The 72,089-nt window shown below is 45.3% G+C and overlaps 1 protein-coding gene and 1 pseudogene across 1 annotated transcript; one reads left to right on the top strand and one right to left on the bottom strand.

Annotated features, from left to right (window-relative positions):
• Positions 1 to 13,290: 13,290 nt before the first annotated feature.
• Positions 13,291 to 18,754, bottom strand: LOC141022246 (uncharacterized; annotated as a pseudogene).
• A 10,766-nt stretch (positions 18,755 to 29,520) lies between these two features.
• LOC141022255 (cytochrome P450 CYP94D108-like) lies at positions 29,521 to 31,953 on the top strand. The gene has a single exon (XM_073498568.1). It carries the CDS (start codon positions 29,737 to 29,739, stop codon positions 31,255 to 31,257), a length of 1,521 nt encoding a protein of 506 aa, XP_073354669.1. The 5' UTR covers positions 29,521 to 29,736; the 3' UTR covers positions 31,258 to 31,953.
• Positions 31,954 to 72,089: the final 40,136 nt, after the last annotated feature.

Raw genomic sequence — 72,089 nt, forward strand, 5'->3', positions numbered from 1 at the left:
GTATTATAAAAATAATGTGCCAAGGTTTGCCTTTAGGATGTTTACAATGCTTGTTGGTTTGTGCGGTCCAGGACAGAAACTTTGGCTGTAGTGCGCGATTTTACATTTTTTACTGGAACGTAAAATGGTTCTGAAACTTTTTGCACTGTATTTATATACAAATTTTTTATTTTTCCTAATTTTTGCAGAATTTTCAAGTATAAGAAGTATGGTGAATGTTCAGATTATTATAGACTGTTCTGTTTTAGACAGATTCTGTTTTTGATGCATAATTTGCTTGTTTTGATGAAACTATCAATTTATATCAGTGGATTAAGCCATGGAAAAGTTATATTACAGTAGCTACAATGCAAAAACAAAATATGAATTGGTTTTCAACAGTAATTAGAGTAGTGATTTGCTTTATTATACTAACAGATCTTACCGAGTTTTTTGTTGAAGTTTTGTGTGGATGAAGTGTTCGATGATCGAGGATGTCTCGATGTGAGAAGAAGGAAGAGAGGCATGAGCTCAAGCTTGGGGATTCCCAAGGCACCCCAAGTAAATATTCAAGGAGACTCAAGCGTCTAAGCTTGGGGATGCCCCGGAAGGCATCCCCTCTTTCTTCAACAAGTATCGGTATGTTTTCGGATTCGTTTCGTTCATGCGATATGTGCAAATCTTGGAGCGTATTTTGCTTTAGTTTTCATTTTTCTTTTATGCACCATGCTGGTATGAGATAGTCCTTGGTTGATTTATAGAATGCTCTATGCACTTCACTTATATCTTTTGAGTATGGCTTTATAGAATGCTTCATGTGCTTCACTTATATCATTTGAAGTTTGGATTGCCTGTTTCTCTTTGCATAGAAAACCGCCATTTGTGGAATGCTCTTTTGCTTCACTTATATTTGTTAGATCGTGGGCATATCTTTTGTAAAAGAATTAAACTCTATTGCTTCACTTATATCTATTTAGAGAGATGACAGGAACTGGTCATTCACATGGTTAGTCATAAAATCCTACATAAAACTTGTAGATCACTGAATATGATATGTTTGATTCCTTGCAATAGTTTTCCGATATAAAGATGGTGATATTAGCGCCATGCTAATGGGTAGTTGTGGATTAGTAGAAATACTTGCGTTGAGGTTTGTGATTCCCGTAGCGTGCACGTATGGTGAACCGTTATGTAACGAAGTCGGAGCATGAGATATTTATTGATTGTCTTCTTTATGAGTGGCGATCGGGGATGAGCGATGGTCTTTTCCTACCAATCTATCCCCCTAGGGGCATGCGTAGTAGTACTTTGCTTCGAGGGCTAATAAACTTTTGCAATAAGTATATGAGTTCTTTATGACTAATGTGAGTCCATGGATTATACGCACTTGGGCGCTGGTGGCTTCGCCTCGGCGCCAAATGTTGGCGGGGAGGGGACCTCTGCTTCTCAGCCCGGCACAGGTAAGTTACTCGCCTTCCGTCCCTGTTCCTTTTTCTGTTCTTTCTGAATCCTTGGTCTTGGCCTCGTCTCATCCCCTTCTCGGTATCCAGAACCCCTCCCCCCGGCGGACCCAGAGGACATAGACAACGTCATCGAGGATGTCGCCAAGGCCGCCGAGACGGAGGCCGAGAAGATCGCCGCCGAGGAAGCCACCAAGGGCGCTCCTGAGGACGCCGCCAAGTGGCCTGTCGGGGAGCCCGGCAAGGCTACCGCTGAGAAGGCCGGCAAGCGGCCTGTCGGGGAGGCCGGCAAGGCCGCTGCCGAGGAGGAGGTGGTTGATGACCAGCCTTCCTCCTCCACTGCCTCTGGCTCCGGCAGGTATCTGAGGGTGGGTGGCGACCTTTTCGTCCACCTTCCAGGGGCGTCGAGCTCCAAGGCGCCCGTCGAGGGAGAGGTGTTCGACGAGGAGGTGCTTGCCGCCGCCGGGCTCGAGGTTGTTGACGAGCCGAGCACTGGTGGTGACGGTTCTCAGGAGGAGCGGCTTCTCCAGGCCATGGGTGCCAATTTTCGAAAGCTCCAAGCGCTCTACCGCGCCCGCCTGGACAAGGCCAAGTCCAGGATGGCAACGGTGGACAAGGGGGAGGCGGACCTTGCTACCTCTTGAGCACTGCGTTGGTTTTCCCTTGAAGAGGAAAGGGTGATGCAGCAAAGTAGCGTAAGTATTTCCCTCAGTTTTTGAGAACCAAGGTATCAATCGAGTAGGAGGCTACGCGCGAGTCCCTCGCACCTACACAAACAAATAAATCCTCGCAACCAATGCGATAAGGGGTTGTCAATCCCTACACGGTCACTTATGAGAGTGAGATCTGATAGATATATAGGATAATATTTTTGGTATTTTTATGATAGAGATGCAAAGTAAAATAAAAGCAAAGTAAAAGGCAACAGAAATAACTGAGTGTTGGAAGATTAATATGATGAAGATAGACCCGGGGGCCATAGGTTTCACTAGTGGCTTCTCTCAAGAGCATAAGTATTTTACGGTGGGTGAACAAATTACTGTTGAGCAATTGACATAATTGAGACGAGTTATGAGAATATCTAGGTATGATCATGTATATAGGCATCACGTCCGAGACAATTAGACCGACTCCTACCTGCATCTACTACTATTACTCCACACATCGACCGCTATCCAGCATGCATCTAGAGTATTAAGTTCATAAGAACAGAGTAACGCCTTAAGCAAGATGACATGATGTAGAGGGATAAATTCATGCAATATGATAAAAAAAAACCCCATCTTGTTATCCTCGATGGCAACAATACAATATGTGTCTTGCTGCCCCTACTGTCACTGGGAAAGGACACCGCAAGATTGAACCCAAAGCTAAGCACTTCTCCCATTGCAAGAAAGATCAATCTAGTAGGCCAAACCAAACTGATAATTTGAAGAGACTTGCAAAGATAACCGATCATACATAAAAGAATTCAGAAGATTCAAATATTGTTCATAGATAAACTTGATCATAAACCCACAATTCATCGGTCTCAACAAACACACCGCAAAATAAGATTACATCGAATAGATCTCCACGAGAGAGGGGGAGAACATTGTATTGAGATCAAAAAAGAGAGAAGAAGCCATCTAGCTAATAACTATGGACCCGAAGGTCTGAGGTAAACTACTCACACTTCATCGGAGAGGCTATGGTGTTGATGTAGAAGCCCTCCGTGATGGATGCCCCCTCCGGCGGAGCTCCGGAACAGGCCCCAAGATGGGATCTCGTGGGTACAGAAGGTTGCGGCGGTGGAATTAGGTTTTTGGCTACGTTTGATATTCTTTTTCTGCGAAACTCTGAAATAGTCAAAAAACAGCAATTCTGGGCTGGGCCTCCGGTTAATAGGTTAGTCCAAAAAATAATATAAAAGTGAATAATAAAGCCCAATAATGTCCAAAACAGAAGATAATATAGCATGGAGCAATCAAAAATTATAGATACGTTGGAGACGTATCAAGCATCCCCAAGCTTAATTCCAGCTCGTCCTCGAGTAGGTAATTGATAAAAACAAATTTTTTGATGCGGAGTGCTACTTGGCATAATTTCAAAGTAATTCTTCTTATTGTGGCATGAATGTCAGATTTGATATGATTCAAGATAAAATTTTAGTGTTGATACAAAAACAATAATACTTCAAGCATACTAACTAAGCACTTATGTCTTATCAAAATAACATGGCCAAAGCAAGTTATCCCTACAAAATCATATAGTCTGGCTATGCTCCATCTTCCCCACACAAAATATTCATATCATGTACGACCCCGGTTTTGGCCAAGCAATTAGTTCATACTTTTAACGCGCTTCAGCTTTTTCAACTCTTACGCAATACATGAGCGCAAGCCATGGATATAGCACTATGGTGGAATAAGGTATAATGGTAGGAGTTATGTGGGAAGACAAAAAAGGAGAAAGTCTCACATCAACGAGGCTAATAAACGGGCTAGGGAGATGCCCATCAATTGATGTTAATGCGAGGAGTAGGGATTGCCATGCAACGGATGCACTAGAGCTATAAGTGTATGAAAGCTCAAAAAGAAACTAAGTGGGTGTGCATCCAACTTGCTTGCTCACGAAGACCTCAGGCATTTGAGGAAGCCCATCATTGGAATATACAAGCCAAGTTCTATAATGAAATTTCCCACTAGTATATGAAAGTGACAAAATGGGAGACTCTCTATTATGAAGATCAAGGTGCTACTTTGAAGCACAAGTGTGGTAAAAGGATAGTAACATTGTCTCTTCTCTATTTTTCTCATTTTTTTATTTGGGCCTTTTTTTATGGCCTCTTTTTTTTAGTCCGGAGTCTCATCCCGACTTGTGGGGGAATCATAGTCTCCATCATCCTTTCCTCACTTGGGACAATGCTCTAATAATGATGATCATCACACTTTTATTTACTTACAACTCATGAATTACAACTCAATACTTAGAACAAAATATGACTCTATATGAATGCCTCCGGCGGTGTACCGGGATATGCAATGAATCAAGAGCGACTTGTATGAAATAATTATGAATGGTGGCTTTGCCACAAATACAATGTCAACTACATGATCATGCAAAGCAATATGACAATGATGGAGTATGTCATCATAAACCGAATGGTGGAAAGTTGCATGGCAATATATCTCGGAATGGCTATGGAAATGCCATGATAGGTAGGTATGGTGGCTGTTTTGAGAAAGATATAAGGAGGTTTATGTGTGATAGAGCGTATCATATCACGGGGTTTGGATGCACCGGCGAAGTTTGCACCAATTCTCAAGGTGAGAAAGGGCAATGCGCGGTACCGAAGAGGCTAGAAAATTGTGGAAAGGTAAGTGTGCGTATAATCCATGGACTCACATTAGTCATAAAAAACTCGTATACTTATTGCAAAAATTTATTAGCCCTCGAAGCAAAGTACTACTACGCATGCTCCTAGGGGAAGGGTTGGTAGGAGTTAACCATCGCGCGATCCCGACCGGCACACAAAGGAAGACAATCAACAAGTACTTCATGCTCCGACTTCGTTACATAACGGTTCACCATACGTGCATGCTACGGGAATCACAAACTCCAATACATGTATTTTTCAATTCCACAATTACTCAACTAGCACAACTATGATATTACCAGCTTTATATCTCAAAACAATTATCAAGCATCAAATTTCTCATGATATTAATTAAAACAAATTATCATGCTAATTTAAGACTCTCAAAATAATACAAGTGAAGCATGAGAGATCAATAGTTTCTATAAAACAAATCCACCACCGTGCTAAAAAAGATATGAGTGAAGCACTAGAGCAAAAACGATATAACTCAAAAGATATAAGTGAAGCACATAGAGTATTCTGATAAATTCCGAATCATGTGTGTCTCTCTCAAAAGGTGTGTACAGCAAGGATGATTATGGTAAGCTAACAAACAAAGACTCAAATCATACAAGACGCTCCAAGCAAAACACATATCATGTGGTGAATAAAAATATAGCTCCAAGTAAAGTTACCGATGGAAGTAGACAAAAGAGGGGATGCCTTCCGGGGCATCCCCAAGCTTTGGCTTTATGGTGTCCTTAGATTATCTTGGGGGTGCCATGGGCATCCCCAAGCTTAGGCTCTTGCCACTCCTTGTTCCATAATCCATCAAATCTTTTACCCAAAACTTGAAAACTTCACAACACAAAACTTAGCAGAAAATCTCGTGAGCTCCGTTAGCGAAAGAAAACAAAAGACCACTTCAAGGTACTGTAATGAACTCATTCTTTATTTATATTGGTGTTAAACCTACTGTATTCCAACTTCTCTATGGTTTATAAACTCTTTTACTAGCCATATATTCATCAAAATAAGCAAACAACACACGAAAAACAGAATCTGTCAAAAACAGAACAGTCTGTAGTAATCTGTAACTAACGCAAACTTCTGGAACTCCAAACAATCAGACAAAATAGTAAGACCTAGGCAATTTGTTTATTGATCAGCATCAATTGGAATCAATATTTTATCACGTTCGGGTGATTTTTAACAATTGTTTTCGTGAACAGAAAGTTTCTGGAATTTTCTGCGAGATCAAATAACTACCATCCAAGAAGATCCTATAGGTTTAACTTGGCACAAACACTAATTAAAACATAAAAACACATCTAACCAGAGGCTAGAACAAATATTTATTCCTAAACATAAGCAAAAATCAAAAAACTAAAAATAAAATTTGGTTGCCTCCCAACAAGCGCTATCGTTTAACGCCCCTAGCTAGGCATAAAAGCAAGGATAGATCTAGGTATTGCCATCTTTGGTAGGCAATCCATAAGTGGCTCTCATGATAGATTCATATGGTAATTTTATTTTCTTTCTAGGGAAGTGTTCCATGCCTTTCTTTAATGGAAATTGGAATCTAATATTCCCTTCCTTCATATCAATAATTGCACCAGTCGTTCTAAGGAAAGGTCTACCAAGAATAATAGGACATGAAGGATTGCAATCTATGTCAAGAACGATAAAATCTACGGGCACATAGTTCCTATTTACAACAATAATAACATCATTAATTCTTCCCATAGGTTTCTTAATAGTGGAATCCGCAAGGTGCAAATTTAAAGAGCAATCATCAAAATCATGGAAACCTAGCAAATCACACAAAGTTTTCGGAATCGTGGAAACACTAGCACCCAAATCACACAAAGCATAGCATTCATGATCTTTAATCTTGATTTTAATAGTAGGTTCCCAATCATCATAAAGTTTTCTAGGGATAGAAACTTCCAACTCAAGTTTTTCTTCACAAGATTGCATCAAAGCATCAACGATATGTTTGGTAAAAGCTTTATTTTGACTATAGGGATGAGGAGAATTTAGCACGGATTGCAACAAGGAAATACAATCTATCAAAGAACAAATATCATAATTAAATTCCTTGGAATCCAAAATAGTGGGTTCATTAACATCTAATGTTTTGATCTCTTCAATCCCACTTTTATCAATTTTAGCATCAAGATCTAAAAACTCTAAATTTTTGGAACGCCTTCTAGGTAAAGGTGGATCATATTCAGTCCCATCATTATCAAGATTCATATTGCAAAACAAAGATTTAATAGGGGACACATCAATAACTTTTAGATCTTCATCTTTCTTTTCATAAGGACTAGAAGAACACGCTTTCATAAAGCAATCTTTCTTAGCACGCATCCTAGCGGTTCTTTCTTTGCACTCATCAATGGAAATTCTCATGGCTTTGAGAGACTCATTGATATCATGCTTAGGAGGGATAGATCTAAGTTTTAAAGAATCAACATCAAGAGAAATTCTATCAACGTTCCTAGCCAATTCATCAACTTTAAGCAATTTCTCTTCAAGCAAAGCATTGAAATTATTTTGTGAATTCATAAACTCTTTTACACTAGTCTCAAATTTAGAGGGCATCTTATTAAAATTTCCATAAGAATTGTTGTAGGAATTACCATAATTATTAGAGGAATTGCTAGGATAAGGCCTAGGATTAAAGTTTCCTCTATACGCGTTGTTACCAAAATTATTCCTACCAACAAAATTCACATCAATAGATTCATTATTATTCTCATTCAAAGTAGACAAAGGCATATCATTGGGATTAGAAGAAACACTCTTAGTAGCAAATAATTTCATAAGTTCATCCATCTTTCCACTCAAAACATTAATTTCTTCTATCGCATGCACTTTTTTATTAGTAGATCTTTCAGTGTGCCATTGAGAATAATTAACCATAATATTATCTAGGAGTTTAGTAGCTTCTCCTAAAGTGGTTTCCATAAAAGTGCCTCCCGCGGCCGAATCTAAAAGATTTCTAGAAGCAAAATTCAATCCGACATAAATTTTTTGTATAATCATCCACAAATTCAAACCATGAGTAGGGCAATTACGTATCATTAATTTCACCCTCTCCCAAGCTTGTGCAACATGTTCATGATCAAGTTGCTTAAAATTCATAATATCGTTTCTAAGAGAGATAATCTTGGCGGGAGGAAAATACTTAGAGATAAAAGCATCTTTGCACTTATTCCAAGAATCAATACTATTTTTAGGCAAAGACGAAAACCAAGCTTTAGCACGATCTCTAAGCGAAAAAGGAAATAGCTTTAATTTAACTATATAATTGTCAACATCTTTCTTCTTTTGCATATCACACAAATCAACGAAGCTATTTAGATGAGTAGCGGCATCTTCACTAGGAAGGCCGGCGAATTGATCTTTCATGACAAGATTCAACAAAGCAACATTGATTTCACAAGATTTAGTATTGGTAAGAGGAGCAATTGGAGTGCTAAGGAAATCATTATTGTTGGTATTGGTAAAGTCACATAATTTGGTATTATCTTGAGCCATCGTGACAAATAAGCAATCCAACACACGAGCAAACAAGAGACGGGCAAAAAGAGGCAAACGAAAAAGAGAGGACGAATAAAACGGCAAGGGTGAAGTGGGGGACAGGAAAACGAGAGGCAAATGGCAAATAATGTAATGCGGGAGATAAGGGTTTGTGATGGGTACTTGGTATGTTGACTTTTGCGTAGACCTCCCTGGCAACGGCGCCAGAAATCCTTCTTGCTACCTCTTGAGCACTACGTTGGTTTTCCCTTGAAGAGGAAAGGGTGATGCAGCAAAGTAGCGTAAGTATTTCCCTCAATTTTTGAGAACCAAGGTATCAATCCAGTAGGAGGCTACGCGCGAGTCCCTCGCACCTACACAAACAAATAAATCCTCGCAACAAACGCGATAAGGGGTTATCAATCCCTACACGGTCACTTACGAGAGTGAGATCTGATAGATATGATAGGATAATATTTTTGGTATTTTTATGATAGAGATGCAAAGTAAAATAAAAGCAAAGTAAAAGGCAACGGAAATAACTGAGTGTTGGAAGATTAATATGATGAAGATAGACCCGGGGGCCATAGGTTTCACTAGTGGCTTCTCTCAAGAGCATAAGTATTTTACGGTGGGTGAACAAATTACTGTTGAGCAATTGACTGAATTGAGCATAGTTATGAGAATATCTAGGTATGATCATGTATATAGGCATCACGTCCGAGACAAGTAGACCGACTCCTGCCTGCATCTACTACTATTACTCCACACATCAACCGCTATCCAGCGTGCATCTAGAGTATTAAGTTCATAAGAACAGAGTAACGCCTTAAGCAACATGACATGATGTAGAGGGATAAATTCATGCAATATGATAAAAAAACCATCTTGTTATCCTCGATGGCAACAATACAATACGTGCCTTGCTGCCCCTACTGTCACTGGGAAAGGACACCGCAAGATTGAACCCAAAGCTAAGCACTTCTCCCATTGCAAGAAAGATCAATCTAGTAGGCCAAACCAAACTGATAATTCGAATAGACTTGCAAAGATAACCAATCATACATAAAAGAATTCAGAAGATTGAAATATTGTTCATAGATAAACTTGATCATAAACCCACAATTCATCGGTCTCAACAAACACACCACAAAATAAGATTACATCGAATAGATCTCCACGAGAGAGGGGGAGAACATTGTATTGAGATCAAAAAAGAGAGAAGAAGCCATCTAGCTAATAACTATGGACCCGAAGGTCTGAGGTAAACTACTCACACTTCATCGGAGAGGCTATGGTGTTGATGTAGAAGCCCTCCGTGATGGATGCCCCTCCGGCGGAGCTCCGGAACAGGCCCCAAGATGGGATCTCGTGGGTATAGAAGGTTGCGGCGGTGGAATTAGGTTTTTGGCTCCGTTTGATATTCTTTTTCTGCGAAACTTTGAAATAGGCAAAAAACAGCAATTCTGAGCCGGGCCTCCGGTTAATAGGTTAGTCCCAAAATAATATAAAAGTGAATAATAAAGCCCAATAATGTCCAAAACAGAAGATAATATAGCATGGAGCAATCAAAAATTATAGATACGTTGGAGACGTATCAGACCTCAAGGTGCGCGCTGCCGAGACGCAGACTTGGTTCCGCCAGGCTTGTGAGGAGATGAAGGTCGCCCAGGGTGAGCTGGCCAAGCACGACGTGGAGCTCACCATGAAGCGGCCCGACATCGAGAAGGCCCAGGAGACGGCGGAGAGCTTGGCCGCCGCAACTGAGGCCGCTCGGACCCAGCACCAGGCCACGCTGAACTCCTAGGAGGAGGACCTTGCCGCGCGTGAGAAGAAGCTTGCCGCAACGCTCCGCGGCAAGGACGAGGAGGTGGAGAAGCTCATCGTGCAGCGGACCCAAGAGCTGGAGCAGAGGCACAGAGAGGCGCTCGATGCCCAGGCTCTAGTTCACGCCGGCAGGGTGAAGGAGCTGGAGGTGGAGCGGGACGAGTTGAAGGACCAGGCCCTGAAGCTGTCCAAGTAGAAGGACACGCTCAACGGCGCCCTGACAGAGGCGCAGGACGCGGCCGTTAGTAGGGCCGAGGAGCTCTCGGAGGCCAACAACTCCATCAAAGACCTGAAGCTGAAGCTGGAGGGCCTTGAGGAGATGCTCTCAGAGGCCAGGGCTCGGGAGGAGACCCTGGCCAAGGATCTGGAGGCCGAGAAGCCGCAGCGGAAGAACGAGGCCGCCAACCACAAGGATTTTGTGGATGGCGAGAATCACTGGATCAGCCGCCTCAAGGACGTCGCCGGCAGGATCACCACGCAGCTGGCCACCGTGGGTATGCCAAACGTGAGGTACGCCCCGTTTCGCAGCACGACCTCCAACGCCAGGCTGACCCTATTCTTCGAGGGTGACCTCGGGGCCCTGGAGCAGCTCCACTCCAATCGGGCGGCCTCTCTGGCCGACGAGTCCCGGAGGCTTTGCCGGGGTGCCATGACCAAGGTCCTCACCAAGGTGGCGTACTGGAACCCCGACGTCGACTTCGACGCCGCGCTGGAGAGCTTGCGGGAGGGTGCTAACCTCGCGGCGCTCAAGGAGCGTATCATGCCCATCGTCAGCTGCATCGACGGAATCGAGAGGGTGGAGGGCCAGCGTTCGGGATTAGGCACCCCGTTTCTCATCACTGCTGCATATTCATGACCAAGACAATTTCTATCTTTAGTTAGAACCGCAGCAACAATGGATGTAATATAACTCTGCAGTACTTCTGATATTATGCATGTTACTTTCCTGTTCAATCCCCCCTTTGTATGTTCACCCTACGCTAATCGGGCAGGCTTGCCGGCGCGTAAACCCAGGGCGGCTCCTCGGGGACGGATTCCCCAATGGCCTGTCGGGTGTGCTTGCTGCCAGGCGAACCACCTTACCGCTCTCAATGCGGCCGCTCGAACTGTCGAGCTTGACTCGAGTCAGAAACGAGAGCGTTGCCAATTGCGGAAGGCTACCGTGCCGTTCTCGACGCGGCCGCTTAAGCTGTTGAGCGGACTCGAAACAGAGTAAGGGCGCTGCCAATCGCGGAAGGGCCCCCTTGCGTGCAGGTTTTCCATACATAGGGCAGGACCTTCGAGGATAATAACCTTATATAAAAAGGAAATATTTAAAGTTTGGCGTGACTTAGCTTTTCTGTCGTTGCATGGGCGTCCATCGCATCTGCAGATGGTGCCGCCAAGCTTGGTCGTCTCCCTCCTTCGAACGACGGCCACGATGGAGCCGCTACTCCGATCAGACCAGATTTCCACATCTGCGCACCCCCCACCTGGCGCGCCAAAGATGTCGAGGAAAACGACACCTATGGGATCACAGGAATCCCTACTACGGTTGACGGGGCGCGGGGTTGTGAAAAGAGCAGGTCTAACAGGAAGCACACAGATCGTTTACCCAGGTTCGGGCCGCGAGGATGCATAATACCCTAGTCCTGCTTTGGTGGATGTATTGAGTGCTCTTGTGTTCTTGAGCTAGCTACGGGGTGTAACTTGCCCAAAAGAGCCGAATCCCTCTCCTGGTCGCCTCGGGCCTCCTTTTATAGGCAAACGGGGTCGCCACAGTGGCACACATGAGGTGGAAAGGTGTACAGTGCGCGAGCTTATCGCCCGGCGTTACAAGACAAAGCGCATTAAATGCGCTACTTAGGTGTCCATTAGCTTTATTAGGGATGGGAACGAGGCCCGTCCCGTCCGTCGCCGCTCCGCCTCGCTTCAACACGCGCCTAGGCTAGCGATGCGTGCGGTGCCATGTAGGCAGGCAGGCTGCTGAGGTGGCGCGGTGGTGGAGCCTTCACAAAGATCTGCATGCCACCACGCAGGTGCTTGCTGAGTTGGCCTGGAAGCCGCATGTTGCCACACAGGTGCCTACCCAGCTGGTTGGGCTGGCAGCTGCATGCGAACGGCGGCGGAGTCTTGGTCGACGCGGGCCTGGCTGTGGCCCCGCCGATGTCCTCGACAAGGGCCTTGCCGGGGGCCCGGCAAGGGTCTTGCCGTGGCGTTGCAGTCGTCCCCGGCAAGGCGCTTGCCGGGGCTCTTGTGGATTCCCTCGGCTGGGATCTCGCCGAGTGTCGCCGTCTTCTGGTCCTCATCTGATCTCACATGTTTATGATCTTGACGAAGATTTGCATGCCACCACAGAGGCGCATCCCGAGCCCTGGTTCCAATGTAGTTGGTTGGCTGGTGTTGGAACCCACGGGCTCAAGGGTGGCCTGCTCTACTGGCATCAGGCAAGTTGCCCCGGCAAGGCTCTTGCCGGGGCCGCGGAGGCCGCCCCGGCAAGGCTCTTGCCGGGGGAGTCCACCTTGCCCCTTTGCTCTCCTGTGTTTCTGGTCTTGGCGTTGCCTCGGTTGTCTTGCGCTTCGGCTTCTCTCCGGCTTCCCTCTTCTGCCCTGCAAGGTGTGGCCGTGGCGCGCGGCTCTGACTGCCCGTGCACAAGTATAGGGTCCAAAAGAAGAGCCCCGTGCACAATTATATATATATATATATATATATATATATATATATATATATATATATATATATATACACACAGCTTGGTTAGGTGTTTAAAATATCAGCATGTATATTATGAGTAATTGAATTTTCAATAGACATGAGGGAATTCGTGGACTTCCATAATATAAGGGAAACTATAAGAATGAATAATGTTCATGTATACATATCTTTGTTTTTCTTCTTCACAAAGTTCATTCAATTATTATCAATAATATGAATTTTCATCATAATGATATACACAAATTTATAGCCCGTGCAACTGCATGAGTTGATGAATAGTATTATATAATCGGTAGTCGACACTGCAAATCTTCAAGTACCTAACTAAGGAGACGTTGATTAGGAATGGACAGTCCAAAATAATAAGTAAAGTGGAGACTTTGAACCGATGTCCGACAAAGACAAGTCGTACTAAGAATAAAAGCTGACACAACTAGCATATTATGGAAAAGTCAAGGAATGTTAAACTGCACTTATATTGTTTTCAATCTACGCGCGGTAAGACATACACTCACAACTGTCATGTGGGGCATTTAGCTTGCTTGACATAATATATATATATATTACGCACACAAATAGCTTATTAAGCAAGTAATCGAGGAATCTCAGACTTTATCTATACCATTTTCTAGCTAGACAGGCATGTAATTACCCATACTGACACCGTCATCCGGGCCTGCTAGTTGCTAATGGCAATATATACAATTGCACCACATGCACACCAGCCGGCGCCTTTGATCGCTCAGTTCATGTTTAAGTAGTGTTTGATTAGCTCCCTCTTGACCAGTTCACAAGCAGCCTCCCTCGTATTCCTTCTGGAGATCACTAGCAGGAAAAGGGGCTTTTACCCCGGTTTGTAAAGGCCTTTTGTCTCGGTTTTCGAACCGGGACTAAAGGGTCGTTACTAAAGCCCTAACCCTTTAGTCCCGGTTCTTACACGAACCGGGACAGAAGGTCCTCCACGTGGCCGCTGCTGCCAGCCCAGGCAGGGGGCCTTTGGTCCCGGTTGGTGCCACCAACCGGGACCAATAGGCAGGGCCTTTTGTTCCGGTTGGTGTCACCAACCGGGACCAATAGGCATCCACGCGTCAGCATTTCAGGGGCTGGGGTTTTTGTTTTTTTTTTGAAAGGGGGGGTGGGGGTTAATTTAGGTGTTTCATATATTGTGTTAGCTAGCTAATTAATAGAGAGAAGTGTCCTCTCTTATCTCCGTGCTTGGTCGACGCTACGTACTATATACGTATGGAGAGGACTAGACACGCTAGCTAGTAATCAAATGAAGGAAACAGAAGATCGTCATGAACATATGCATACAGAGAGAAGTGATATCGACCACCTCTCCTTCTCCGAGAGATTGGTCGAACAACAAGTTCTCGTATATCTATCCGACACTACCGGCTACATATATACAATAATTATCTCTTACAATACAATCTCCTAATTAAATTGTAAGAACACAGGGTCCATATAGTATTCTCCGTTTTCAGCGGTCACGTGGTCAAGGAAGAATGCCGCCAATTCCTCTTGAATTCCTCGCGTACGATCTGGTGCTAGGAGTTCATCCCGCTTCCGAAACATTTAATTTGAAGAAGGGGGTCAATACATATATATATGTATAAATGAAACTCAACACAAATGATGGTAATAAAATAAAATTGTGAATATTATTGCTTACGCACTTCATATTGTTCTTCAGTGTAGCCCCGCTCACAGGTCGTGTAGCGGATGGACTCGCAAACGTAGTATCCACAGTAATTATTCCTGGGTTCCTGCCACAACCACTTTACAAGAAATAGAGGTCAATCAAACTGATACGCAAGCATGCTAAATGGTATTGATGAAACTAGCACTTGAATCACTAGGAGATGCGCGGAACATGCTACTATAGTACTTACTTTCGGGTGTTTAAATTGCAGCTTCTTCGGCAGTCCCGGAGCTTTTGTGGTGAATTTTCTCCAAACCCTGCCAGACAAAGAAAACAATTACTTGATATCAGGAAATGAACAAAGTTGCTGATATGGTGGATAATGATCGATTTAACTTACTTCTCGAGCATTTGAGTCATGTTCGCATAGTCCTGGGGATCTTTTCGTCTCGAGTCTAAGACGGTTACTACTCCCTGCTCAAGCTTAATCTCTAAGAGAATATAGTGGAAGCTGTGCATGCATGCATAAGTCATCAATTACATTACCATAACCTGGACTAATAAGGGAAACCGAATATGCACAAGACAGTAACACTCACTTGAAGTTGTAAGGAAAGAGTATTATATCTTTGTTTTGATTTAATACCAACGATTGTAGCAAGTTGGCCTCGGCTTCTTTGGGATATTTTTCAACCGTATACGCATCTATGAGATTTGTGTTAATGAACCCAATATCACCGATTTGTCTTTTCTTCAATTCGGCGATCTTCAATCTGCATAATATAGTGAGGATAATTATAAATACATGCAATGAAAGAGTTGACCTATATAGAGAGACTTAATGACAGAACTAGTACTACTTACAGACAGTAGCAAGTGATCATTGTTTTATCAAGGGCCTTTTGATTGTAAAACTGGAAGAAATCCTCAAATGGAACATTCAGCAGTTCAATTCCAACGAGGTCATGCTCCGGTTTAACTCTCAGCGTCAAAGTACTCGTCCCATCAGACTCTCTGCAGGTTTTCATGTACCAATCATGTAATCTTCGCATCATCGTTGTTAGAGATGTTTCATCTTTGACGAGAGGCTTCCCGTAATGGTATTTGTATTCGTCCACCTCTATGATTTCATAATGTACATCGTCGGGCAGGTAATCTCCAAGATTGCTATAACCGGGCACCATCCTCGGATCATTAGCGACGATGTCTTTTGACACCTTGAGCGGGGGGCATGATTGGTTCGCTTGTTCGCCAAGATGGGCAATTTTTTTCCCAGCTCGTCGTTCTTTTAACCTTTGATCACTGACAGTACTTCCCGACCGCTCCGCTTCAGCATATGTCTTTGCAAGAATGCGCTCATAGTTGCCTCTCGGCGGAGACTTTGGTGGTTTTGTCAGGGCAGCCAGAGTGCGCTTTGCTTTCACCGGATCTACCTTCTCCTCCGGAGGTGGATGTTTCTTTGCTTTCACCCCTTCAAAGAAGTTTGTCACTTCGGCTCGCACGATCTTCCTGGTTTCCTCCTCGGTCCTCTCGTATGGTAACTTCTCTGGAGTCTTCAGAGAAGGACCGAATCCGTATTGCCTCCCACCTCTGGCAGCTGTACTGCTAGACGCCGGCAGCAGACAGAGCGGCTGCGGCTGTCTTCTTTCCTTGCTTACGAGGCGGAGGAGAAGGACTACGACGCGCCGAAGCAGCCGCAGCAGCGGCGGGTCTCTTCCGCCCTTGCTAACGAGGCGGAGAAGGAGGAGGCTGGCTGCTCTGGTGCGCCGGCGCAGACGGAGAAGGAGGCGGAGTGCCGCCACGCGTCGAAGAAGGAGGCTCAGTGCCCTGATCACTCGCCTGAGGAGGAGGCGGAGGAGGAGGCGGAGTGCCGCCACGCGCCGGAGAAGGAGGCTGAGTGCCCTGATCACTCGCCGGAGGAGGAGGCGGAGGAGGAGGCGGACTGCCCTTACTCGCCGGAGCCGTCCAGTTCGGAAGGTTGATGAGCTCCTTCCGCCATAGGCACGGAGTGTTCAGAGCTAAACCCAGCCGAGTCTCCCCTTCACCGGTAGGGTGGTCAAGCTGGAGGTCCTCAAATCCCTCCGTTATTTCATCCACCATCACCCTAGCATATCCTTCTGGAATCGGCCGGCAATGGTAGGTTGCGCCGGGTTCAGGAGGTAAAACAGAGCCAACAGCCACCTTGACTTTGAAGTTCTGCCATTGCGCCATAAGGGGCAATGTTGAGACTCCGTGATAGCATCCACGGGGTAGCTAGCAGGAGCCGTCAAGACATGCTCCAGCTGAAGCAGCTCGGTGGAAGCCATGCTGCTTCTCCGCTGAGATGGCGGGGTAGCTTCGGGGGTAGTTTCGGCATGTCGATTGCTGTCTCGTTCCTCTAGCGCTTGAACCCTTTCGTGCAGCTTCTGAATTTGGGTCTGCTCCATTTTCTTCCTCCTCTCCTGGCTTTTGTAACCGCCTGCGTCCGGAAAACCAGCCTTCCACGGAACGGAGCCTGGCGTGCCTCGTGTCCGTCCAGGGTGCTCAGGATTCCCGAGGGCCATTGTGAGCTCGTCGTTCTCTTTGTCTGGAACGAACGTCCCTTCCTGCGCTGCATCGATATATTGCTGAATCTTCTTGACTGGTATTCTCAAAAGCTCGTTCGTCCAAACGCACCTCCCTGATACAGGGTCCAAGGTTCCGCCAGCCCCGAAGAACCAAGTCCGGCAATGGTCTGTCCAGTTCATTGTCTGTGGTTCGATCCCTTTTTCAAGCAGATCATTCTCAGCCTTGGCCCACTTAGGCTGGGCTTTGAGGTAGCCACCTGACCCCGTGCGATGGTGAAGCTTCTTCTTCGCAGCATTCTTCTTGTTTGTCGCTAACATCTTCTTACTCTTTTCCGATGTCTTGTGGGCCACAAATGCGGGCCAGTGATCTCTGATCTTCTCATACCGGCTGATGAATTCGGGTGTCTCTTCTTTGTCGACAAACGTTTTCAGCTCATTCTTCCACCTCCTGAATAGGCCTGCCATCTTCTTAAGAGCATGAGACTTGATTAATTGCTCTTTAACTGGCTTCTCCGGATCCTCCTCTGGCGGTAGGGTGAAATTTGCCTTCAGCTCAGTCCAAAGATCATCTTTCTGCATATCATTGACATAAGACACCTCAGGGTCTTCCTTCTTAGGCTTATACCATTGGTGGATGCTGATCGGGATCTTGTCCCTAACTAGAACCCCGCACTGAGCAGCAAATGCATCCTTTGTCCGGATGGGTTCAATCGGTTGGCCGTCGCGCGCGATTGCTGTGATCTCAAACCTTTCATCCGAGCGCAACTTTCTCTTCGGGCCTCGTCTCTTTACCGCAGTTGTGCTCGATCCAGAGGGCTAGAAAAAAGAAGAAAGACGAGTGTTAATTAATATGTGTACATACCAAAACAATGAATGCATCAATTAGCTAGTCAGCAAAGGCTTAACTAATATATTTACCTGGCCGGACTCTGTTCGGTCACCGGAGCCGTCACCACGGGCTTCTTCTTGCACCACCTTTGGGTCACCGGAGCCATCATAATCATGTATTTCCTCCTCCACTCTTCGATCACCGTAGCCTGCTTCTTCACCCTGTTCTTCCAGAACATCATTGTCATTAAGATACGACAATATATGACCTCCGGCTAAGATTATGTCCCCCAACACCTCTTCTGCTTGCTCGTCTCGTTCATGCTCCATTGTTTCTGCAAATATTACAACATGGCAATTATTACACAAACATGACAGCAGGTGGTTAGTGCAAACGTAGACCTAGCTTATTTCGGGTTTGGGGTGGCCTCAGCAACGCTTCAAGGGTAGGGGCGCGGCAGGAGGGGGTAGGAGACCGACACCTTTTTTTTCTACGGTTTGGGTGTGATCGAGAGTTTTGGTCGAGCGAGAGGGCCGGGGGGTGCTCCCGTGGTATAAGTTATCATGGTCGAGAGGGGGTATAAATATCGACCGTCCATCATGTCGAAGTTATCTGGGAGGGAGTTATATATACCGACAACGATGACATACATACATGGGAAAATAATGTTATCGGGGAGGGGGTATATCGACCCCCCCCCACGTGTTGAAGTTATTGGGAGGGGGTTATATCGACAACGACAATGAACGTACATGGGAAACTAATATTATCGGGGAGGGGGTATATCGACCCCCCCTCGTGTTGAAGTTATCGGGAGAGGGGTATATCGACGACGACAGGCCCGATAAAACTTAAGAAAACGAAGAAGAAACAAAAAGAGGAGAAGAAGAAAAGGAATAGAGGAGAAGATCGAAAAAAAAGAAGAAAAAAAAAGAGGAGAAGAAGAAAGGAATAGAAGAGAAGAAGAAAAAATAGAAAAAAATTCTATTTTTTCTTCTTCTCTTCTATTCCTTTCTTCTTCTCCTCTTCTTTTTCTTCTTTTTTCCTCTTCTTATTTATTTCTCCTCTTCTTCTCCTTTCTTCCTCTTCTTATTTTCCTTTTTCCTCTCATTCATAAAAAAATGTTCAAATAGAAAATTTCGAAAAAAGTAAAGGTTTTGCCTAATGCATTGTTCATATGAATATACAAACATTTGCATATTCTACAATAATTAATATCACCAAAAAAATCTATGAACAGAAAAAATCCTAACTTTTCTAAAAATCTATCTTTTGCATATATACATGAACATATATATACACAGAGAACATATATACATACATATACACAGAGAAAATGCAAAAAAAAGATATAAAAAAAGGACATATAAACAGATATACACACATACATATACTCATACATATACATATAATTAAGCATATAAATGTGCAGAAAAAAAATGGAGGAATTAGGGGGCAGTGCCGGCCCTGACCAAGGCGACGGCGGCGCGTCGGGGCAGGGGCAGAGGCGACGGCGGCGTGGTCGGGGCAAGGGCAGAGGCGTCGGCGGCGAAGGGCGGGGCAGGGCGACGGCGACGACGGGGACGGGCCGGGGCGGCGCGCATTGGGGCAGGGGCGCGGCTGACGGCGAGGGCGCGGGCAACGGCGACGGCGACAACGGGCACGGGCAAGGGCGACGGCGACGGCGGGGGCGGCGGGCGGCGTCGGGGCAGCCTGGCGCCGTCGGGGCAGCGGGCAGCGTCGGGGCAGCCTGGCGGCGTCGGCGTCGTCGGGGCGGCAACTGCTAGGTAACTCTGAAAATTTCCTAAGTGTGAACTTATATAGCAAAGCCTTTAGTCCCGGTTCGTGGCACCAACCGGGACTAAAGGTAGGCATTAGTCCCGGTTGGTGCCACCAACCGCGACCAAAGACCTCTTTTCAGCAGCGCAAAGGGCGGAAAGCGGCGGCCTTTGGTCCCGGTTGGTGGCACCAACCGGGACTAAAGGGGGGGCATTGGTCCCGGTTGGTGCCACGAACCGGGACCAATGCCCCCTTTAGTCCCGGTTGGTGGCACCAACCGGGACCAAAGGCCTCTTGCTGCCCGCGTCGCGGCCAAAAGTTTAGTCCCACCTCGCTAGTTGAGAAGGGCTCGGAGTGGTTTATAAGCCCCGCTGCGGCTGCTGTATCGAACTCCTCTCTATAGCAGGCTTCTAGGCCTAACTTTGGCGCGCTGCCCGTTGAGCCCTCTAGCCCTTCTGGGCCTGTATTTGCAAACCCGAGGGTTGGAGGGCCCAGCGGTCAACGCCCCAACAATTTTTTTTGCTGTATTTAGTTTTTTTGTTTTCTTTTTTGCTTTATTTATTTTGTTTTGTTTCTACTTACAACAAAAAACTTATTTATTTTATTTTATTTTGTTTCTAATTACTTATTTATTTTACTTTATGATAATTCTTTTCGCTATTAAAGTTTCTATCAAAAAAAGTTTTTTGTGAAATTTTTTTTGCTGTATTTAGTTTTTTTGTTTTCTTTTTTGCTTTATTTATTTTGTTTTGTTTCTACTTACAACAAAAAACTTATTTATTTTATTTTATTTTGTTTCTAATTACTTATTTATTTTACTTTATGATAATTCTTTTCGCTATTAAAGTTTCTATCAAAAAAAGTTTTTTGTGAAAATTCTTTTTGCTGTATTTAGTTTTTTTGTTTTCTTTTTTGCTTTATTTATTTTGTTTTGTTTCTACTTACAACAAAAAACTTATTTATTTTATTTTATTTTGTTTCTAATTACTTATTTATTTTACTTTATGATAATTCTTTTTGCTATTAATGTTTCTATCAAAAAAAGTTCTTTATGAAAATTCTTTTTGCTTTTAATGATTTTGAACAGAAAATACTTCGATAATTTTAGTTGCATCAATTTTATATGATTTTAGTTTCAATAATAATAGAGGTTTCTTATAATTTTTTGAACAGAAAATACTTTGTTAATTTTAGTTTCATAAATTTTATTAAAGTTTATTTTATTTTGTCGGAACACATGTCCGGAGTTGTAATAAGTTATTAAAAATAAAAAAGAGGCGCAATGCTCGTTGATTTGCTTCAAGCCTTTCAGAATAGTGTAGACTGCACTGCACATAGCTCCATGCAGTCTACCTTATTCCTCAAGGCTTAAAGCTAAGCAACGTGAGCATTGTGCCTCTTCTTCATCGTCTCTGCACTCAGGGCTTATAAACCGCTCCTAGTGCCTCTCAGCTAGCGAGTGGGACTAAAAAACTGCTTAGTAAGAAACTCTAGCCACGAACCGGTACTAAAGGTGCTCGTGGGGCCACAGCCTCATTACTAGATGCACTTCGTGTACAAAACGGACAATGGTATCATACTCGTCTGTTACAAAGTTGGCATGGTATCATCATAATAGTTGCGGGAGAAAGTCTTCACTTTTTCTTCGCTTGTGTCATTTGCTTATGCGCCGTAACCATGGATAATCTTCATCGTTTATCAGGATGCTTGGGTCAGCCTTGACTTTGAAGGAAGGAATTTCATGAAACTTTTCATAATCTTCAGACATGTTTGTCTTTCCCTCCACTCCCTCAATGTCGCTTTTTCCTGAAAGAACTATGTGGCGCTTTGGCTCATCGTATGATGTATTCGCTTCCTTATCTTTTCTTTTCCTCGGTCTGGTAGACATGTCCTTCACATAGATAACCTGTGCCACATCATTGGCTAGGACGAATGGTTCGTCAGTGTACCCAAGATTGTTCAGATCCACTGTTGTCATTCCGTACTGTGGGTCTACCTATACCACGCCTCCTGACAGATTGACCCATTTGCACTTAAACAAAGGGACCTTAAAATCATGTCCATAGTCAAGTTCCCATATGTCCATTATGTAACCATAATATGTGTCCTTTCCCCTCTCGGTTGCTGCATCAAAGCGGACACCGCTGTTTTGGTTGGTGCTCTTTTGATCTTGGGCAATCGTGTAAAATGTATTCCCATTTATCTCGTATCCTTTGTAAGTCAATACAGTCGAAGATGGTCCCCTGGACAACGAGTACAACTCATCGCAAACAGTGGTGTCACCTCTGAGACGTGTTTCCAACCAACTGCTAAAAGTCCTGATGTGTTCACATGTAATCCAGTCGTCACACTGCTCCAGGTGTTTGGAGCGCAGACTGTTCTTGTGTTCATCGACATACGGGGTCACCAAGGTAGAGTTCTGTAGAACTGTGTAGTGTGCTTGAGACCAAGAATATCCGTCCCTGCATATTATTGAGTCCCCTCCAAGCGTGCCTTTTCCAGTCAGTCTCCCCTCATACCGCGATTTAGGGAGACCTATCTTCTTAAGGCCAGGAATGAATTCAACACAAAACCCAATGACATCCTCTGTTTGATGGCCCATGGAGATGCTTCCTTCTGGCCTAGCGCGGTTAAGGACATATTTCTTTAGGACTCCCATGAACCTCTCAAAGGGGAACATATTGTGTAGAAATACGGGCCCCAGAATGACAATCTCGTCGACTAGATGTAGGACGTGCGTCATGATATTGAAGAAGGATGGTGGGAATACCAGCTCGAAACTGACAAGACATTGCGCCACATCACTCCTTAGCCTTGGTATGATTTCTGGATCGATCACCTTCTGAGAGATTGCATTGAGGAATGCACATAGCTTCACAATGGCTAATCGGACGTTTTCCGGTAGAAGCCCCCTCAATGCAACCGGAAGAAGTTGCGTCATAATCACGTGGCAGTCATGAGACTTTAGGTTCTGGAACTTTTTTTTGGCATATTTATTATTCCCTTTATATTCGACGAGAAGCCAGTCGGGACCTTCATACTGAGCAGGCATTCAAAGAAGATTTCTTTCTCTTCTTTCGTAAGAGCGTAGCTGGCACGACCTTCATACTGCTTCGGAGGCATGGCGTCTTTTTCGTGCAAACGTTGCAGGTCCTCCCGTGCCTCAGGTGTATCTTTTGTCTTCCCATACACGCCCAAGAAGCCTAGCAGGTTCACGCAAAGGTTCTTCGTCACGTGCATCACATCGATTGAAGAGCGGACCTCTAGCTCTTTCCAGTAGGGTAGGTCCCAAAATATAGATTTCTTCTTCCACATGGGTGCGTGTCCCTCAGTGTCATTCGGAACAGCTAGTCCGCCGGGACCCTTTCCAAAGATTACATGTAAATCATTGACCATAGCAAGTACGTGATCACCGGTACGCATGGCGGGCTTCTTCCGGTGATCTGCCTCGCCTTTGAAATGCTTGCCTTTCTTTCGACATTGATGGTTGGTCGGAAGAAATCGACGATGCCCCAGGTACACATTCTTCCTGCATTTGTCCAGGTATATACTTTCGATGTCAGCTAAACAGTGCGTGCATGCGTGGTATCCCTTGTTTGTCTGTCCTGAAAGGTTACTGAGAGCATGCTAATCATTCATGGTTACAAACAGCAATGCATGCACGTCAAATTCCTCCTGTCTGTGCTCATCCCACACACGTACACCGTTTCCATTCCACAGCTGTAAAAGTTCTTCAACTAATGGCCTTAGGTACACATCAATGTTGTTGCCGGGTTGCTTAGGGCCTTGGATGAGAACTGGCATCATAATGAACTTCCGCTTCATGCACATCCAAGGAGGAAGGTTATACATACATAGAGTCACGGGCCAGGTGCTGTGATTGCTGCTCTGCTCCCCGAAATGATTAATGCCATCCGCGCTTAAACCAAACCATACGTTCCTTGGGTCAGCTGCAAACTCAGCCCAGTACTTTCTCTCGATTTTTCTCCACTGCGACCCGTCAGCGGGTGCTCTCAACTTCCCGTCTTTCTTACGGTCCTCACTGTGCCATCGCATCAACTTGGCATCCTCTTCGTTTCTGAACAGATGTTTCAACCGTGGTATTATAGGAGCATACCACATCACCTTCGCAGGAACCCTCTTCCTGGGGGCTCGCCGTCAACATCACCAGGTTCATCTTGTCTGATCTTATACCGCAATGCACCGCATACCGGGCATGCGTTCAGATCCTTGTACGCACCGCAGTAGAGGATGCAGTCATTAGGGCATGCATGTATCTTCTGCACCTCCAATCCTAGAGGGCATACGACCTTCTTTGCTGCGTATGTACTGTCGGGCAATTCGTTATCCTTTGGAAGCTTCTTCTTCAATATTTTCAATAGCTTCTCAAATCCTTTGTCAGGCACAGCATTCTCTGCCTTCCACTGCAGCAATTCCAGTACGGTACCGAGCTTTGTGTTGCCATCTTCGCAATTGGGGTACAACCCTTTTTTGTGATCCTCTAACATGCGATCGAACTTCAGCTTCTCCTTTTGACTTTCGCATTGCGTCCTTGCATCGACAATGACCCGGCAGAGATCATCATCATCGGGCACTGGTTCCTCTTGATCTTCAGCAGCTTCCCCCCTTGCAGCATCATTGGGCACATCGTCTGGTTCCTCTTGATCTTCAGCAGCTTCCCCCGTTGCAGCATCACCGTCTTCAGGGGGCACATAGTTGTCATCGTCCTCTTCTTCTTCGCCGTCTTCCATCATAACCCCTATTTCTCCGTGCCTCGTCCAAACATTATAGTGTGGCATGAAACCCTTGTAAAGCAGGTGGGTGTGAAGGATTTTCCGGTCAGAGTAAGACTTCGTATTCCCACATATAGGGCATGGACAACACATAAAACCATTCTGCTTGTTTGCCTCAGCCACTTCGAGAAAATCATGCACGCCCTTAATGTACTCGGAGGTGTGTCTGTCAACGTACATCCATTGCCGGTTCATCTGCGTGCATTATATATAATTAAGTGTGTCAAAAACCATTACAGAACATCATTAATAGATAATTAAGTGACCAAATTAATAGAAGTTCATCATCACATTAAAACCAAAGTACATACATAGTTCTCATCTAACAACATATGTATAGCTCTCCAGAGCATCTAATTAATTAAACCATACATTGAAACTATGTAAAACATTTCAATGCGAAAACAAATGTGATCATAATCGCAACCAAGGTAACAATTGATCCAACGGCATAATGATACCAAGCCTCGGTATGAATGGCATATTTTCTAATCTTTCTAATCTTCAAGCGCATTGCATCCATCTTGATCTTGTGATCATCGACGACATCCGCAACATGCAACTCCAATATCATCTTCTCCTCCTCAATTTTTTTTATTTTTTCCTTCAAGTAATTGTTTTCTTCTTCAACTAAATTTAACCTCTCGACAATAGGGTCGGTTAGAATTTCCGGTTCAACCACCTCGTAGATAAATAAAATCTATGTCACGTTGGTCGGTATATTTGTCATAAACAATAAATGAACCAAATAGTTATAAAAAGATAATATATACCACATCCGAATCATAGACAGGACGAGGGCCGACGGGGGCAGATACCAAAACCATCGCACTATGTAATAAGAAGGAATAATAAAAGTAACAAAATTAGACAAGTAACTATCTAAAGTAATAATTTTTTCCTTTCAGAAAGAAGATAAGAACAAGAGGCTCACCACTGTGGTGCTGGCGACGAGATCGGCGCGGGCGATCGACGGCGGTGAAGACGGGGACGGGACGTGACGGACCGCTAAACCTAGACAAATCTCGGGGAAAATGGAGCTCGGAGGTCGAGTTTCGAGAGGAGAAAGATTAACTAGTGTGGCTCAGACATTTCATCGAACACCTCATGTGCATAGGAGGTGAGCTAGAGCACCCAAATGCCCTCCCCTCGTCGGCCAGAAAAAACAGAGCACTGTGGAGTGCTCTGCTGTGGCGATGGGGTATATATAGGGAACTCTTTGGTCCCGGTTCGTGGCACCAACCGGGACTAAAGGCCTTTGGTCCCGGTTCGTGCCACGAACCGGGACCAATGCCCCCTTTAGTCCCGGTTGGTGGCACCAACCGGGACCAAAGGCCTTGTGCTGCCCCGCGTCAAAAGTTTAGTCCCACCTCGCTAGTTGAGAGAGCTCGAGAGTGGTTTATAAGCGCTGCTGCGCCCACCCTCTCGAGCTCCTCTCAACTGCAGGCTTTCGGGCCTAACCATTCTCTTTGCGTGTGGCGCCTACTGGGCCTTCTGCGGTCCCGAATCGTGGCCCACGGACGAGTTTCAAGTCGTATTCAGGCCGTGGTGGCCCAGTAGGTGGCATAATTTTTTTCTCTGTTTTTTGTTTTCTCTTTTGCTTTATTTGTTTTGTTTTGTTTCTACTTACAACAAAAAACTTATTTATTTTATTTCTAATTACTTATGTATTTTACTTTAATTATTTTATTTTTATTTATTTTACTGCTGCTATTTTTATTTATTTTACTGCTGCTTTTTTATTTAATTTATTAAGGTTTATTTATTTTAGTTACTATAGTTTATTTTATTTTATTTTATTAAGGTTTTTTTATTTTATTTTATTTTATTAAGGTTTATTTATTTTATTTACTATAAAAAAATGAACATAGATGCGCTTATAGAGGAAATTAAACCTAAATTCATAATAAATTTCTATGAAATTTACTGTGAATTTAGGTCAAATTCCCTGTATAAGGGCATCTATTTTCACTTTAAGAGGAGCACAACAAGGCAGAGAGGGACGGACTTATAAACTGGTGTGAGCGCCCTTCGGTTGGCGAGGTGGGACTAAACACTGGCCGCAACTAGGACCAGCCCTTTAGTCCCGGTTTGTGGTATGAACCGGGACTAAAGGGTGGTGGGCCAGGAGCGTGGCCCATTGGTCCCGGTTTGTCCCACCAACCGGGACCAATGCCCCCACGAGGCCCGGCAGGCCCCTGGCCGCACGAACCGGGACCAATGCTCACATTAGTCCCGGTTCGTGACTGAACCGGGACTAATGTGAATATTGCCCTGTGACCAAAGCCCAGTTTTCTACTAGTGAGAGAAGGTCCAAAGGAAACAGTAGCACAAAGCGTCGACAACCATTAATTTGTCTTTCTGGCCATGTTGACCTATCAATAAGGCCCTCTCCAGTGCTTCACCGTATACATGTGCTAAGCATTGCCACATATGCGAAAAATCTGATGTGGCAAGATAGTTAAGAGGAGAGAGAGAGGAGTCTGGTAATCCCACAAAGAACCACCAAGCACGCGGATATATGCAAAACACTTAAATGAGAGAAGTTTACCTATGCATGGAAGAGTTTTGTTGTCAAACAATTAAATGAAGGAAGCTTTGTATCATCAAACCAAGCACATATGCGTTGGGGACTTTAGTTGCTATAAACATTTTAATGCAGCTAGCACTCCATCTAAGCACCTGTACATTGGAATAGGCCTGAGTTGCCAAGCAGAGAAGACCTTCTGGCAACCAATAATCGACCTGGGGCTCCGGTATGATTGAATATCTATAACGTATGAAACTCACGTGGGTGTCCTGTGTGTGTAGCACTACTAACATTGCAGCCCCACGACATTCCTGGGAGTCCTTCAAGGATATCAGATATTGCTTGAAATTGATTTAGTGATCTAAAAAAACTTATATTAGTTTAGAGATGGAGTACTTCATAGATGCCTCCTCCAGCCACTTTGACAGTAAACAAATGTTTCTGACTCTCATATCAGTGAAGCCCACACCACCATAATCTTTAGGGGTGCATAGGTGTTCCCATCTGACCATGTGAAATTTCTTCTTCTTAATCCCAGTAGAAGTTATTTCTTATTGTATCAGCTTTTTTCTATATTTTGACAGGCAAAGTGTAGCAAACAAGAAGGTACATACGGACATTTGATAAACATGCATTGATCAATATATCTCTTCCTCCATAAGAGAAATGTTTGCATTGCCAGGAGTCCAACTTCTTTTCTACCTTTTAATGAAAAAAATCATTAGAAGAGATCTTGTCTTTGCTGATTGGTAATCCCAGATATTAATTTTTTTTTTGAAATTTGCCTATCTCCCAGTTGTATGAGCTACCCTCTGCTCCTCCTCTATACTCAACCCTACTGTGAAAATATCACTCTTCAAGTAATTGAATTTCATGCCAGACATTTCCTCTAAACATTAGAGAAGTATATAGAATCCAGTAATAGACTCCATGTCATTATGCAAAAAAAGAAAGTTGATTAGTAATAAACAACACAAAATAATATGTACCAATGGAGACCTGAATCCATGGATGATGAAGGTAAGCCATGGAGAGAGGAAAAACCGACACAACTAGATAATTAGGTAATTGATCAAGGAAAGCGAGAATGTATTCATACTATTTTATAGCTATTCATGACATGTAAGTATGTACAGTCATATCTTCATATCCGGTGGCTAGCTTGCTTGAAATAATATAACAACGGTAGTCTAAGTCCCAATATGCGAGTACCTAGCTAATTATAAGGTTAATTTAGATAGGAAAGGACACTAAAAATAATTACACGTCAACACTTAAATCGATACACGACTAACATAAGTCGTATGGAGAATATGGCACAACTAGCTGATATTGGAATTAGTCAAGGAATTCTAGATTGTACCGATACATTTTCTAGCTAGGCACGTACGTAAGACATATATACTCACATAGTCACACCTCTGGGGCGGCTAAGTTGCTTGAAATAATATATAATCTGTAGTCAAAGCCGCAAATATCCTGGCTGCTGAGCAAAGGACGAAGGGAAGCCACTAGGAGAGAGAGAGAGAGAGCCAACACAACTAAATAATTAAGTAAACCAGAATGTATTTCTATTATTTTATAGCTTTTCAAGACATGAAATAATATGAAAACGGTAGTCTAAGTCCCAAATATGCAATGACCTAATTAAGGTTAATTTAGTTCCGAATGCACACTCAGAAACAAAAAGTACACATGAACACTTAAATTGATACATGACTTACATCAGTCGTAGGGCGAATATGGCAAAACTAGTTGATACTGGAATTAGTCGAGGAATGCTAGTGTACCGATACATTTTCCAACTAGACACGTAAGACATACCCATACTCACACGTTGGGGGCGGCTATGTGGCTTAAGTAATACATAATCAATAGTCAATATCGCAAATATGCTGGTAGCTAATTGAGGTCAGCTGATTAGGAATAGACACTCCTAAATAATAAATACAAATGGAGGCTTGAATCGATGGAGGATGACGACAGGTCATAGAGACAATAAAAGCCGGCACAACTAGCATATTAACAAAGTAATCGAGGAATTTCAAACTGCACTTATATCGTTTTCTATCTAGGCACATAAGAAGTATACTCACACGTCATATGTGGCGGCTAGCTTGACATAACATACTCATTCCGTCCTATAATATAAGAGCATTTTTAATACTAGTGTAGTCACTGGATCATGTTGGTAACCCAAAGAACCGTATTAAAGTTCGCTCACCAAGATTTTTTCTAGCATAAAATAATAATTTATTGAAACGCCATCGGCATTCCTTTTCAAAAAGTTGATTTATAAAATATTAACTTGTATTGAAATACCATGGCCAGCCATTAAAATGTTAGGTATGAACTATCCTATCACATAAAATAATGATTTTACATTAAATGGTCTACAAATTTTTACCCTAAATACAAACAAACATCATATCTTTGCAAGGAGTATTAATGAATTAGTGATTTAGTAAATAATTGATTGAAAGGGTTACTCTAGAATAAACCGTAAGCTAGAGGATAGAATTGATGGATGGATCGCAGCTAGGTACTAGCTTAATTAGTTCTTTTTTAGGGGGGAAGGTAGCTTAATTAGCTGCTACTGTGTTGAGCTTCTTTCTTTGTTTCTAGCTCGCTTTGCATCACGAATTAGTGAATTGATTGATGCTTTAGGGCCTAAACGAGCGACGACCCGGGAAGGAAAAGAAGGTACACCTCTCGGTTCGGGGCCTTACATATACTCCTCCATCCATCCAACTCATATAGCCATAGTTCAACACCAGAAGAACAAGATGCTCCTGCTCCTGCTGCTTCCTACCATACTCTACATTTCCCACCGCATCGTGCGGCGTACTCTGGCCAAGAAGAAGCCGAGCAGCCATGGCCTCACTAGCCACCCGCTGCTCGGCCATCTCTACGCGTTCCTCAAGAACCGCCACCGCTTCCTCGACTGGTCGACCGACCTCATCATCGGCAGCCCGGAGAGGAGGATGGGCTTCTGGATTCCCGGGATGATCACCTGCATCATCACGGGCAACCCGGCCGACGTCGAGCACGTCCTGCGCACCAATTTCGCCAACTACCCCAAAGGCGACAGCACCATCCCCGTCATGGGCGACTTCCTCGGCCACGGCATCTTCAACTCCGACGGGGAGCAATGGCTCTGGCAGCGCAAGAGCGCCAGCCGTCAGTTCACCACGCACTCGCTCCGCGGTTTCGTCATCGATTCCGTGCAGTCCGAGGTCAGAAACAGGCTGCTGCCGTTGCTGCGACGCGCGGGGGCCAGCGGCGGCCACAAGGTTCTCGACATGCAGGACGTGCTCGAGCGATTCGCGTTCGATACCGTCTGCATGATCTCCTTCGGCCACGACCCGTGCTCCCTCGCCGACGACGGTGTCTTGACAGACGGCAAGTCAGACTTCATGCGTGCCTTCATCGAGGCGCAAGAACTCACCGTTAAGCGGTGGCTGGAGGTCACCTGGAAGATCAAGAGGTGGCTCGATGTCGGCAAAGAGCGCCGCCTGAGGAAGGCCATCGCCAACGTACATGGGTTCGCCATGGACATCGTCCGCGCCCGCCGTCAAAGCTCGTCTGGGAATAACAACAGAGGCGACCTTCTGTCAAGGCTCGTGGCGAGCGGCGATCACGGCAACGAGGCGCTCCGGGACATCGTCCTCAGTTTCCTGCTCGCTGGCCGCGAGACGACATCCTCGGCGCTGACGTGGTTCTTCTGGCTCGTGTCGTCCCGACCGAACGTTGTCGCACGCATCGCCGACGAGGTCCGCTCGGTTCGGTTCACAACGGGCACCCACCCTGGCGATCCATTCACGTTCGATGATCTCCGGAGCATGCAGTACCTGCACGCCGCGCTCACCGAGTCGATGAGGCTCTACCCACCGGTGGCGATTGACTCCTCCGAGACATGTGCGGCAGATGACACGCTCCCTGATGGCACGCACGTCGGTGCCGGCTGGTCCATCACATACAATGCGTACGCCATGGGGCGGCTCGCCACGATATGGGGCACAGACTGCGCCGAGTTCAAGCCCGAGCGGTGGCTCGACGACGATGGGGCTTTCCGGCCGGTGAGCCCGTTCCTGTACACGGTGTTCCACGCCGGACCGAGGACGTGCCTTGGGAAGGAGATGGCATACGTGCAGATGAAGTCCATTGTCGCCAGTGTTCTCGAAGAATTTGTGGTCGACGTCATGGCCGATAAGGCCGGCGGCGGCGTGCCAGAGCACGCGCTTTCGATAACCCTGAGGATGAAGGGTGGCTTGCCTGTCCAAATAAGGAGAAGGCTGGAAGCCTAGGACGACCAGCAAGCTGCTGGAATGCTGCTGAATGTTCACGGCACCCTATCACGTGGTAGTAATGCTTGCATGCGCTGAGGGCGCTGCGCTCGTTGTGTTGTGTAACTACCTTGTGAGTGACAGTGAGTCGATAAAATATAATATATCTATACCTATCAATAAATAAAGGATGTAATATTTATGGTCTCGTCTTCGTACGCTCGCTACTCTGCCGCACTCCATGCAGTTTCCTGTTTTGTTACATGATCGATGGAAAGTTTGTCCCTAGCTTATCAAGCTGACCGCTTGGTTGTTACGTGATCGATCGGCTGTACTCCCTCCATTTATTTATACAAGGCCGATATGAAATATACGTTTTACATCTATGCAAGTCACCAATGATAATTGAGAAAAGAATTAATGATATTTTCTCATACTAGCAATCTATTTAATACAATCGACACTTTCTCTCATGACGGATCCAATGGACACTTTCTCGCCCGACATCGATCCGATCATCCTCGCTCTCTGGTGCGGCATGTAGCCCCAATTGCTGCTCCACGAAGGTGTTTTGCCGGATGAGTATCGCGATCTCCATGAGCCTCTCTTTGTCCCGTCTGCGTGTCGCTGCACCGTTCACCTTCCTGTCCGTGTTTCCAGTGGGCTCGTTCGTTGGTGCTCAACCTCCAATGAAGCCAGCACCAACACACCCACGTGTCTAGCTAGAGAGGCTTGATGACATCCATCCAAATGGATGCGTGGTGTACGTCTCTTTTGCAAGCTGCAAGTCATTGACCGTGCAACAAATGGCCGACCTCACTGCAGGATTGGAAGCGAGCAGCCACCGATTCCTTTCGGTCGTGAGGATGCATGGCAACGACGGAGACAACACAAACCCATTGGCGTGGTTCCCATAGGCTTCCTGCAGAGGATCGAGGACATGGGGTGACAATGGCAATGAAGCCAAGCCTTCCTCAGCAACACGTTCACTTGTTCCCCATCAGATCCAGAATAATTTTCATAATCTACGGCTTTGTAAGCTCTCGCAGATGGTGCCCTTGCAAACAGAAGTGTGTAATGCATGTGTTTTAAGGCCATTTTGGAAGTGTTGGAACATGAAACACTTGCTAGCAGATAAAGCTTGGCAACTGATATTCAGTTGGCCTTATATTATTCTTTACTTTCTAAAGAAAGGTATTATTCTATACACACTCCTCAAAGAAAAATAATGTTTTGGCAAGGTACATGCGCAATCTACTTATTATGATTCCATATGTATATATATATATATATAAAAATTTACTTTAAACTTTATAGGTCGGGCGTGCATGCAAGGTCAGAAGAAATTTCCTAGTCACTAACGGACATCTGGTAACCTACTAATTAAACCTTAGTTTATTATTCACCAATTTGTTTTGTTGATGTAAATAAATGTACGATGTCCTTGTAAGTTTAATCTCTCAACAATATTTCAACTGATGATGGTAATGGCTCCTTGCACTTGGTGAATGAACGGGAAAGGTAATTTTGATATTTATAAGCAGTGCTTTTGTGAATATAGGCTTTTTCCCTCTTTTCCTTGTATTGGTCTATGTCCCAAGGGATGCACATGTCTCCTGGAGAAAAAGAGACTTAGTAAACCAAAATTGAATTCATCGAGGTAAGCTACTCCATGATTTTATGATTGAAAGTGTAGCACTTTATACATGCACTTTTTAAATTTATTATCGATAAATGCTTTATATGGCTGACGCTCCGTGAAATGTCCCAATGACAGGGTGCACATGTCTCCTAGGAACAAAGAGAAGGAGAGAGGCAATATCTTAATGGTATAGTACGATTTGGTCTAGAGCGATTGAACTAGGGGAGCATGATTTTCCTTCTCCCGTCGCAACGGAAGGGCATTTTTGCTAGTCTAATAGTAAAGGACGATGCATTTATTCGAAATTTTCTTCCGTCCCACCTGGGACAGCAATGTGGCCCACTCAGCATTTTCTGGTACCTGCCCACTCGGCATTTTCTTGTGCGGAAGTAACCACGCGCCACTAATGTCTTCTCCATATAGGCTGTACGCCGGCGGCATAGTGCCATCACAACCATATCAATAACCCAGCTCATTTTCAGCGCACAACAGGCGCACATCTCGTGCTCTCTATTGTGGAGACCAGAAAGTGATCTGGCTATAGCTAGCTAGATAGCTCTCTTGCGCATGCACGGCCACCGGTGGCGGCAGAGATGAGCGGCCTGCCTCTCGATGTGACGCCAGTGCAGAGGTCCCGGTCTTCATCGCTAGATACAATATAACATCTCATACAATCCCTAACATCTGAAGTCAAGTTCTACATGGTATTCTCCGGCTTTATTGATGACATGGTCAAGAAATAATCCCGCCAATTCCTCTTGAATTGCTTTTATGCGACCATGTGGTAGGAGTTCACCCCGCATCCGCTAGAGCTAAATTGAAGAAGAGGGTCAATACATGTGTATGAATGAAACTGATCAACACAAATGATGGTAATAAAATAAAATTGTGAATATTTTTGCTTACGCACTTCATATTCTTTTTCAGAGTAGCCCCGCTTATTAGAGGCCGTCACGTTGTAGATGTACTCGCAAACGCAGTGTCCACAGAAATCATTCCCGGCTTCCTGCCACAAGCACTTTTACGAGAAATAGAGGTCAATCAAACTGATAAGCAAGCATGCTAAATGGTATTGATGAAACTAGTTAGAATCAATGGGAGATGCGTGGAACTAGGTAGTAGTACTTACTTTCGGATGTTTAAATCGCAGCTCGGTCGGCAGTCCCGGAGAAATTGTGGTGAACTCTTTCCAAACCCTGCCAGACAAAGAAAATAATTACTTGATATCAGGAAATGAACAAAGTTGCCGATATGGTGCGATAATGATCGATTGAACTTACTTCTCGAGCATTCGAGTCATGTCCGCATACTGCTCGGGATCTTTTCGTCTGGAGTCTAAGACGGTTACTTCTCCCCGCTCAAGCTTAATATCTAGGAGAATAAAGTGGAACCTACGCACGCATGCATAACTCATCAGTTACATTACTATAAGCTCGAGTAATAAGGGAAACCGAATGTGCATAGGAAAGTAACTCTCACTTGAAGTTGTAAGGAAAGAGTATTTTGAGCAACGATTTTAGCAAGTTGTCCTCGGTTTTTGAGACATTGTGTTTAACCATAAATTCATGTATGACATTTGGGTTAATGAACCCAATGTCATAGATTTGTGCTTTTCTCCATTCGACGATCTTCAATCTGCATAATATAGTGAGGATAATTACAGAAAGTAGTACTTATAGACAGTAGCAAGCCATGAGTGATTTGTCGAGGGCCTTTAGATTGTAGAGCTGGAAAAACTAGTCAAAAACAACAGTTAACACATCTTGTCCAATGAAGTCGTGGTCATCTTTAATTCTCATTGTCAAAGCATCCTTCCCAGACTCGCTGCAGGTTTTCATGTACCATTGATGGAATCTTCGCATCATCGTTGTTAGAGAAGGACTTCCATCTTTGACGAGAGGCTTCCCATACTGGTATCTAAATTCGTCCACCTCCATTGTACCAAAATGTGCATCGTCGGGCAGGTAATCTCCAGGATTGGTACCGGGCACCATCACCGGCAGATTTGCGACGATATCGCTAGACACCTTGAGCGGGGGGCACGATTGGTTCTCCTGTTCTCCGAGCTGGGGATTTTTTTCCCACTTCTTCGTTGTGCTAACCTTTTGTCACTTGAAGTAGTTCCCGACCGGCGCGCTTCTGGCAATGTCTTTTTAAGACAACGGACATGGTTGTCATCCGGCAGAGGCGGTGGTGGTCGATTCAGGGCATTGATAGTGCGTTGAACTTTCACCCGATCTATCTTCTCCTCCGGAGGTGGATGTTTCATAGCTCTTTGCATTTCAAAGAAGTCCTTCACTTGGGTTTCACAGATCTTCGCGTTTTCCTCCACGGTCCTCTCGTATGGTAACTTCTCTAGAGGCTTGAGAGATGGACCGAATCTGTATTGCCTCCCGTCTCTGGCTGTACTGCTAGACGTCGGAGCAGCCGGAGAGGCGGCGTCTGTCTTCCTTTGTTGCTTACGAGGCGAAAAAGAGGCGGAGTGCTACGACGCGCCGGAGCAGCCGTAGTGTGGCTTGGAGGAAAATGGACGGACCGCTAAACCTAGACAAATCACGAAGAAAATGGAGCTTGGAGGTCGAGCTTGGAGAGGAGAACGCTTAAGTAGTGTGGCTCGGGCATTTCATCGAACACCTCATGTTCATAGGAGGTGAGCTAGAGCACCACAAAGCTCTCCCCTCGCTGGCCAGAAAAACAGAGCAGTGGAGTGCTCTACTCGCGGGCGAGGGGTATATATAGCCACCTCATTGGTCCCGGTTCGTGGCTGAAACCGGGACCAAAGGACCCCCTTTGGTCCCGGTTCCAGCCACGAACCGGGACCAATGGATGTGGGCCAGGAGCGAGGCCCATTGGTCCCTATTCTGGTCTGGAACCGGGACCAAAGGGGACAGATGAACCGGGACCAATGCCCCACGAGGCCCGGCCGCCCCCTGGGCTCACGAACCGGGACCTGTGCCCCCATGGGTCCCGGTTCGTGACTGAACCGGGACTAATGGGCTTGCCAGGCCTGGACCAAAGCCCTGTTTTCTACTAGTGGAGGACATACAGCGCACCGTCCGGCGGCTAGCAGCAACTTGATAGCAACATCGAACACACATTGGGACTCTTTACCTTTCCCATCATGTATGGATGGGTAGGACAGTATTTAGGTATGATTTGGTAACATTTGTTTGCATAATTACATTTAGTATGGACAAGTAAATATGGACTAACGTACTAGAGTATTTATACCTCGTAGCAATGCACGAACAATTATCTAGTATACTTGTGAAAGCACGAATTTGGTGAACCCAAATGATGTAAGTCATGCAACCATCTATATCCAACGTCTCACGTTGCTTCAATGATGTATATATCCATCACATCATCAATAATTTAGAAACATGTTAATTGCATTAATCAAAATTTGGAAACAAAATTAGCTGCATTAAATACAAATAATCTTGGAGTCAGCATTAATTGCAGTTAATCTTGGAAATATTATTGCTGGCAAACTGAGCATGTGTTTCATGCACACGATTACTAGTAAGTGTAACAACCGACACGAGGGTCGTGAGCCCTCGGAATCAGTAAGTCCCTGTCCACACCTATCATATTTGATTCCCGGCATTTCCTCTCATTAGCTAGCTTGGCTTCTATTTACTTGATTTTTCAATTTTTGTATTGCAGCTCCATAATGTGTTGCCAAAAGGTTATTTCTGCTTGGCAATTTATTGATCGGTCATCATGGCCAGAAAGACAAATTAGTGGTTGTTAATGTTTAGTACTCTTTCCTTCAGATCCTTTCTTTGAGAGAAAACAAGGGAGGTTGTGTGTGAACCCGTTTGGGGGGAGCAAATGATACCCTACATAAACATGAACTGAGCGATCAAAGGCACCATGTGTGCAAGATATGTAATTCTATACATTGCCAATAGCAAGCTAGCCACCCTGGATGACGGTGTGAGTATACTTACTTAAATGCATGCGAAGCTCGAAAAGGATATAAGCACAAGATGATATTCCTCTGTTATTATTTTTGAACGGCACTAGTGCAGAACCAGGCTACAGCACCGGTTCGTAAGGGCCTTTAGTGCCGGTTCTGTAACCGGCACTAAAGGGTGGGGAGTAAAGGCCCCCCTTTAGTACCGGTTATGCACGAACCGCCGCTAAAGGGCCACCACGTGGCACGAGCCGGCGCCGGGGACGGGGAGACCTTTAGTACCGGTTAGTAACATCAACCGGTACTAAAAGGCTAGGGGGTTTTGGGTTCAGGGTTTCTTTTTTCCTTTAATTTTGTGTTTTCCATTTAATTCTTTTTCGTTTGCTGGTATTTTATGATACTACTTATTGTACACATTATGGATATATATATAAATAGAATTTCTCGTAGAACCGATCATAGCGGGTAATGGAATTCTCCTCTAGGATCTATGACCTGGTCGAGCAAAAATCCCGCTATTTCCTCTGCAATTGCTCGTACGTGATCCATTGGTAGGAGCTTCTGCCGCACCTCATTGAACTGTTAAGAAGGAGAGCAATATGCATGTATTACTTGTGTGACTAGATATCGATAATGATGTAAAAATTGTGTATAGTGTTCTGGCAAACATACCCATATCTGTCTATCAGATGTGCTCCTTTCGGACGTCATCATGCGAATGTTCTCGCAAACGTAGTATGCACATAAATCATTCCCTGGCTCCTGCTTCATGGCCAGTACGAGAATAGAGTTCAATCAGATAATAATTAATCAAGCATCATAATTAATGTTATTAAAACTAGAATTAAAGAGATTGCATGGTAGCTAGCTAGCTAGTACTACTTAATTAATTACCGTGGGTCGATCAGATTTTCTCTAAACGGGCCTGGAACGTCTTTGATGAACTTTTGTCAAGCCCTGCCGGCCCGCCGGCAAAGAAAATGAATAAATGAGTTATTAATTAGTTGATATCAGGACATATATATATAATGATTGAAATTACCTGTTGACTATCCCCTTCACGATTGAGTACTCTTTAGGTTTTTTAAGCAGTGAGTCCAGTACTTCAACTTTTCCATCTTTAACTTTAATTAGTGGTACCTGCATGCGCACGTTTGCATGTATAAATTAAGCGGGCATGTGCATAACACTCATCAACTAACCCTAAACCCTATACACTTATTAACATCTAGCTAGTAACAAAAACAGAATTTGTAGTACAAGACAGTGTGACTCACTGGAAGTTGTAAGGAAGTAGTATATCTGCATTGGTAATGAGACGCTTCAAGAACTCTAGCATCTTATTCTCTACTTCTTGTTTATAATGTTCATATGACCATGTCTCTTCATTAATGGTATTTGGGTCAATGAACCCAATGCCATAGCGTCCAGCTTTTCTCATTTCAGACATCTTCATCTTGCATAATACCACAGAAAAGAATATATAGTGAGGATAATTACAGGTAATGATCAACGAGAGCACTACAGCTAGCTTGAGACTTAAATTACAGAAAGAAATCACTTACAGACAATAGCAACTGACGATAGATTTATCGAGTGCGTCATAATTGAATAACTTAAACAGTTCTGTATACTCAATAGACAGAACTAGCTTATTGAAGTAATCCTCTTCCTTGACTTTCACCATGAGGAACTGTAGATTGTGGGTCTTGCAAATTTTCATGTACCATTGATGCAATTTATACATTCTCGTTGGGAGGTTCTTGACCTCCTCGGGCTCGACCAAAGGTTCACGGCGGACATATTTCCATTTTATTTCCTCCTCTCTAAGAGGAGTTGTCCAACAGTCATACCGAGCATTTCAGCCTGCATTATATGCTCCTCGGTTATTACCAGATTGCCCAGCTGGGGAACGTTAATAGTTTTCCCACATATATATATATATATATATATATATATATATATATATATGGCGCTGGTACTCTTATGTGTTGTTGGCACAACAAGCGGGGGGATCGATTGCGTCGCCTGTTCTCCCAGCTGGGGAACGGTTTTCCTGCATTTTTTGCCAGCTGCTTGGCTCGAGCTCGACTCCTTCTATACTCGTGCTCGATGTGCCTTCCTGATTTGGCGCTCATAGTCTGAGTCAACAGGCTTGGGAGCTGGTGGTCTAGCCATACGAATAAAATGGTCAATCTTTTCCTCAGGCACTTTCTCCCTTGGCGGCGATGCCGGTTTCAGTCCAAAATGGGCGTCCACTTGGGCCTTCACTGTGGCTGCGTTTTGCTCCTCGGTCATGTCGTAAGGCCTCTGAGGAAGAGGAGCGAGGCTTGGACCATATTTATATTGCTTGCCTCTGCCTGTACCTCCTGTACTACCTCGACTCGTAGCGCTACGGACCATAGCTGCGGCGGCTCTCTTCCCCGATTGCTGAGGCAGCGGAGACGGCTGACATGGCTGAGTTGGAGCAGGAGGAGTGGCCTGACGCTGTGCCGGACTTGAAGCAGGAGGAGTGGCCTCAGGCGGTGTCGGACTTGAAGCAGGAGGAGTGGCCTCACCCTGTGCCAGACTTGAAGCAGGAGGAGTGGCCTGCTGATGTGCCGGACTTGGAGGAGGAGGAGTGGCCTCACATCGAGGAGGAGTCGGATGACGACGCGGTGTCGGTGGCCTTCGAAAGATGATGCAATCCTTTCTCCATAGGATGATACGATGTATGGCCTCTCCTAGTGTGTGCTCCTCGTGCTGTCCAGGAATGTCAAGCTCTAGCCCCGAATATTGGTCCACCACCTCATCAACCACGACACGAGTATAGCCAGCTGGAATCGGGTTGCAATGGAAGGTTGCTTCGGGGGGTTTGTACAAGCAACGGCGTCTGCCACCTTCATGGATATGTTCTTCATTTTGAAGTGTAGCTCACAGTTAGTGTTCTCCATGATGTCATCCACAGGGTATCTATCCAGCAGTGCGTCCACCGGGGCGGAACCAACGCGGCTTCTCGGCATGGATGGGACGGTGCTATCCAATGTTGGATCATCCGCTAGCTGCTGCCGCTGCTGAGACCCCCTTTCCTGGCTAAGTGAGTCCATCTGCTGCTGCTGCCGCTGGAATTTGAGTGCCAAGTCCGCGTGCGCTGATTCTAGGCCTTGAAGGCGTTCTGCTTCCTGCTTCCTCTGCTCCTCCTCCATCTTCCTCTTCTTCTCCTCCTCCATCTTCCTTCTTGCACTGGTCCTGTAGTCGTCGTTCCATTCTGAAAATCCCTCATACCAGGGAATAACGCCCTTGCCTCGTGTTCTTCCCGGGTGTTCAGGATTTCCCACGGCGCGCGTAAGCTCATCGTTCTCTCTGTTGAGCGTGAACACCCCCGTTCGAGCATCTTCTATTGCTTGAAGTAACTTCTCTTGGGCTCCTTTTAGACTTGCCTTCTAGGAAACCAGGCATGTCTTCGGGTCCAACGCCCCCCCATGCGCATAGAACCAAGTTCTACACCTGGGGGGCCAGCTCCTAGTAACTGGAGTGACCCCTGCATCCAGCATCTCTTCCTCAAACTTATCCCACTTAGGCATTGCCACTGCGTAGCCACCTAGCCCCAGCCTATGGAACTTCGTCTTTTTGCGGCATTGGTCTTGTTTTTTCTCGACCGTTCCTTAGCTAATTCGGATTCCTTGAATTTCATGAAAGCGGGCCAGTGTTATCTTTGCTTCTCCAGTGTTCCCTTGAATTCTGGAGTCTTCTTTTCTCCTTCGACGTAGTTGGCCCATACAGTTTTATTGTGGGTGTTGAATGCAACTGCCATCTTCCTAAGAGCAGCGTCCTTGACTTTCTGCACATCTGCATCAGTGAAATGATCTGGTAGGGTGAAATGTTCCATGAGAGATTCCCAAAGCGTTTTTTGCTCTGTCGTCGACCCAAGTAACATCTGGATGTTTCTCCTTTGGCTCTTTCCATTCTTGAATGGAGATCGGGAGTTGGCCCTTCACAAGAACTCCACACTAACGAACAAACTTGTTCGCAATGTTCTGAGGCATGAGGGGTTCGCCATTAGCTTTGATGGAATCGATGTTGTACTTTACACCCTCCTTCGACTTTTTGCCCGGGCCTCGCTTTGTCCTGCTGTGTGTAGAAGCAGATTTGCTCGATCCGGAGGGCTGAAAGAAGAAAGATCGATTCGTTAATAAATCTTCAAATCAAAAAAACATGTGATGATTGATACGTCTCCGTCGTATCTATAATTTTTGATTGTTCCATGCCAATATTATACAAATTTCATATACTCTTGGTAACTTTTTATATTATTTTTGGGACTAACATATTGATCCAGTGCCCAGTGCCAGTTCCTGTTTGTTGCTTGTTTTATGTTTCGCAGAAACCCCATATCAAACGGAATCCAAATGGGATAAAAATGGATGGAGAATATTTTTGGAATATTTGGAGAATTCCGGAAGAAGAATCAACGCGAGACGGTGCCCGAGGGGGGCACGAGGCAGGGGGCCCCCTGGGCGCGCCCCTGACCCTCGTGGCCCCCCCGTAAGGCGGTTGCTGCTATACTTTGGACGCAAGAAAACTAATTTTCGGAGAAAATCTGGGCGAAGGTTTCAATCCAATCAGAGTTACGGATCTCCATATATACATGAAACGGTGAAAGGGCAGGAGACAGAACGCAGAAACAGAGAGAAACATAGAGACAGATCCAATCTCGGAGGGGCTTTCGCCCCTCCCACACCATGGAGGCCAAGGACCAGAGGGGAAACCCTTCTCCCATCTATGGAGGAGGTCAAGGAAGAAGAAGACGAAGGGGCCCCCTCTCCCCTTCTCTTCCGGTGGCGCCGGAACACTGCCGTGGCCATCATCATCACCGCAATCTTCACCAACAACTTCACCGCCATCATCACCAACTCTTCCCCCCTCTATGCAGCGGTGTAACCTCTCTCTTACCTGCTGTAATCTCTACTTAAACATGGTGCTCAACGCTATATATTATTTCCCAATGATGTATGGCTATCCTATGATGTTTGAGTAGATCCGTTTTGTCATATGGGCTATTTGATGATCAAGATTGGTTTGAGTTGCATGCTTTATTATTGGTGCTGTCCTATGGTGCTCTCCGTGTCGCGCAAGCGTGAGGGACTCCCGCTGTAGGGTTTGCAATATGTTCATGATTTGCTTATGGTGGGTGCCGTGAGTGACAGAAGCATAGACCCGAGTAAGTAGGTTGTTTGCGTATGGGATAAAGGGGACTTGATGCTTTAATGCTATGGTTGGGTTTTACCTTAATGATGTTTAGTAGTTGCGGATGCTTGCTAGAGTTCCAATCATAAGTGCATATGATCCAAGTAGAGAAACTATGTTAGCTTATGCCTCTCCCTCAAATAAAATTGCAATAATGATTACCGGTCTAGTTATCGATTGCCTAGGGACAAATAACTTTCTCGTAACAAAAAGCTCTCTACTAAAACTAATTTAGTTGTGTCTTTATCTAAACATCCCCTAGTTTTTATTTACGCTCTCTTTATTATCTTGCAAACCTATCCAAAAACACCTACAAAGCACTTCTAGTTTCATACTTGTTTCAGGTAAAGCGAACGTTAAGCATGCGTAGAGTTGTATCAGTGGTCGATAGAACTTGAGGGAATATTTGTTCTACCTTTAGCTCCTCGTTGGGTTCGACACTCTTACTTATGGAAAGAGGCTACAATTGATCCCCTATACTTGTGGGTTATCAAGACCTTTTTCTGGCGCCGTTGCCGGGGAGTCATAGCGTGGGGTGAATATTCTCGTGTGTGCTTGTTTGCTTTATCACTAAGTAATTTTTATTTGTTGTTCTTTGTTTTTTATATCTTTAGTTATGGGTAGGAAACGCAAAATACCAAAAAAATTAGTTGTACCTACTGAACCAATGGTTGAAGAACCACTCAAAATCTATCACACTCCTGAAGCTTATTAGTTGGATCGTATTCGATCCCTATGTGCTCGCGCTGAAACCCCAACTAGCTTAGTTGAGGGCAAATCTTTAGATGAGCATGCTTGTTATGTGCGACACCGCATATCTAAAAAAGGGAAACTTTTACTGGATCAAATTCATCGTTTGCAATGCTATGCTTGGAATTTATGTGAAATATATGATGTTACTTGTTGTTCTGAAAACCCTAAGAAACACCTTCCCTACCAATGTGAGTTTATTGATAATGGAATCGTATCTTCGTACGCTAAGGGTGTTTATAATTACTATGATGTTCAACAAATTGAAGAATTTGTTGCTTTTAAGGGTGCTTATGAAATTGCTTCTTTCATTGAAACGTATGATGCTACTCTTTACAAATCTGAAAATTTTGCCATACTTAAATATTGCTATGATAATTATGCTTCTAATGCCTATGTTGAACCATATATTGAGGACTACTCCGCTGTCCAAGAAGAGACTAATATTTTGCAGGAGTCTATGGAAGAAGAAATTGATGAAACTGTGGGCTCATTGGATGAAAAAGATGAGGAGGAGAGCAAAGTACAAAAGGAGGAAGAGCGGATTAGCTACCCGTGCCCACCTTCTAATGAGAGTAACTCTTCAACTCATACATTGTTTAATTTCCCTTCGTGCTTACCGAAGGATGATTGCTATGATGATTGTTATGATCCCGTTGATTCTTTTGAAATATCCCTTTTTGATGATGCTTGCTATGCTTGTGGCCAAGATGCCAATATGAATTATGCTTATGGAGATGAACTTGCTATAGTTCCTTATGTTAAACATCAAATTGTTGCTATTGCACCCACACATGATAGTCCTATTATCTTTTTAAATTCTCCAAACTACACTATATCGGAGAAGTTTGCACTTATTAAGGATTATATTGATGGGTTGCCTTTTACCGTTGCACGTGATGATTTTGATGAATATTATATGCATGTGCTTGCTGCTCCTACTTGCAATTATTATGAGAGAGGAACTATATCTCCACCTCTCTATGTTTCCAACACGATAAAATTGCAAGAAACTGTTTATACTATGAATTGGCCTTTACTATGTGTGCATGAATTGTTCTTTTATGACATGCCGATGCACAAGAAGAGAGTTCACTACAAAAAAATACACTTCCGTGATGATACGTGTTTATCACAGTAGGTCGCGTTTTCTGTCATGCATGTACATCCATGACAAATTTATGACAGAATCAAGATAGTCATACCTGTGCTGTCGTAGAAGTGTTCCATGACATTGCCAAAATTATCATCACGGTAATGTCCACTTCCATGACGATAAATTGGGCGTCAGAGAAGTGCTTTCGTCAAGGGTGACCGACACGTGGCATCCACCGTAACGGAACGCCGTTAAGCTATCGGGTCGGATTTTGGATCCGATAACCCGTTAACAGCCACGACCAATGCCGATTTTCCACGTGTAAAATTCTCATTGGCTGACGGATCCACGCGTCAGCTCCGCGTTGGCACAGGTGTCACTCATCCAACGGTCGAGATGGGCCTATGATATGTTGACATGTGGACCGGCCCAAAAGTGACCCACAAAGTTTAAATGGGCCGACCCAACCGAAGGCCCATAAGATTTAGCAGACCATAATGGGCCGGCCCAGCTAAAGGCCCACAAAATTTAGCGGACCATAATGGGCCGGCCCAGCTAAAGGCCCACACGATTTTGCAGACCATAATGGGCCAGCCCAGCTAAAGTCCCACAAGATTTTGCGGACCACAATGGGCCGGCCCAGCTAAAGGCCCACAAGATTCTGCAGACCATAATGGGCCGGCCCAGCTAAAGGCCCAACATTCTCTGTCAAATCGGCCCGCCAACGGCCTGTCCTAAACTTGTCATCAACGCGGCCCATGGTCACTTCTAGCCCATTAACAGTCCGCTAAGTAATTGGGCCGAATTACGGCCCGATGTGTTTCCGGCCTGCTAAAGGTCCGGCTTCATTTGGGCCCATTTACACGCCATCAAAACTTTCGGCCCATAAACGACCGTGAAGGATTTGGGTCATATTCGGCCATGTCTGACATTCAGCCTGTTAGAGGCCCACTATAGCTTTGGGCCACTTTCGCCCTGTTGTCATTTTCGGCCTGTTAACGCCGGACGTAAACCATGGGCCATATGTGGCCCAACGTCATATCGGGCCCATTAACGGCCCATATAAAAATGACGATAATCTAGCCCGACTGAAGTTCCGGCCTGTTAAAGGCCCGTGTATTAGGTTGGCGCATTTACGGCACGTCTGAATTTCGGCCTGTCAAAGATCCGCATCGTAAATGGGCCACCATTTCGGCCTGCTAAGTCCAGTGGGTTATTTGGCACAATCAGGGCCCAATCTCACTTTCGGTCTATTAAAGGCCCATGTTTTTTATGGGCTCGAGATATTTACACCTGTAAACGGCCTATTTTTACTGAGGGCCCAAATTATGTTTAGGCCTGTTAAAGGCCCACTATGGGCACAGGCCTACCAGAAAAATATGAAAGCTTATGCTGATTTAGGCCCAGATATTTTTAGTAGGCTACATGCCAATTTCGGCCCGTAATCGTTTTTAGCTCAATTGGAATGGGCCCGACGAATGTTGGCATGTTGGGCTCCTACGAAGCTTTCTGCCGAATACATTACTAAGATAAACCTACACTATACAAAAATAGCGTCGTAATTACTGCAGTCTGAGGCAGCATCATAAATGTTGTATCACAACAAAATAAATTCCAACCATACAACAAAAGGCCTGTTGGCATAAAGTTTACAGTCCTTCCAGATAAAAGCACCATCAGATGTATAGAAGCACAGATCATTTGACCTGAGTGCTAATGTTTCAGGCTATAGAATCTGATGGAGCAGCACGATCTCCACCTTTTTTCCGCCATTGCGCTTGAACAACGAAGCGAATGTCTGATAGTCTGGTTTCAAAACCATTCATATCTTCACGACATTTCTCAACCACTATTCTTGTTTCCGAAACAACGTCCATTAGGGATTGGACTTATGTCTGGAGCACAGATATATCATTCTGTCTAGCAGGAAAATTTTGTTCAGTAGGCGATTTGGACGAGTTTACCTTGACAACCAACCCAGAATTACGCAGGAAGTTGCTTTTTGCACTGTTAGTGGAGAGATACTGACGCACTGCAGCAAGAGCTGACATTGTGCCTGTAGTAGCCTCGTCACCTTCAGGTGGTTGTGGCTGTTCAATCATTTGTTCCATAGCTTCCTGAAAGTTTGAACTTGTAGATTAGTGTACCAGATAAGTTACTAATGAGACAAAAACAAACAAAGTAGGTTAAACGTTTATACGTAACTTATTTTGGTGAACTACTGTAATACATTATCATGTATTGTAGTGCCAACTACATAATAAAATCACTTTCGGAACATATGTCCATGTAGCATGCCTACTGTATTGTCTATTTCCTCACATTCGTTGACATCTAAGGATAAAGAGACATGGTTTAAAGTAGGATGAACATAGTATGGCATCATTCAAATCATGGGCAAACAGATATAAAACAAACATGCTATTTTATCATTGTGTGCGCACATGAACATAACAACTAGATTACAGATCAAGACCAAAAGAATATCCTTCATCTCTTTCAAACCATGTAAGGTGAAATGATACGTTAAGACAACTGTGAATAAAAGTGAACAGAGTAACTGACATTGGCTGCAAACCAAGTAGTTAAATGAACACATAACAGTACTAATCAGTTCAAGGCAGGAGGAGTAAGGACTTACAACAGCGGCTTGAACTGGTGTGCTCATGCCCTTCATCTTGCTGCTGTGGCAATCCTTGAACATTTGCACTGCATTCGGTTCAGGTTCTTTTTGGTCCGCACGGGCTTTCCTCTGTATTTGGAACAAGTCAATATAGATACGATAATATGTCACAAAAAAAGAAGAAGGAAGTAGCAGCTATTTACAAGAGCCTCGCAGTGTGCAATATAGCTACGAGATCCTGTTGTCTGTTGGAATTTCACTTTAGAACGGTTGGTTTTGTTCTTCAAACAGTTAGCCTAGAAGAAGACACAGTTGTAAGGCACATACATAAATACAAGTTCAATATGTGGTCTGATCAAATACATATAGCCTACCTGATACTTTGGATCAGACCAGTGTTTAACGAGGGCTGTCCAGTCTTCATCTGTAATATATTCCACTGGAGATGTTTGGGCGATTTCATTGTTAGCCTTGCCTTCAAAGTGAGATTTTCTAAGGTGGTACTGATACTGTCGCAGAGCAGACTGAAAAACATGAGTGCATGCTTGTTTAGTTGCATCATATTTCGGATCCAACTTGAACCTCATCTGTTGAAAAAAGAATGTGAGTCTTATTAGGAGGAAGCTAGAAAGTATGGGACAGAGCAAGACAATATTACTAATTGCGATGAATAACATTACTTACGGATAAATGGTCAAGGAAGGTGTTAAACTGGGTATTGTCTTTCTCATTCCTGTACTGGATCCACGTTGGGAGGATACGTGCATGACACCTAACGGCAAGGGTTGCCTGTGATAGTAACTTGGCTGACTCTGTAGCATCACGTGGCCTTTTTAAACCTGCCTCAAAATGGATCTCCATTCTTCCTCCTTTAGATTTTGTTAATCTGTCAAGCATTATCCCTGATGTCTGTTTCCGCTTGCGCCTTGGTGCTAGTTCAACAACGAATATGGAAAGTGTTAGTGTACATCAAACTGTGAGAGTACATATAAAGGAGCATGCAACTGCAACTTGACTCGGTCAGGTACCGTCTTGGTGTTGATGCTCATGAGCTTCATCTGATCTTGCCAAGTCATGTTGTGTCAGCAGTGCTTCGGAAGTAGTGTTAGGTGTGAAGGCAGCTTGGGAACTGGCCAGTTCCGGAGCAAACGAATGAGTAACTGGTTGATATGCTGGTACAGTTGAAGCGGATGCTGCAGCTGGTGGAGCAGGTGATACTGTGTTTGTAGATTTAGCTGGTGGACTTGGACCTTCTACTGCACTATAAGTACCAGCAGAATCTCGACGGCAGAACCTTTTCCGTTTCACCCGACGAGTAACATCACTCCCTACTATATTATTTTCCTTGCTCTTTTTTGACTTTGCCATGTCAAGCTGTACCCACAACACAAAAGAATGAAATCACTCTTCAGAACTCATTGATGCATGATACAGACAATCAATACTTTGATGTAAGACAACCGTATGAGGATGGAACATGTAAGAAAAACAGGACGACATGGCATATTCACAGCTACGATGTGCAAACTAAGCAGAAGGATTTTCAAGAAAATAGAAGTAATGCAAGCTAGACAGCATATGAAAGATGCAACCAATATTACTCTGCCAAGTTAAAAGTGTCTTGTCATAAGTGGCAGTTCGAAAAATTAGAAGCAGTACAACGTAGAAATCAATGCAAGATGCAACCACTATCAAACTACCATGTTAAAAGCGTCCAATCATGAGTGACTGATGCGGGATACACAACAACAATACTTTGATGTAAGAACATGGTATGATAGATAGATGCAGTGTATTCTAGACACAGAAAGCCATGCCATATGCACATGTATAATGTATGAACTCGGCACGTGCAACTTAATCAAAATAGAAGAAATACAGGCTAGACAACATATGCAACATGAAACCAATTATCACACTGTCAACTTAGAGCAAGCACCTGCGATGGTGGAGTATGGGAGATGAACTCATCATGTAGCCTTGGGACTTCAACTTCATTAGCAGTAGCATTTGCAAATCTAGAGAGTCTCTGTTTGCGTCGGTCCGGAGGACCACCAACATCCCCTAACTTACTCTTTTCCTTCCTATTTTCTGATATTGCCTTATGAAGTCAAAACCACATGAATAAAATTAGCTCTGATAACTGGTTGATGCATGATACAGACGAACACTACTTTGATGTAAGGCAAGCGCAGGATAGGAGGATGGAATATATACAAAAAAAGACAGCGTTTCATATTCACACGTACGATAGGAGGATGGAATATGTATGAAAAAACAGTAAGCGGAAGGCATTTCAACAAAATTAGAAGAAATGAAAGCTAGGCACCATATGAACATGCAACCAATATCACCCTATCAGGTAAAAAGTGTCTCGTCGTAAGTGCCATTTCAAGAAATTAGAGGCAGTACAAGCTAGAAGACAATGCAAGATGCAACCTACATCACAGTCCCAAGTTAAATGTGTCCTATGGGTAAGTGATCGTTGCAGGTATAAGTTGTAAGCTACGCAGATGCAATTCAACATAATCAGAAGCAATACAAACTAGACATCATACAGAAAACGCAACCACGTATAACAGTTCCAAGTAAGAGCAAGCACCTGTGATTGTGGAGTAGGGGAGATGTGCTCATCATGTACACGTATGTTCTAGAAACAGGAACACGTGTCATATTCACAGGCATTATGTGTAAAGTAAGTAGATGCAATTCAAGTTAGAAGCAATAGAAGCTAGACATCATACGCAACATGCAACCACATATAATAGTGTCAAGTTAGAGCAAGCACCTGTGATGGTGGAGTAGGGGAGATGTGCTCATCATCTACACAGCTACGTTGACTGTCCAGCCTTGTGTTGTCTTGCAAATCTTGTTGGGAGGATGGCGGAGTAGAATCTGTAGAGACCCCCTGTTTGAGTTGCTCCGAAGGACCACCATCATCCACTGCCGGACTAATTTCCTTCAGCTGTAATGATTTTGCATTGTGAAGTCAAACCGATAAGAAAAAGGAATAAAATTCACTCTTCAGAACTCATTCATGCATGATACTGACGAACACTACTCGGATGAAAGGCAAACACATGATGCGAGGATGGAATATGTATGAACAACAGGATGGTGTGACATATTCACACCTATGATGTGGTAACTAAGCAGAAGGCATTTCAACAAATTAGAAGCACTGCAAGCTAGACACCATATGAAAGATGCAACCAATATCACTCTGCCAAGTTCAAACTGTATGGCGTTTCAACAAATTAGAAGCAGTACATGCTAGAAATCATATGCAAGACACAACTAATATCACAGTGGCGACTTAAAGGTGCCTTATCATAAGTGACTGATGCGGGATATGCAAGAATAGTAGTCTGATGTAGAAACAGGAACACATGTCATATTCACAGGCATTATGTGTAAAGTGAGCAGATGCAATTCAACAAAGTTAGAAGCAATACAAGCTAGACATCATACGCAACATGCAACCAGATATAATAGTGCCAAGTTAGAGCAAGCACCTGTGATGGTGGAGTAGGGGAGATGTGCTCATCATCTACACAGCTACGTTGACTGTCTAGCCTTGCGTTGTCTTGCGAATCTTGTTGGGAGGATGGCGGAGTAGAATCTGTAGAGAACCTCCGTTTCAGTTGCTCGAAAGGACAACCATCATCCAATGCCTTGCCAATTTCCTTCAGCTTTATTGATTTTGCATTGTGAGGTCATACCGACAAGAAAAAGGAATATCATTCGCTCTTCAGAACTCATTCATGCATGATACTGACGAACACTACTCTGATGAAAGGCAAAGTCATGATACGAGGATGGAATATGTACGAAAAAATGGACGGCTTGACATATTCACACCTATGATGTGGTAACTAAGCAGAAGGCACTTCAACAAATTAGAAACACTGCAAGACACCATATGGAAGGTGCAATCAATATCACTCTGCCAAGTTAAAACTGTCTTGTCATAGGTGGCGTTCATCAAACTAGAAGCAATACATGCTAGAAATCATATTCAAGACGCAAACCAATATCACACTACCAACTTAAAGGTGTCCCATCATAAGTGACTGATGCAGGATACACAAGAAGAGTAGTTTCATGTAAGAACATGGTGTGATAGACAGATATAGTATGTACCAAAAACAGGAAAGCGTGTCATATTCACATGTATCATGTGTAAGCTAAGCAGATGCAGTTTACACTAATTAGGAGCAATACGAGCTAGACACCATATGCAACATGCAACCAGATATCACACTGCCAAGTTAGAGCAAGCACCTTGGATGGTGGAGTAGGGGAGCGGAGACTTGGACCTTGTAATGCACTATCAGTACAAGGAGAATCGGTACAGATGCTCCGTTTACGTTGCTGCAGAGGACCACCATCATCGCCTTCCTTACTCTTTTCTTTCCTCTTTCTTGATTTTGCCTTGTCAAGTCAAACCCACAAGAAAAAAGAATAAAATTTGCTCTTCAGAACTCATTGATGCATGATACTGACGAACACTACTTTCATGTAAGGCAGCCACATGATAGGAGGATGGAATATGTATGAAAAACAGGACGGCGTGACATATTGACATGTATGATGTATAAAGTGTAAACTAAGCACAAGGTGCTTGAACTTGTTAGAATCGATGCAAGCTAGAAACCATATGAAAGATGAAACCAATATCACTCTGCCAAATTAAAATGGTGCCCTAACAAATGTATTTGACCAAATTAGAAGCAATACATGGCAACAGGCTAGAAATAATATGCAATATGCAACGAATAAAGGTGACTCATCGTAAGTGATTGATGTAGGATACAAAAGAGAGATAGTTTCATGTAAGAATAAGGTTAACACATAGATGTAGTGTGTACCAAAAATAGGAAGGCATGTCATATTCACAGGTATAGTGTGTAAACTAAGCAGATGCAATTTACCCTAATTAGAAGCATTAGAAGCCAGACACCGTATGCAACATGCAACCACATATCACACTGCGAAGTTAGAGCACGCACCTGTGATGGTGGTGTAGGAGAAGTGCGGTCTTCAGGTACAGAGCTACATTTAATATATTCATTTAGGCCTGCTGTTGCTTGAGAATCATGTGGAGAGGATGAAATTGCATTCTTTATAAGAGTATTGCGTCTCATATTAACCCACGTGCGCGACTGTCTCATCATAAGCGATAGACGCAGGATACACAAGAATAGTAGTTTGATGTAAGAACATGGTGTGATAGGCAGATGTAGTATGTACCAAAAACAGGAAGGCGTGTCATATTCACATGTATAATGTGTAAGCTAAGGAGATGCAATTTAACAAATTAAGAGCATTGATCGATGAAGGATACACAAGAAAAGTAGTTTGATGTAAGAACATGGTTAATATAAAGACGTAGCATGTACCAAAAACAGGAAGGCATGTCATATTCACAGGTATAATGTGTTAACTAAGCAGATGCAATTTACCCTAATTAGAAGCATTACAAGGTAGACACCATATGCAACATGCAACCATATATCACACTGCCAAGTAAGAGCAAGCACCTGCGATGGTGGTGTGGGGGAATTGCGGTGATCAACTAGAGAGCTACATTGACTATCTTCATTTAGCCTTGTTGTTTCTTGAGAATCATGTGGGGAGGATGACACTGCACTCTTTAAACGAGTAGGGCGTCTCACAGTAACCCACTCGGGTGACTGTCTCATCATAAGTGATTGACGAGGGATACAAAAGAGCATTAGTTTGATGTACGAACATGGTTAATAGACATATGTAGTATGTATCAAAAATAGGAAGGCATGTCATTATCAAAGGTATAATGTGTAAAGTAATAAGCAGATGCAATTTAACCAAATTGGAAGCAATACAAGCTAGACACCATATGCAACATGCAACCACATTTGACAGCGTGAAGTTAAAGAAAGCACCTGGGATGGTTGTGTGTGGCAATTGAGATCATCAATTGTAGAGCTACGTTTACTGTCTCCAACTGCTGACACTGCACCCGTTAGAGCGCTGAAACGCTTAGTGCTTATCTTCGAATTACACCGGAGCGACTTCTGTCTTTTCTTTTCTGCATTCATCAACACCGCGTCAGAGTCTGAAATACCCATGCATAAAAAAACAATAGTGTGAGTATGGGTGAAGTGTGTGCACAATTAGTATAGTGTAAAGGTAGCAGATAGCAGGTCGGTGAGAAATAAATGACGGGAGACATATGATAGCTCTACAACATGCATGGCACACTAAATTACTACAGGATTCTATGAAAATTACAGTCGACAGAAAGAAAATAGGTCAGTCCATTTTTTCTGCACCGTCAGATGTACAAAGAACGGGCAGATCGCCTTCATCTACCTCCAGCCAGTCAGTGTTGACGATCTTCCTCGAAACGCCAGCGACCATCGGCCCAGTATTCCTCCCCTGCCTGCGCCCTCCCCTCGACCTCACCGCACCGCCGTGCTTGGCACCACCCCCCCTGCCATCCATTCAAGCCCCGCCGACCTCCAGATCGGGCGCAAGCAGCTCCTGCGCCCCACACCCTAATGATAGACACCGATGCGCCGCTTCCCCGGGGAACAGGCGGACTAGGTGCTCCGCGCGCCTAAGCGGGTGCTACTTCTTTTAATTGCGGTTCGACTGACCCTGAATTGAAATCCAGGCGGGCTACTGACCTCTAGCAAAGGTGAAATAGTAAAAGGGAGGAAACCTTGTGCATTTAATATCACGAAGAAGATGCAGTAAGAAGCGCTCAACTAGTTTCTTTCATGGGACGAATACGGTGTGAGCGGAGACATAAGATTTGCACGAATAAGGGAAGAGGAGTACCTCTTTCTGCTGGCAGTGTTGTGTCCTCCTTCTGTTTTTCCGACGATCTTCTTGTTGTTCGCCGGAAACCAGAAGTTGTGGAGGACGGTGCAGCCTTGGACGAACCCATGACCAAGTTGTTGAGTGTGGTGCTGTGGCCGTCTGTCAGTGGCGGGGAAGCAGATCCGAGGCGGCGAACGATGGCGTAGCGGGAAGAGCTCCGGTGCGGTGGATGGTTGCCATAGTGGAGCCGCAGCAGTGAGGCGCAGGATGGCGTGGTCGGAGTGGTTCTGGTACGGCGCACGTCGGCGTCGGTGTCGTGGAGGCAGCTCTGCCTCGGCTTCAGCTGCTAAGTCCTTGAGGGCGTTGTGGTTGCGGTTGCGTTGGACGACGACGTCGGGGTACCGGCTCCAGCGTGACGGAGGAGGGCGGCGGTGGATTGGCCACTATGGGGTGGAGGACGGAGGAGGCTGGGGTTTCGCGGCTGGTGGAGAGGGCGTTTTCGTGCCCACGGAGTATGAATGGGGAAACGGAGGGAGGCGGGGAACTAAGGGGGAACAATGTTTCGGTTTGAGATGCGCTTGTTTGAAATTTGGGGAAAGTTACAAACTTTGCCCCCATCTAAAATTTCGGACATATTGCGGGTTGGGGGTAGGACAGTCATGTCAGGTGTCCCAAATGTGGGCGGGATAGATTTCGGCCGAGCGCATGGGTAGGCGCCCACGGCGTATGAATGCTTCTCGGAGGCGGTTGAGACTGGCGTCTTGGTGAAGTTACAAACCTACCGCGGTTTAGACCTTTGGACATCGGGCCGATAGGCTACATGGGCCAGAGTCAGGACAGTAATTTCCTACCACCAAAACATTAGTCTCGCGCGGTTTCGGGTGACCAGAGGCCTATTTGGCGCTTCGTTCAATATTTGGGAGCACAAGCATTAACGTTTTCGGTTCTCTTGAATTAAACTTTCAGGATTTGTCAAACTTCACAAATCTTTACTCTTGAAAATCCTAAAGCTACGATTATTTTGGAATGGAGGGGGTACATTTGAATATACATTGTACACGAGTATATATTAAAAAATATGCAACTTACCTCAGTTCATGCATGGTTCCAGATATAATCTCCTTGGTTGCAAAAAAAAGTTAGATATGCGTATGAATATATATAGCATGTTCAAACTCACAACAAGGATTGGTGCCCCCTTTTACATCTCATTTACAAATGCCATTATCTCGGGTTCAAATAGATGAATGCACTTCCTATGAATTCGAATCTTCGAAACCCCCTTTATGTTGAATTCAACATGTATTCTATTTCGTAGCTAGCAATTTGGAATGTATCCATGCAAGTGACAAATGAATAAAGTGCTTCACACTAACAACATGGAGTGCACTAATTAATGTTTATATATGAATTGCAAAAGCATCCATTGCCTGTATTTCAAACCGCTCTCACTCTATGGATTGATAATATGAAATAAACACATGCACATGCTAGAATTCAATGGAGTATGGTTGTCTGATAGACCAATTTTCGTCCATACGAAATTTGCAAAATTCATGATCTCATCCAAAAATAATAATGCCATTTATATTTTAATTTAATGCGTAGAACCGCCTTTTACACGTAGATGCACTATGCCTCGCCCCGTTCTCACAAACGCGTTATATATCTCTCTATGTAACGCATAAGTGCACACACTTTATATGCATCGGCATTTCTCTTTCACACATGCTCACAATCTCTCTCAGGGTGTCGGGGTGTCTCACGCACATGCTCTCTCTGTTTCTCTCTCTCTCTCTTTCTGACAACTATGTACCACTCTTTTCACTAATCTCAGTTGGAAAACACTATTTCTCTCACATGTATATATACACATGCACGATCTCTACTAGCCCTCTATACGCACATATATGTGCCTACGTGTCTCCCGCACGCACATTATCTTTAGGCCTCTCTCGCACACATTGCCCCCCCGGACACACCTCTCTCTTAGTAGTTGGCAGATATGATTTCATCATATCATTCGGTAGGATACCCCTGGCTGTTAGGCTGGATGGTAATACGAGGCAAAGTTTTACCCTAGTTCGGATCGGACCCTTGCAGTTGAAGAAAGAGCCTACTCCTGGTACTGTATATTAGTGATAGGGGTGTGTACAAAGTACACGTGAATACCAGGCATTGTGCATGTGTGTATACTATTGACGAACTAGCCCCCAAGCTTGCATAACATACTAAGGGCCTAGGGTTACAAATCATATATAGTCGGCTTATCACCAGTGGGGATAGAGTCCTCCGCGACTCTGGTAGCTTCGTGTTGTACGCCGAGTCCTCCACATGGGTCTTCGTATAACACGTCTCGGTCCAACCTATATGTGGCACAGGATGGAACCGACCCATGAGTCTTCATGTTGACCCACCACAACTAGAAATGATGTGCCCACCACACCACACACGCAATCGGCCACTAAGAAAATAAGCATATACAATAGTACAACGGTATCTAGCTCACGATATGTCTCCATATTTTGTTGATGACACTGACGGACTTTGCATTTGATGCGTGCTCCGTATTTTGTTGACGACACTTACGGTCATTGTATTTGAAGTGAAAGCACGATATGGTCACTCGACTTCAGAATAAGCTCATCACGGTCACCACATATATTTTGTCGTGCTAACCAACATGTGGTTGGATGGTTAGAGGACAGTGGTTTCTCGAGCCCACCAGGGTTAAAGTCCCGGTGCTCGCATTTATCTTGTGTTAATTTCAGTATTTTCCGGCGATGTACGTTCAGTGGGAGGAGACGTTCCACTCGACTACGAGGCAGCTATGGTGACTTCATAAAATCTCAAGATCATATATGCTGGCCCACTCTCTCGAAGGTGCTCATAGGGGTAGGGTTCGCGTGTGTGCGCTTATGGCAATGAGTGCTTGCGCGTATATATGAGCCCTTGCGTCTGTACCGTGTTAAACAAATACATATCATGATTATACGGTCATTGGCTCACCCGTACAACTCCGTATTTTGTTGATGACACAATCAATTGACCAGTCAAACGTTTCATGCGGCGCAACTAGTGTTGCACCATCGGGGCGCGTAACCGTGGGGCCCACCTGTCAGCCCGTATATGAAAGAAAGAAATAGTAGTTTGAGTCTGTACTGTGTTAATAAAATAGGAGTACATTTTAGGGTGATCATACGGTCACTGGCTCACCATACAGCTCCGTAATTTGTTGATAACACGATCAATTGACCAGTCAAACGGTCCACATTCAGCAGCGCACATTCCATAGGGCCCACCCGTCAGTGCGTATATGAAGGACAGAAATGGTAATAAATTAGTGGTCGGTGGGTATTCGAAGTCGTGAGACCTCTGGTTGGCAGTCACCGGCGGTTGCGGGGGGCGTTCATTTGGCGGTGGGGTGGGGATCCCCGGAGAAAAAGCTCGATGGGGGGGGGGGGGTAGAGGGATGGCCGATGCGGCGGCGGACCGGCGGTGGGGTGTGGTTTCGAGGAGGGCGGGCCGGCCGCGGGCGGTGGGGGCTGGCGGTTCGACTGGTGGTGGCTGGCGGCTCAGGGGGGTGGAGTTTGATGATAAACTGGAGGCCCTTGATTTCGTATCCAACGGCTGGAAAATCTAATGACCAGAGATGAAAAAGTCAGTCGACTGACGTGTAGCCTCACCCCGCACGTACACATGCACGCACGCAAGACACGCACGCATGTAGGCGTGCAACACTGACACGTACGCACGCACGCATGCTGGCGTGCAACACTGACACATACACATGCACTCACAAACACACGCACGTACGCACCCATGCATGCAACATTGAAACATACCCTTGCACGCACGCAACACTCGCACGCCTGCATGCACACAACACACGACGCAAGACACACGCTCAACCTATACGTGCATGCACCCTTTGTTAAGGACATGGATTGTTACGGGTATTAATCAATCTTATCTGTGATAAGCAGAACATTGATGTTTGCAACGGTCTTTATGAATCACAATGTATCGAACGGGCTATCAACATAGTAGGCTTATCTACATGAAAAAGATGACATCACACTCAATGAACAATCATCGGTTTATGAAATGCCCGCTTCTGACCGCCCTGGCCCACCAAAGGTTCCTCTGTTGTGCGCTGCCTGCGTTGGGTCACTGACATGCAGGCCATGCACCCAAAGAGCCCACACGTCAGTGGAAGAACGACGCGGTGTCCTAGGTCAGAGTCGAGGGCGCCACTCGCGGCACGCCCGGCTGAACACGCCTCCGTGCCGCATTCAAACGCCTCCATGAAACCCGCCCGTGTGGAAGCCGAGAAACCCACTCTGGACACACGTCCATTCATGACCGGGTCGGCGTTAAACGCAATGCCGGCCGAGCTTCTCCCGTCCGCCGTCTATTTAATCTCCTATTTAAACGAGGCCAAACGCTGGCCAAGAATCGCACACCTCCGCCGCTCCCCTATCTCCTCCACCATTTTGTCCACTCTTACAATGGCTTACGAAGAGTATTTATTCCGCATCCAAGCCGGCTGGGTAGCCCGCTAGATACGAGCTATGCAGCTCGCTGATCCACCTCCCTCCCCTCGCCCGACGGAGCCAGTTGCCGCCCCAAGCCAGCACGCGGTTCAGCAACTCGCCGCTCCAGGCCCGCTCGACGAGGAGCGGCGCACGGGCGTCGTTGCTGCCGTCCACGCCGCCGCCTCGTACCGCGTCTCCCGTTTCTGTGGCCGAGACCCCCATGCCGGCGGCCGCGCCATGCAAGCAGCGACAGAAGCTGGGTGCGCAGAGAGCGACGAGTCGGTGGCCAGCGCCTCCGCGTCCGCCGCCATCATCGAGGAGAAGTAGAACATGGGAGGCCGCCGCCGCTTGGGTCCCATGAAGGCCACAGCGGAGGTGACGCCGGCGTACACAGCAGGTGTCTTGCCGGATCCTTTTGTTGCGAGGACGACCTTCGTCGACCCCGCATGGGCTCCACGGAAGAGGGGAATGTTAGGATGAACTCGAGCCGGTGCCGGCCATGGCGAAGTAGTGGCCGGTGATGAACTCGAACTGGTGCCGGCCACCATCATCTTCGGCACCAGCCGTTGATATCAGTTGGCCAGTGGGGAAGCGAGTCGTCCTTTGCGCTGAAGCTTATACCTCCGGGGCTCCCGGCAGTCCGGCGATCGTGCTGCCGGACATGAGGAACACAAATCGATCGGCGGGCAACCATTTAGGCCAGGTATTATATACCTGTGCTGTCCAGAACTAGCACCGCGTAGTTCATTTGAATGTAATGAAATCCGTCATGTTTGTATGAAAATCCGATATTTTATATGATTTCCGTCATTGTTTATATGAAATATTAGTTTGTCTACGTGTTTGCATGAATTTCGTCTGGTTGGTTGAGTTGCTGTCATAATGTGTGCGGCTACGGTTGGGTGGCATAATTTGGCGGTCGCCGGTCGGTCTGCGGGCGGCTCGGGCGGCGTTGTGGGACAAAAAAACACAGCTCGTGCGAGCTCGTCTCCAACGTGCGCGCTGGAGGATGCATGACAGCATGAGCACCCGAGCCATTCCTCGTTCACCGGTGGCAAAGGCACCGGTGGACAAAAGGGTCGCCAATATTTTGGCTACCCCGGGCAAGATCCAAATAGCCCCTCCCAACAGATTCAAATCCCTCGTTCGCCGTGGAATTTTGCCATGTGTTGTTTTCATGGACTAGCAAGATGCCCGTGCATTGCACGGAACATCAAGATGCATTTTTTACAAACTCCCGCATGCATGCAAGGGATAATTAATGTCCTCCTTTGCTAGTACCACGAGGCAAACACCATTAATATTGCATCGATTAGTGTTAGTGGCCTTGTATATCTACAAATTGTAATTTTGATAGTGGCCCCTTGTATATAAAAATGGAGGGTGAAAGATGAGAGATAAGGTGAGGAGGAGTGGGGCGTGGTGGTGACTGGTGGTCGGACTGGGCGGAGGCATGGGGATGGACGGTGCATTATGTCTAGGTTTGTATCTCTCTCACACACACCCACGTAGGTGGGGGACGTGCACGAAGAGAAGAGGTGCATGCACGGCGCACGTACTCCCGTCTCTTTCCCAACCACACCCGCGCGGGTACACGGTGGAGCTCATTTCTGTACGAAAAAGGCAGCCCACGTGGTAATTGGGCACGTGTACTGGTTGTCCACTTGGTGGAGGGAGGATCGTCTACCACGGCTGAACAAACAAATTGCGACTTGACGCGTTATGTTAAATTAAAAAACGAGGCAAACCATGTGGGGCCTACCTTAGAGGCAAGGCTCTATACACTGGAGTACTTTTGATGTGTCCCGTCAACTCGCAGAACGAGGAGAAGCTTGCTTAGTACGCCGTCTCCCCCACCCACGGGCGCGGTGGCTGGCAAGATGAGGTGAAGCTTGCTTACGAGTAGTAGTAGTAGTAGTACTACTACTGTACGCCTTTACGCCCGCTCCCTCGCCCACGCGCGCGGTTGCTTGCAGCACGAGTAGAAAATTTTACTACTCCCTCCGTTTACTCCTCGTCCCTACTACGTACTTTGGTTAGTACTCCCTCCATTTACTTATACAAGGCCACTATAAAAAAAATACATTTTGCATCTATACAAGGCCACAAATAGTAATCGAGACAAAAGTCACTACTCCCTCCTTTCCAGTTTATGGCTCAATTTTAAAATCTCTCCAACCAAGGTAAACGGTGAGTGGTCGAATTAATTTCGTAGTTTGCACAAGTAATTAGTACGCTCATTTTTCTCAAGAAGTTATGTTTACCGAGGCATTAATTAGAATGAATGCATGAATGACCACTAAATTTCCATGAACTTGTACATGCATTGGTTAGTTTCCTCTTGACACTGCTTGCGTCGGGTGATCTAACGCACCTCGAAATCCAACATGTAATGGTACTACTACTAGTATAGTAGAATTGAGACTTATCAAACGGAAAAACGAATGTTTTTTAGATGAGCCCTATAAACCCTAGTGGGTACGTACTCCGTAAAAACAGATTTTTCCAAAACTAAGTCGCTCCCTTTCATGAATTCTGTAGTATACTCCTCCGTCAACGCTCCCTTTCATGAATTCTGTACTTCCTGTTGCCGACATATGGGACATATAGCAACCGGGTCGACGTGTCAAGCACCAAATAACAGTGCAGAACAGCAGGGGGGACGCACCCCACTCGTACCGGCCCAGTAGTAGTAATGAGCAATGAGACGTCAAATCACAATGGCGCACCTTCCCAGACGGACGAAGCAACCATTATTTCACACTTCGGTTCGCCATCATCTCAAACCACGTAGTATTGCTTCTGCCTCAAGAGGGACACGCGCATCGCCTTGGTACATCATGACACGTTGGACCGCATGACAGGCCATGCTCTCCCGCCGTTCGCTTGGTAAAATCACCTCATTTTTACTATACTTCCTCCGTATCGGTTTACTACATGGCATGCACGTCGTTCTAGGTTGAGAATTTAACTGGCTATATATGTGATGAACAGTACTCTAGCCTTTTAAAAAATGTATACTTTTGTATAGTAGTACTATCGATGGATTGCACCATGGAGCAAAAATTGAAAAAAAAGGTGGTACATATAGAGAGCGCTCATCGCCAAATTATGCATATAGTACTATTAAAAAAGCTAGTACGTGCTTAATTGGGGTGCTAAATTCTATTAAAGAAATACTAGTAATATGTACATACTGAAGAGTTAAAGTAACGAGAAGAAACATAACATAGTTCTGCTGGGGGCTCAGCACAACACACCCCTCAAATTAAACTAAGCACACCTGAAATTAAACTATGCAACTAATCCTGTAGACACTGCATTAGAAGTTTAGAACCACCATGAGCAACGACACCGCCACCTTACTCAGAATCCTCGTCCACGTCCTCGACTTCGTCCTTGTCCCTCTTCCTCTTGGCCGATACTTCTTTGCTTGAACCGCACACTTGGCTGTTGCTCTTCATCCAACCGTTGTAGATATTGAAACAAAGGTAGCCATCCATTGCAGCGTAGTGGATGTGGTCTATATCTTGTACATTCCGCTGCCATGCATGACGATGAAACGTGTAATGAGGTTTCTCCAGTTTACGGTACGAAGGATGAACCATGGCTCCTGCCAGGGTCAACATTGAAGGCTGACGAGAGGGCACCAGCCGATTCTTCTGGAAGTCGAAGGGGTTGCCTACAACGAGGCCTATCTGACCCAGGACTTCTTTGTCGTTCTTAAAGTCTACAGTAACGAATTTCACTGTTTTGTCCTTGAGGAAGTTCTTAAAATCCTGGCACTCAACGTCGGCATGGCATATGTGGTAGACCAAGCAAACATTATGTACGCAAACTTGGATCACGGCGGGCTTCTTCCTCTCTTTGTCCTTTAGATCCTTCTCTCGTCCCAGGACTGTGGTGTACTCAACATCTAGCCCAGCGACCCACTCATCATCTGAGTTTTCGAACATGCGTCTGAAGCGAGAAAGGTATCCTTTCACCGTCGCGGAAGAACGGGTGTAGATGACGTCGAACTCATCGCCGATGATGGTTCTAACCTTGTACTCACCGCCGATCGTGGAGATTTGGGATGCCATGGATTTGGGAGGAGGGTTACGATTAGTGGAACTGTCGTAATGTGACTGGACGGGACGACTAGGAGCGAACCGCCGTAGTATTGAAGGACGTGCGGGGACGAGTAGGAGCGAACTGCCAGCGTGCGAACGGCAGGGTAGTGGCTTTCCATTCTCCCATGATACGGGCTTCCAAGAGCTCTTGGATCTGAGATCGAACGGTTGCATGGCGTGATTCTAGACCTATGGGTGAATATCCTATCGTGGAGGGTTATTCTGCAAATTTTCAGCAACTTAGCATGCGACCGTTTGATCTCAGATCCAAGGGCTGCCAGCAGCCCGTATCATGGTCGCGCCTACCACGACTGTCGCGTCGCTCGCGCGGTCGCGCCCTTGGAGATTTAACACGGTGCGTTAGGCTATCTGATGTTGGCATGTCATACATAGTCATCACTTAGTCACTCATACTACAACAAGGTTGGCTATAAGGTTGGCTATAAGTGTAATGTTTTTTCACTCCTCTCTATCTCTTTCTTCGTACTCCCTCCGTCCCATAATATAAGAACGTTTTTGACACTAGTGTAGTGCCAAAAACGTTCTTATATTATGGGACACAGGGAATACTAGTATTTATTGCATTTGCCAAGGAGTGACCTCTTCCAATGAAATGGTGTTGCTAAGTTTGCTTCATTTAATTAGCTATAGACTCAAAATTGTCTTTTCACCTAGGTACACGCGCTTAGCACCGTTTCTTCCTTGGGTCACCAAACTAGTCTCTCTCTTCTTGATTAACTTGCCACATCAGACTTTATGCCTATGTGGCAAGCTTAAGCACCTGTAGGAGCAAGTACAAGTAAGTACAATAGTGTGCTTTACATGGCATTTTTGAATATGTGGAGGAAAGAGAGGCAAGGAAAAAGTGGAGAAGTGGGCTCTCATGCAAGAGCCAACCTCTACTACAGGGTGGAGCATTGGGAGAGGCACCTGTATGGAGGTGGTCAGGAATCGGGAGACTGACGCCGGTCGTAGCGCCGCAGTTAAAATGATAATGGCAAGTCAAATCACGGGGCCCCACCTGTCCAGCAGTAACTCGCTGTCAAATCACACAGCCCTACGTTTGCAGCAGCCTACTCCCTCGTCTTCTCACGTCTCGGTCGAACCGACTAGGCAGAACTGCCGCGCCTACCGCACAGGAAAAGCTCCGCCCTCGACTTTTAAATACAACTACATCCGCTTAAGAATCCAATGATATACTTTTTGTGACATAGTAACTCATATTTAGTTAGTCAAATGGATGACCTAGAACTACGTGCAGGCCCTATAAACCGAGACGCCTAAAAATAAAAAAACCGAGACGGAGAGGGTAGTTCAGCACGTATCTTTTTAGATCAATATAGTCGGGATTCACCAAGGAGCAAAACCAAGTGGTAGGCTGCTCCTGTCGTGTTGGCGTAGCAACTCAAGTAGGGTCAGTCCGCACACGAAATGGCGACACACTTAACAAGACCCCTTTGGCCGACATGTGGCTCATCCACCGTCTTGTTCCACGTGCGATGCACCAAATTACAGTTCGGAGCAGTGGTTGGAATTGGAGGCACACCGGTCGTAGCGCCGCAGTAGTAGAAAATGAGCGATGAAGGGTGAACTCACAAAGCCCCACCTTTCCCACATTAAGCTGGACGGACGAAGTAACCATGATTTCACTCTAGGGTGCAAGAGCATAAAGAAAAGAGAAAACAATGATGCGTGCCTAGGGCACCCTAGGGTAGGGGTCTCCACTACAGATCCTTTTTTTGAAAGCGCCTCCACTACAAATCGGCTTCTCCCTCGTCCTCTTGAAGAAAACCGATGATGAATGCGGCGGTAGGGTTTGTAGGAGTACTACGGTGTGCGGGGCCACATCGTAGTAAACGGGTTCGAGTCGACGCCTTAAATATGTGTGGGCTGCTTGGTTTTACGGGAACGAGGCAGCATTTTGGGTTTGGGAACCAGTGGAGATATAGTACGTACAAAAAATTGTGGACGTAGGTTCGACCGAAAGGCAATGATGCATGGGCCCTGCATTTTGATATACCCGGGGCCGTGTGAAATTTGCTACTCTACTCAAAACTAGTAAGGTACACATGTATTGAACGCATGAGATTTCGAAACCAAATTACGAATAAATACACACTATAGCATGTAAAGCTTTGAGTCATATATGCATGATGTAGATGTTCGTTTAGTTCTTATAGTTCATCTCATTCAAAATCAATTAGTTTTATAAAAATGTTAATATTCATGGGGTTGTGCATTGTAAATCATAAAGTAAAAAACAAATAATGGCAATTCATTTAGATAAAAATAATCAGTTATGATACAGAAGATTCTAGAACAAAGGAGAAGTGCTTGTGTTTTGAGGTTTGTGCATTATGCTTAAGTTCAACCATGGAGTCTTCTAAATTGTACATGTGGCAGATCTGGTGGAATGTTGATGATATCCAACGGCCAGTAGTGCTCGGATTTGTCTATCTCTGCACTGTCGGGTTAGCTTCATCCAGCGACCATCTTTCAAAGTTATTGGCACACTATATAGTTCTTGTGCCATAGTTGCATGTTTTGGAAAAAAGCTACTAGTGGGTTGTACTATCTATTTAGGAATAGAAGATGTATACATGGAAGTTGTAGGGAAAGAGAAGACATGGAGCATCTCAATTCCTATGAGTAGGGATTGGAAAAGAGATGTCATTTGGTTCACATCATAGGCACTTTTCTATTGAATCTAGAGATGACATATATCTCAATTCCTATGAGGAGGGATTAGAAAAGAGATGTAATTTGGTTCATATCATAGGAACTTTTCTATTGAATATACGCTAATGTTTATTTTCCTTTGAAATTAAGGGAGTATAGGAATCCATTCATATGAACCAAGTGGCTCTAAAGCTATAGAAATGATATCATGTTTATTTCCTTTGAAATGTGGAGTATATGAATCTATTCCTCTGAACCAATTGGCTCTAAAGGAAAAAATCCTATAAAAATCATATCATATAGAGTTCCTATGATATTCCTCGACACTAAAGGATGCTTGAAATTGCTGCGGGTGATACGATGGTCTTTCTTTGTAGACTCCTCACCCATCTTTATAGTTACCTCTCGAAGATGAATGAAATGATATATACATGGTATTCTACATGTGCAATTTGGTACACGAAAACTCGGTAAAAGTTTGCGAGGTTCGAATTTTCAATAAAGCTATATGCACTACATTTCGGAACAGAGGGAGCATACGGTAGTTGCTAACACTCACGTGGAAGATTTGTGTGTAGGAGGAGTGGCTGTTCTGTTAAATGACATGGAAAAACTGACACTGTCGGATGCCGATCTAACGGTTCTTACGGCGTTCGTCAGGAAAAGGCTTGTGGCGAACGTTTGTCGGATAATGATTTACGGACACATGCATTGCATTGATACGTGCCCCCCTCTCTCTCATGCACATGCACCCTCACGAGTCACGACTCTCCCGAGTCCTCTCGCAGACTCGCACGTCGCACCCACCGTCTATCTACAGGTAGACGTCACACACATATGTGCTCTTCACACCCTACCCTCAGAATTTCTAAAAAACAAAAGATGGCGCGCACATTTTATTTTAGCTCACACGTCACACACTTATACTATTACTCTTGCGGCGAACGTTCTTTGGGCATAGTATATTGTACTCTCACAAAGAGAAGCGGTGCACGCACGCACTAGTTCTCTCACACCCACTCGCGGGTACACGTAGGAGCGCATTTTTTTGAAGCTGGTACAACAAAATCACTGCACTATATATAAAAGCAGGAGCCTTAGCGCTTGCTTTACTAGGGTTCCTCTCGTTCACTCTCTCATGCTCTCCAGATCTAAGCAACACATAGGCGGCCACACTCTCTCTCAGCTCACGGCTGGTCACAAATCCGGCCGGACAACCTCGACCGGGACAGGGGTGTAGGTGCATCGTTCATGCTGTCGTCGGCGGCGAGGGAGGAGACCAATGGCTGCCCGCACGTCCCGATCGGCGGCCGTGCCGTTCTCTCTGAGAGAGCGCCGGCTCGGGAGGGCCGCCGACCCCTTCTTCCTCCCTACGGTATTGTGGCCAAGATGCGGCCTACCGACGCCGTCTTTACCACATGCCGACGACCCTCAGGTATATATTCCTTCGGAACCTACCTTGCTCTACTGCCCCAGCTCCGTTCGTGTGGATCCTTTTCTACTTCCGTCCGCTGTTCCAAAGCCACCTAGACTTCTACTATTATTAGAAGTAAAGCTAGTTCATACAGTCGACTCAAAGCGTTGGTTCAAACAGGGAAGAAAGTGGGAAAGCTGTAGCATGAATCTAGGACTTGGTTCTAAGAGGAAACGGGGGAAAGTAGTAATATCTGTCACTGTTTAAATAACCGTATTTCATAGTTGCGCAAACAGGGATGTCTGTCTCCGTATCATTTCTATCCGCGCAATCAAAAGCACACACCTCAGTTTTTAGTACAACTGCGCAAAATGAGATGGCTATCCCTCGTTGCCGTCGTCTAACCTCCCGTCTTCAAGGTATCCCTACATTGGTACTAGTAACTAAGGTAGAATGACCAATGCAATCTAAAAGAAGCTGATTCTTATGTTTTACTTCCTGATTGCAGTGCAGGGACGAGCGAAAACAACTGCATCCTAGTCCGGAATGCACTTTCTACCAGTTCATCCATGGACCGAGGACCAGCTGGCACGGCTGCACGGCGGTTTTTTGGATAGGTGCGCGGACAAGAGGCATTGTGGTTTGCTTATTTCTGCAAATAGCGGTGCTTAAATTTAGTGGAATGCGCAAGCATTTCAGCTGGTCAGTACACTGCATGGTTCAGTTCAGCATTCCAGCTGAGACCACAATTATAATTGCTTATTCTGGAATGAGAGAACCTAACCCTGAATGGTGGCAACAAGAAAAAACCAGAGTGAACTCCAGGAAATTTAAGCCTGCCGGGAGGCCCTTTGCTCAGAGAAGCCTTGCTTGTTTTTTCCTGATTTGTAAACCTTCTCACAACTTTGTCTTTTGCTGTGAACTAGTATATGTTTGTTATGTTCTATGAATCATTGAGATGTATTAAATTGCTTAACTTATGCTTTTCAAGTTTTTTATGAAGACGAGTTTAATGTGAGTGTTCCACATGAGCGCTGGACTAGCGTGTGAACGTTTGGAATTTATTACATTGTGGCCTCAATTAACTACATGAACCACTGTAACAAGATACATAGTTGATTATATGTCAGACAGCAGATTGTTGATTGTCAGCTGGTCGATAGCCTAGTGTTGAAGCGAGCTGAGCCAATGTGCCGTGTTTTGCACAACTGCTTACAAGTGGGGTAGCACCAACAGTGTTTACAAGTACTTATGTATACGTCGGCGCACGGTTCTCGCACGAGTGCTCTATTTCATCAAAACACACACTGCTCGTATGATAAACCGTGACAACTTATGTCTTACCATGCCATATTCATGAAAAAACTAGTGAGGACGCATCTGTTTCGGCAACAATTATGATGGTTCTCACATGATTCACGGGCACACAAAAGTAGCAGCAGTTCCCATAGACGGATTCAAACAGAGTACTAGCCCTAGAGGGGTCGATAACAGGCAAGGTTCGGATAATTAGACACAATCCAAACTACTATTAAACACTAGCTGGGGCAACTATTTCATGCCTCGATCTAATTTGGGCTGGACACAAGACGGACCTTGCCATGAACATCATCGAGGACGTCCCGCTGCAGCTCAATCCTGTGAACCTTCATGAAGACAACCTTGTGGCCTTGCCACTGATAAACTTGTTTGTGGAGGCATGCCACATCATCTTCCTGCGCAAGCTTGACAAGAACACTATGCCTCACAAACGAAGGAGTAGCTTTGAACTTCTTGTGCTTCAGTACACCCTGGACAACACGCCTGACAACAGTGAGGCTGGAATACAACTCTTCATTGGTATAACCGCAAATGGCTTCCAGGATCCAACAGCCTAAGAACTCTGTTTTCCCAGTGCGTATATTCAGGTCGTCCGCCTCATAGCGAGTGACATGTACAACCACACAATCCTTGTCTGCATTAGGGCTCTAATTGAAACAGAAACAAATTCTGAATTACTTTTCAGTATAAGAAACACAAGTTATTTAAACCACTATGTATAGCATGGCATCGAAGCTAATAAAATTTTGCATTATTAATCACCACATACTTCCTTTTCTAAAAAAAAATCACCACATACTTAGATGAAAAACCACAATCGAGATCGTCAAAGAAGGAAATCACCTTGGGCTGCTCAGCGGGGGGGGGGGGGGGGAGGGGGGACACATCCTCGAAGGGGGAAAACTGCTCCTGCAGTGCCACGGGGGCTGTAACCTCAAACGGGGCGTTGACCATCTCAGTAGTGGCGTGAGCGTATCTAGGGTCAGCTCGGTGGTTGCCTCCATCTTCTTGGAGCTCTCTGTCTCGTGGGGATCAGCCTCCCGCGTCTGCTCCAATATCGGCAGATCTTTGCCTGGTTCTCCTTGGTCCATCATGAAACTGACGAATACTAGGAGACCACTGAAAGGAAAACACAATCGCAATGACAATGAAACAAAAAAGAGAGTGAGGATCAGTTATTGCTTTGCAAAAGTTCTTTTTTTCTCTGAACGAAAATATACCAACATCACGGATCCGCTTACCTTCCCTTCGTTCGGAGAGAAGAACAGTGGTAGAAGGATAGTCCGAGGGAGAAGGGGATTCAGCGAAGAGTGAAATGATGGTTGCTTCGTCTGTCAAACTTAGACTGCGGGGAGCTGGGGTTTTGTGATACGATGGCTCGTTACTGCCGCGCTACGACCGGGGTGACTCTCTGCCTGCATACTGCCTTCTAATTTGGTGGATGGCATTTGGGCCCGCGCGCTGCATGGCCCGCATGTCGGTGAACAAAAGTATAACGACATTCAGTAGAGGGAGACGTTTCAATGACCTAGGAGGAGCCAGAAGCGGTAGAGTGTCTCCACTGTACTAGTAGTAATTGTTTTTCTGGGTAGCTGTAGAGTGTCTCCACTGTACTAGTAGTAATTGTTTCTCTGGGCCCAAGACAAAACAGCCCATCCACACTGGGTGCTCTTCCTCCTCGCTCCCACCCACCTCACGTCAGCTCGCTCCACTCGTATCCCCAAATTGCTCACCTCACTCCTACAGAAAACCCCAGCTCCCCTTCTTCCTCACTCCTATAGAAAACCCCCAGCTCCCCTTCTTCTTCGCTCGCACTACAACTAGGCTCGTCATTCGTTACTCTGCTCAAATCCGTGAGCGCGACGCGACGCCCTCGAGGAAAATGGAGTCAGCTGACCCCAGCGCCAAGAAGATGAGGCTCCCGCCAGCGGCGATGCCTGTTGTAGATCCCGCACCCGGCCGCGTGGGGAGAAGCGGCGACCCCGCCCCCACCGGATCCCAGGAACCCGTAGAATCTCGGGTGGACCGCATCAGCGATCTCCCGGACGCCGTCCTTGGGGAGATCATCTCGCTTCTCCCCACCAAGGATTGCTGCCGCACCCAAGTCCTCTCAATTCGGTGGCGCCCTCTATGGCGCGCCGTACCCCTTAATCTCGACTGTCCTCAGCTATCTCTCTTCAATGATTTTGAAATCCCCAGAGCCATCATCTCCTCCCACCAGGGCTCCGTTCAAAGCCTCTGCATCCCGTCATGCTACCTGAGCAAGCATACCATGCCCTACACGGTGGACGCCTGGCTGCAATCCCCTGAATTCACAGAACTACAGCTGCTTGAGTTCTACTATTCCCCTGGAAAGCACATACCACATACCGAACGCCATGAACTTGTTCCCTCAGCACCGATGTCCATCTCGCGGTTTTCGTCCTCTCTCCACACCGCCACCTTTGCGCTATGCTACCTACCAAACAATCTGGTACTAAACCTTCGACTCCCATTTCTCAAGAAACTTTCACTTGTGCGGGTTTGTATATCGGAGGCCTCATTGCACAGCATCATCCACTCTAGTTGCCCTGCGCTGGAGTGCTTGGTGCTTGTTTTCACAGTTAGAATCGGTTGTCTCCAAATAAAGTCGCCTAACCTTGTAAGAATTGGAATTTCTTTTGACGGAAGGCAGCTCATCATCCAAGATGCCCCTTCACTTCAAAGGTTGATCCTTGATTCTAGTTATTCACCGTTCCAAATAACCGTCCTCTCTGCGCCTAAACTGGATACCTTGGGTGTACTACATGATCTCTGTGCTCATTTCAATATGGTGTTTGGCTCCACAGTTCTTCAGGTACTTTATATTATCATCTACACTTGTAACCATAAGCTGCATTTTAAATTTCTGCGCATAATTTATATATCATCTTGGAGTACACATTTTGTACTAATATTATGTTCTATGCTCAATGAAGAGTTTCTCCATGGATGGCCTATCAATGATGTCTATTTAGGCAACCGGACGGGGTAAGAAAGTTATAACCAATCGGTGGATTCGTAAGCATCGGGATTTTCTCACTTCTCATGAGATTCGATTGAAGACAATAACGCTAGAACGATATGTAGCCAACCGTGCAAACACAAGATTTGTCACATTCTTCCTGCTGAATGCGAGGTTACTATTGTCCATCAAGCTTAAGTTTATCAGCAGCATGGTTTTGACGGATGGGTATGTCGAAGAGCAAAAAAAGGAGTTTCAGGTGGGCAAAAGAGCTTCTGAACATGTCGGGCTTCTATTTACAACATATTGTGGTCATAATCCAGTAAATTTTACGACCCAGGATGTTCATTCTATGGACCTGACCGATCCATTTGACTGTGACTGCCGAAAACAATGCTGGAGTTAGATGTTGTTGCCCTTTTCAATCTGTTTTTTTTGTAAACCTGATGAACAATTAACCCTCGTGCTTTTGTACAGTTTGTAAGCTGGAGTTAGATGTTCCTGCCCTTTTCAACTCGGCTGTGACTGTCATATTTTCTTTGAAACAAGGCAACTGGCTTGCCATTCGTTTAATTTAGAGTGAAATATTGTAACAAATCCCAACCAAGGGAAATAACATCACTGTCGCCGGCTGCTTGAGCTCACTGTGCATTATAGAAGCCAAGTGATTAGCCCCCACCAGCACCCACAAACTTATTTCGAACTAGCACATCAAATGGGCTGTAAATTTTCATAGGAAAGGCTGCATGACCGTGAAAGATTTGGATTCTGACATTTGGGACCCGCGAGGAAATAGCCTATCCAAGGTGGTGTCGACTTACTAGCCAGTCAACAAACGATTCTGCCTAGCAGCCGTTGGATTGACATCCAACATCTGTCGTGTATCTTCTATCTCTTGTCTTCTTCTTCCTCCAGCCGCCCAAACCAAACCACCCCGTCGGCTCCGCCTGCTCCCACCTCCCATGGCTGGCTGCGCCTCCGCCGCCCTACCGTATGTACCCTCTAACGTTGGCCAGTCCCTCCCTCTATTCCCCCACATGTCCTGTTATTCTCCAGCGACGTCAGCCCCAACACGCACCCGCGCCCGAACCAGTCAACCCTCGTACTCCCCTCCGCCTGCGACTGGACCGGCGCATCTTCAACGGCTCCTGTTCATTCCGTCCGAGGCCTCGCCGTCGTCCTCCGCCTTGCGGCCTTGGTTCGCTCGCCGTACGCGATGCGCCGCCCTCTTGCGTTGTCAACGTCGTCAACAACCGAGAGGAACAAGGGGATGACTGTACGTGGTGAGGATGACAGTAGGGACCCACCAGCGTCATGGCAGTACGCAAGCAAGTGCCTCTATAGTACAAGCCCAAAAATATGGTTCCTCCTAATGGTTGGACATCTGGGGCTCACGCCATTGTCAACGTAGTCAATAAACGAGACAATTACACTACGAGCAGCTGACACCAGGGACAAGTCGCGCAGATTTTTTGTTAGGAACAAGCAGTTGTTATTTATACTAGTTTTAGCGACGGATCAGGGTAACAACGGGGCTGTGCGGGGGTTGTGGCCCGTCTAGCCAGGGTTTTATTTATGTTTACCACATCATGAGCCCAGTTGTGTTTTTTTCTTGCTGAAAATGGCTAGCCCAGTTCTATTTTTTTAAAAGAAATACCCAAACAAGGCCTACTTGCTTTATCGGCCCTGCTGGGCTGCAAATCTTTCAAGACGAGGAGAGTTTCATTCGGTTTGCCCA

Source organism: Aegilops tauschii, chromosome 5, assembly GCF_002575655.3.
Source record: "Aegilops tauschii subsp. strangulata cultivar AL8/78 chromosome 5, Aet v6.0, whole genome shotgun sequence".
In the NCBI taxonomy this organism is placed as follows: domain Eukaryota; kingdom Viridiplantae; phylum Streptophyta; class Magnoliopsida; order Poales; family Poaceae; genus Aegilops; species Aegilops tauschii.

What these genes read in the sequence shown, in the direction of transcription:
- LOC141022255 (XM_073498568.1), top strand. Translation starts at nt 29,737, where the DNA reads ATGCTCCTGCTCCTGCTGCTTCCTACCATACTCTACATTTCCCACCGC.